Source organism: Hevea brasiliensis, chromosome 18, assembly GCF_030052815.1.
Source record: "Hevea brasiliensis isolate MT/VB/25A 57/8 chromosome 18, ASM3005281v1, whole genome shotgun sequence".
Lineage (NCBI taxonomy): Eukaryota > Viridiplantae > Streptophyta > Magnoliopsida > Malpighiales > Euphorbiaceae > Hevea > Hevea brasiliensis.
The window spans coordinates 44,119,137-44,190,383 of NC_079510.1; the positions used below are offsets into that span (position 1 = coordinate 44,119,137).

Consider the following 71,247-nt stretch of genomic DNA (forward strand, 5'->3'; position numbering starts at 1 on the left):
AAATCTGAATTTTAAAAGTTGTTTGAATGAGATTCAAATCTGAATTTTTAAAGTTGTTTGAATCATATTTAAATCTAATTTTTAAAATTGGTTCAATAAAATTAGATCTGATTTTTAAAAATATTTGAATGTGATTCAAATCTGATTTTTAAAAATGTTTGAATGTGATTCAAATCTGAATTTTTGAAGTTGTTTGAATGTGATTCAAATCTTAATTTTTAAATTTTTTTGAATGAGATTCAAATCTGAATTTTAAAATTTATTTTAATCATATTCAAATCTGATTTTTAAGTTGAATATGAGATATTCAATTTAATTTAAGTATGTATGTTTTATTTATTTGTTAAATAGTTATATGCTTGATGGATGTTATTTGACTATAAAAGACCTATGTGATTGGATTTATTTCTTTTATGTTTCTTTGGGATTTTAAATTAATTAAATTATTTTAATTTATTTTGGGCATGTATTATTAAGTTTGTAATATTTTTGGGTTGTAATTTCATTTATTTAATTTCTTGTAAATTCGCTTGGTATGCCAAGGATTACTATGTAATATTGGATTGCAAGAAGTTCAAGGAGGTCAAGAGCATTGGTGGGACCATGGAAGGAATTCAATATCAAATGTTGATTATGTACTCCTTCAGCAACTCTTGTAAAATGAATGAATGAAATGTACCTAGGAATGCCCTGATTCAATTTTTGGTGGCTCACTGAATCCCTTAGAAAGTCCATGATCATACCATATTTATCGCTTATCCATGAATGCATGAGATGTATGGGAATGTAAGAAATTATATGATATATCCATCCTAAATGTATAATGTGCAAAGTGAGACCTTAATAGTAATTAGGTAGGATATAAAATCTACAAAACAAATTATTAAGTTGGAAATGCTATAATTAAAGTAATTATAACATAAGCCCTCCATTGGGGCAATTATTTTAAGAAATTTTAAATAGTTGCATGAGATGCAATTAATTTAAGAGATTTTCTTAAGAATAATTGTTAAGCATGAGATGTTGTAAATATGTAAATGGTTTGGTGGCCAATATTGGATGTACCTGAGGACATTAAAATTATTTGCATAATTACTGGCTCAATGGGATCAACTTAACTAATGCAAGATCAGTCAATATTGGATGTACTAGATTTTGAGCATTAGGGGCTAGTAAAACGATTGAACCTCACATGAGATGTGATGGGCAAGGAGTTGCTCACTTATAGTTTATTGTAATTCCAAAAATGGATGTACCTGAGGATGATCAATAGAATTATAAGAATTCAATCACCCACTAGAAATCCATCCAACTAGGATTTCCGTTTTCTACTTTGGAAGTGTAGGATTCGATAAGTTAGTGGGAGGACCAATTTGATTAAAAGACCATAATCATTTTGGTTAATTACATGATACATTTACTAATTAATCTGGTTATTTTCTGCAGTTAATTTTCTGATAAAAATGAGCACAAAACAACCACCACCATCCAATATCCTTGCAAGCATACTTGATCACAACAGTTGACAGACCTAATCATTCGATTGGCTAAGAAAATTAAAACTAGTCATCAACCTTGAACATATATCATATGTTATATATTCAAATGTTCCTGGTCCCTTACCTCCAGAGGCCACACAAGAGGAACATGATACTTTGGACAAGTGGAAGGAGCATGATATGAGCGCTAAGTGTTACATGTTTGCTTCCATGAGTAATGAGTTACAGAAGCAACATGAGAACATGCAGAGTGCGAGTGAGATCCTCCTTCACCTACAAGAGTTGTATGGTGAGCACAGCAGGAATGCTAGGTATGAGATATCTAGACAGCTATTCCGTATGAGGATGTCCGAGGGATGAATGTTGGGGATCATGTCCAACAAGATGATTCTGATTGAGCGATTGGAACATCTTGACTTCAACATGGATTTCCAACTACAAACGGATTTGATCCTTCAGTCCCTTCCTGAGTCTTTTGGGAATTTTGTGACAAATTTCCATATGACTAAATAGGAATGCACCTTAGCTAGTTTACTCAACATGCTGGTTATTGCCCAAAAGAATATGCGAATAATAAAGGAAAAGAGGTAGCTTTGATTGCATCTTCTTCTCTTGGAAAGTCCAACAAGAAGAAGCGCAACAAGAAAAAGAAATCTCGATTCTGGTCCTTCCAAGAAAATAGCTAAACAGAAAAGGAAGATTAAAGCTGATAAAGGCAAAGGAAAGTGTCTCCACTGCCAACAGGAAAGTGTTTCCATTGCCAACAGGAAAGTGTTTCCATTGTCAGTAAGAAAGTGTTTCCACTGGCCAGAGTATAGTAATCTAAATGAATGCAATGCCATGGTGAAAACCAACTCAAGTTCAAAATATATTTGGCACTTAAGGTTATGTCATGTTGCAGAAGATAGGATTGCAAAATTGGAGAAAATGGGGATTCTATCCTCATTGGGCTCGAGCCTACTCCAACTTGTGAATCTTGCCTTCAAGGCAAATGACTAGATCACCCTTTGTTGGACAAGGGCTAAGAGTGAAAATATTTTGGAACTAATACATAGTGATGTATGTGGTCCGTTTAAAGAAATGGCTAGAGGGCTTTCATTATTTTATTACCTTTCGATGATAAATCAAGGTTTGGGTATTTGTATTTGATGAAATACAAACATGAATCCTTTGAAAAGTTCAAAGAATTTAAATCAAGTAGAAAATCAAACAGAAAAAATATTAAAGCTCTTGATCGGATCGTGGAGGTGAATATTTGAGTCTCGAATTTGATGAATACTTGAGAGAGCATGGCATTGTTTCTCGGTGACTCCTCCAGAACGCCATACCGAATGGTATATCTGAAGGAGAAATCGTACTTATTGGATATGGTACGTAGTATGATGAGCTATACCGATATGCCAATCTCCTTTTGGGGATTTGCATTAGAATCACTTTATATATTCTGAATAGGATTCCATCAAAATCGCTTTCTTCCACACCTTATGAGATATGGCATGGAAGAAAACCAAGTCTTAAGCATGTTAAGATTTGGGGTTGTGCAACTTATATCAAAAGTCAACACCGATAAATTGGAGACCGATCGTAAAAGGTCGATTTGTTGGATATCCAAAAGATAGTTTTGGATATTATTTTTATTTGCCTACTTCACAAAAGGTTGTGATAAGTAGAGATGCCACATTTCTTGAACAACGGTTTGTTCAAGAAGGAGGCAAAGGAAGGCAAATAGAGTTAGAATTGGAGAATTCGACCAACCAGCATCGGATGGATATAGATCCATCTAGTCAACCTATACCCATTGATGAAACATCTACACTGCTCCTCGTAGAACAACCAGGTATCTCACCCACTGAGATATGGTTTTCTTCATGAAGAAGAACAAGAGTTGTCTACTCATGAAGAAGTAGATCATGGAGATGATCCACTTACCTATAAAGAAGCTATATCGTATATAGACTCTTCAAAATGGATTGATGCTATGAAATCCGAGATTGATTCCATGTATAAGAATCAAGTTTGGGATATTGTTGACCCACCCAAGGTATTGTACCTATAGGGAACATATGGGTTTTCAAGAAGAAAATTGGTTCGATGGAAAGGTAGAGACCTATAAGGCAAGGCTAGTAGCGAAGGGTTTCGCCAAAGGCAAGGAATCGACTATGAGGAGACTTTCTCTTTGTTGCCATGCTTAAATCAATTAGGATTTTACTACCAATAGTGCATACTATGATTATGAGATTTGGCAGATGGATGTCAAAACAAATTTTCTCAATGGATACATTGAAGAAAACATTTTCATGGAACAACCTAGGGGATTTGAATCCCAAGATGGTTCCAAGGTATGCAAGCTAAAGCGATCCATTTATGGGTTGAAACAAGCTTGAGGAGTTGGAACATCCGCTTTGATGAAGCCATTAAATCCTTTGGTTTTATCAAAAAGAGGATGAGCCATGTGTATATAAGGTTAGTGACAATGCTATCACTTTCCTTGTCTTATATGTGGATGACATCGTTGATGGGTAATGATACAGTATGTTGACGACTATAAAGGTATGGTTGTCAAATACATTCTCCATGAAAGACTTAGGAAGGCAACCTATATTCTTGGAATTCGCATCTATAGAGATAGAGCGAAAGAATAATTGGTTTATCCCAAAGTCTATCCTTGGAAAAGGTGTTAAAGAGGTTTAACATGCTTGATTCCAAGAGAGGATTGTTACAGTGAGACATGGTATCCATCTTTCTAAAGAGATGTCTCCAAAGACACTGAAGAAAGAGATAAGATGGCAGGCCAGATTCCATATGCTTCTATTGGAAGTTTAATGTATGCAATGTTGTGTACTAGGCTGATATCGCATATGCCTTGTTAGTTTGACTAGCGGTATCAATCCAATCCAGTTTGGAACATCGATAGTCAAGAATATCCTTAAGTACTTGAGAAGAACTAAGGATTTATTCTTGATTTATGGAGTGGAGACTTGCAATTGGATGGTTATCGATTCGATTTCCAATCGGATATCGATGATAGAAAGTCTACCTCTGGATATGTGTTCATTTGTAATGGAGGTGCGATCGGCTGGAAGAGTTCCAACAGAGCACGATCGCATATTCCATCGCAGAGGTGAGTATATTCTTTGCATCGATGTCGCAAAGGAAGTCTTTGGATAAAGAAGTTCGTAACAGAACTTACGATAGTTCCTTCCATTGAGTTAGCGCCCACTGCCGTGACAACAATGGAGAGCAATCATCTGAGCTAAGGAACTAAGGTCTCACCCAAAATCCAAACACATAGAAAGGCACTACCACATTATCGGAGATATAGTTGGGCAAGGCGATATAGCCATGCGAAAAAATAACATCACTTAAAAACCGGTTGATCCATTCACTAAGCCTTTGTCACAAGCTCCGCTAGACCGACATCTTGAGAAAATGGGTCTAAGGTATTGTAATGAATGGCTCTAGTGCTAGTGGGAGATTGTTAGTAGTATGCCCTAGAGCATATCATTTAGTATGTATCTTGTAGATATTTTATTAATAAAGGCATTTCCACTTTTTCTTACATAATATATTTATGTGTAATAGAAAAGGTCCATTGATATTTTGTTAGAAATATTATTCTTAAGTTGTTAAGAATATGAGTGACAATATTTCTAGCACAAAGTATCATAAATAGGTTCACAATCGAGGATACTTCATAATAAGGACATGACTTATCCGTAAAGATTGTATTCATGTTTGTTCCCAAGTTATTTATATGAGATATAAATAAGATGGAATGGTGAGTCTCATGCCATATAACAAACATGATAGGCACTTATAAATGATAAGTAGGTCGAACTGACGCTTATGACAAGCACATGGAGTTTACTCTTGTCAATGTTTTGTCATAAATCATATCGGCATATAATCTTTAGACACGAGATAGCACAGATTATCTTGTATATAGGTAGTTTGAGTTTGATCTTCGCTTTCATACTTGTACTATGTATGGGTATATGGGCATCTGTTGGCTCCTACTAGTTATATATGGAGGTAGGTGTTGATCAAGATGGAATCTGTTCCTCTAAGTAAATAGAGATAAAATCCTATGTTCATTTAATTGTTCTTGATGTTTCAAGTTCTGGCAGACAGATAGATTTATTCAAAAGAGTTTCATGAGAAAATCTTTTAATCAAGAACTGGAATTAAAAGAGAACATAATATTCATAGCAAATGGAGTTTGACATAAACCATGACTCCTTGAGTTGGGATTTTTATGCAGAGATTCTAGTGCATGGTAACATATGATTGTAGGTTCATTTAAGGTAAATCTTATTACTAATTGGGTGGCCATGGCATGCTATGCTAGGCGTTAACCATGGTCTATGAGGTTCATAAAATGATTTAGAGAAATCATTTATGGTAAGAAAGAGTTCTGATGATATTAAGAGTTGATATCATGTCTCATTGCCAATTAGTGATGAGCCTAGTAAGTCACACACATACACAAGTTATCACCTATTTAAATATGATTTAATTAATTAATTAAAGAGTTTAATTGATTAATTAAATAGATTTGGTTTGCAATTAAATTGCAAAGTCCCTAGCATGACTTGAAACCAAATCTAGATTATTGGATGTATAATATAAGTTAAATTTATATTTAAAGTGTTTAAATATGAATTTAATTGATGAGAAATTAATTAATAGAGATTAATTAATTAATTTATATTTGATATAAATTAATTAGAAGAAGAAAATAATTATTTTGGGTTAAGAACTCAAAATTAAGACACAGGGCATTTTGGTCATTTCACAAAGGTGACACGTGGCAACATGAGATGGTGACACATGGCATAACACATAAGCTTGCCAAATGTTTTTTTAATCATGTAAGATGATTAAAATCAAGATTAAATATAGGTTTGACACTTGGCACAATGTGATTGGGTCACTTAAACCTAGAGCTAATCAAAAGGTGACATGTGGCTAGGGTTTAGTGTGTTAACCTAGCTATTTAAGTGTGGTTATGAAAGAAAACATAACCAGCAGCCTCTCCTCTCAATTGTCACGCCACTTTGAGCCTCTCCAGCTATTTCTCTTCATCTCTCATCAATTCAAAGAGATTAGCCATCAATCTCTTGAATTAAGAACACTAGAAATTGTTTCTAGTGTCATGTTTACATCTCTAATCTCTTAAAAGGCAGAACTTGAATTTCTAATTAATAGAAAAGGCTTTAGAAGCTGTTCAAGGGCTGCCATAGGTGTTCTTGGGGTGGACAAGCTAGAGGGACAACATCCGTGTCTCAAGACGAATCTCAAAGCGCGAACATCGCGGGACATCAAGAGGTTAGTGTAATCGTTCTTGATTTAATCTAGGGTTCTAAAATTAATCTGATTAATTTTAAAATCTTAAATGGCAAATACAGATCCAAAAACATATTAAAAGAGTTTTAATATGTTGTTTATCATTGAAATCAAATAGATAAAAATAAATCTTGCATGGTGCATGTGACCCTAGGTGAAAATTTTTGAATTCAATGGTATAATCTTGTGTTTTTCACGCTTCCGTTCCTTCACTGTGACCTTTCGATATTCTAGCTCTAGATCTCTAACTAGGAGTTCCCAACTCCTCTGTAAATATAGAACTCTGTTTTAGCATAGTTGTACCAAAACAGAGGCCATCCAAAAACACCCTCATTATGGAGCACCACGAGGATGCACGCAGCTCTACACAATAATTTCATGTCGGTATTGTAATTTGCAGCTTACAGAGCAGACATCGAGAATATTATATAGTTACTACGATACGTCCTGACAGACTAGGTCTCCTAATCTCTTATCTCTCTTGAATCTACTATTATCATAAACTTACTCTGACTGGGTCATCCACTGATGACTGTCAGCAGTGGTATCCTCACCCTTATCTAGTGTAATTATACTATAAAAACTCACCTTTATGCACTCGTGCTTAGCACCAGATAGGCACAACACTTAGACCCATACTGATAGAAATATAGTGTTTCTTGGAGAACGTATTTCCATAACAGACCTCAACATGTCTGCTAACTCTATTTCACACTTCTATGTACTTCACAAAATTGAGGTGCTAAACTGAAGCACTCTTATATTAACCGAGGAATAACGTAAAATCTATAAATGAAGAATTACAGAAAAAAAGACGAAACAGAATCCTATACTCCGCATGTGACAACTCTAGGTGTACACTTTCTCATGAATCTAAAGCCTAAACTCTGATACCACATTTGTCATGACCTAACCTATGGGCCGAACAGGCACTAGGACCTGGGCCAGCCTAAAGCCCCCGAGGCCCGTAGTAAGCATAACTATTTCTCAACCCAACTCTAAGGCCCATTTGGGCTCAATTTCAAGAATTCAACCGGACAAGGTCCGGCCATAAAATGGACTATTTAACGGGGAGTTTTTTACTCGTCTGACCTGTAAACACAATATATAATAAATTGGAGAGCTTAACTCACCCTCCACATAATCAAAATGTCATAACTCAAATAGGAGCTCAGCTCCCTCATCCAATCCTATCATACATACAGTTAATAATTTTACAGGTCCAACATAACTTTTATAATACAGGCTCAAAATAAAAATAAATGCTTCTAATACATGCGGAGTCTAAAAATTTAACTCAATTGTACAAAATACATTAAACACTATCAATAGACCTGTGAAGAAGAAGAAGAGCAGGTTAGCCACAACAAATAATCCTCCTGTAGCCTGAAAAAATAGATGAACAGAAGTGAGCGTTCAATTCAGAGAGTAAAATACAAATTTTAATCATAATCTCTATAACTATCTAAAGCTAATGCACCCTGTGGAGTAAAATGCAACATCGTTATAATTTTCATATCATAACAGCAAAAAGGCAATTTTGAGCACTCACACACCCAACACTGTCAAGCAATACATATATGGAAGTTGATCCCCTATACAACCCTCTTAATCCAACATTTGCCAGCGAGTGTCTCCCAAGCTGGACTTTCGCTTAATAAACCAAATGCGGGGTCCCAGCGAGTGTCTCTCAAGCCGTGTCTACCCCGAAGGACCAGGTCCCAGTGAGTGTCTCTCAAGCCATGTCTACCTGTCCTGTCCATATCCAATACCATACCACAAGCACGCCACACACACACACTGCTCCAAATTATCACAAATAACATCCATGACACTTCAACAATTATGAATGCAATATAAAAAGTGCCTAGTGTTTAACTATATACATACATATTTATAAGTGATGCGTGGGCATACTTGAACATATAATAATATCGAAATTACGATTAAAATTAATATTTTACTCACAAACTTAATCGAAGTCACTGTGGCGACTGGGTGGAGGAAGATGGCTATCCCGGCTCACCTGACAATTTTATTATAATTATTTAATACATTTGATTCAATACAAACTAAAAAAAGACCAAAGATGTCCTAAGTCGTGTCGAAAATCTGGCAGAGTCTCCCCTATACCTATGACCTACCCAACCTGTAAAATGTTTAAAATAATACTTATAAACTCAACCCATATCTCCTCATCATTATATGGCCCCTCTTGGGCCCTTGAAACCAAGTAATAATCACACTATCAGACAACTCAATTATAAGATTTCAAAACTAATATTTTTCAAAAACTATCCAAACTAACTTTAAAAATTCTATAAATATGCCCCGCGGTCCTTAACAATATTATAAGGCTATTGCAATAGAAATTGTAATTTTCTTATTATCCACGAATATTTTATAAATTTTATTTTAACTCAGTATAAGGCAAAAATTAAGTAATGTAGAGTTTGAGTTTACCTATGCCAAATCTGACAACTGGAACGCGTCCAAAACGTCTGAAAACAATGGGTTAGCCTATAATCTTGATCCGGTTCTGAAATGATTCCTGCAGCTTATCTGCTCGGTCTGAAATTACAAATTCGAGCGACGATCGAATTTTCATAAAATGAAAGTACATACGCGAAGTACACAATATCAAAATTAGAATAATATATATATAATAATTATTTAAAAATTAGAGATGTTACAACTATGATATTAGGAAGGGTATTATTGAGCTTTATGTCAAGTTAACTAGCTTTAATCAAAAGAAAAAGGTAACTAGCTCTCAATCTCAATCTTATTTTCCTTTAGCTCATAAGATCGAGGATGTCAATGGTAGGTTAGATGAAATTGCAAAAGAAGGGGATATGAGTTTGGTTTGAAAGAAGGAGTTCAAGTAGCGTTTACGTAATTTAAGGACGAAAAAAGACTACAGATTAGCTTGTTGATTGATGAATTTGAGGTTTTTGGTTTGACAAAATGGGAGAGTACAAGAAGAAGAAGAAGAAGAAGATGAAAACGAAGAAGAAGCAAAGAGCTTGGTTGGTGTTATTGGATTAGAGCAAAAGAAGTAGCAAAAGAATTCGTAGTTACTTAAGAGCAATGGTGAGAGAGAAAGAGAGAGATGGAGAGAGTTTTAGAGAGATATAATCACCAGAAGTAAAGCCTGCAATCTCCTTGGGAATGTCGCGATGTGTGTGGAGGAGAAAGAAGCTCAGTCAAACGTGGCACAAAGTTTGTTTCATTTATTTAAGAAAGACAGCATAGACATGCCACGCACACATCTAGCCAAATCTCCTATCAATTCTGATAACGAGGACTTTTTCTACGATAAAAGAGAAGTTAGATAATTTTATTTTAATAAATTAAAACTGAAAGTTAAAAATTAAATTATATTAAATTGAGAGATAATTAATATGATTAAGTCTAAATTTTATAAATTTTTTTAATTTTGATAAATTATAATTTAATTTATATAATTTAGTAAAATTTATAAATTAATTTTTACAGTTAGAATCATTTTTATGTCATTATTAATTTTAATAAAATGATCAAAATGTCTATTATATTTTCTATTTGAAATAATTTAGTTTTTAAAGTAGGCAAACCTATAAATTAATTATTTGAGATCTAGTGAAATCTATATATTAATTTTTATATTTTTAAAATTAACTTATCTAGTCTTGACATAAAAAAAAACTACAAATTTATCCCTTCATCAAATTTTCTATCTAAATTACCATTAATTTAAAAATAATCAAAATGACATTTATTTATGAATTTCAATATAAAACAAAATAGTTAAAGAGATTTTGATTTGTTAACAAAATAATCCCTGTAATAAAATTAAAATTTTAATTTTTAATTTTACAAATTAAAAATTTGTAAATTACATTTTAAAAATTTTAACATGTAAATAGTTAGTTTTGCAAAATTTACTATTAATTAAGAAGGTAAAATTTTATAAAATTAGCTATTAAATTGTATTTATCTTTTATATTATATTATATTATTTAAATGTAAGGATAAATTTATAATTAAAAAAATATAAAGTTTTTAAAATAATTAATTCATACTTTAATAATTATAACTATTTACAAATTAATGCTTATATGTTTATTAATTATAAAAATATAAAAATTTATTTATAAATAATTATAATATTTAGTGATATTTCGTAAAATATATAAATAATTTTATAATTAATTAAAATTTTAAAAATTTTAAAGCGATTAATATATAATTTTGATAATTATAATTTATAAAAAATAATTTATAAGTTTTACTAAAATTTAAAAATTAAATTATTTTTGATAAAAATATAGTAAATAGTATTTGGTTATTTTTATTAAAATTAACTATGACTTAATTGCGATAGCAATAATATAAATTAATCTATACATCTATTAAAATATCAATAAATGAATTGATAGATTTTAAAATTATAAAAATTAATTTATAGATGTTATCAGTCTTTAATAATTTGTGTGGATTAAGGGAAATGGAGAGAAGAAAAAATAAAAAAGATAATTGATATCTCTATTCCATTATTTGAAGATCAAGTAAAAGAGAGAAAGTAAAAGAAATAAGAAAAGATAAGGAAAAATTTATCCTCTTCATTATTATTAATCTACACCATTTTTCTTCAAATTAATGAAAAATTAGAGAAAAATAGAAAAAAATTTATAATAATGTAATAAAATTTCCTACATAAGAAAAAAAGTGGTGTAATAGTTATTATATAATAATAATTATTTTTTTAAAAAAAATTATATTTTTTTCTAATTTTAATAATTTATCTGATTTTAATAATTTATTCAAATAATAAAAAATAAATTAAATTTCTTTTCTTTCATCCTTATTTTTCTTGATTAATTTCTCACTCATTTCCTTAATTCCCTTGATCCAAACAAAGGTTAAAGGTTAAATTATAATTTACTCTTTAAGGGTCAGCCATTTGCCATGGTCATGGTCACAGATTCCCATGAAACACCCTTTTCTTCTCTATTTTTCAGCTTCTCGCGCTCTCTGAATCTTTCCATCTGTCTCTGCATCTCCCTTGTAGTCAACCGGATACACATATACTCGTACAGATAGATATCACAGCTTTTACTCTTTCTATCTGAAATCATATCTTCTTCTCACCTTCTCTCTCTCTCTCTCTCTCTCTTTCTCTCTCTCTGCGCTTCTCTCTTTTTCTCTGGGTGTTGGGGTTCAATAAGGCCTCAAATGGATGGCCTGCCAGCCGGTTATCGCCCCAACGTTGGCGTTTGTCTTATCAACTCAGATAATCAGGTGCCACCTCTCTCCGTCTCTTAGTAATTCTGCTTCAAATTTTGGAGGATTAATTGGTTTTGATTGATGCGATTCTGACTAGTGGTGAATTTGCATTTTGGAAACTGGAAAGTCTTCTAGAGTGGCTTGTACTGTGTGAATTAGGAGCTTACTGGACTTCTTGTTTGTCCATATATGTTTGTTTGTTTGTTTCCATAATGTTGGTGCTTTTTTTTTTTTTTTAAATTGATTAACTGGTTAAAGAAGTTGGTTTTGTTGTTATTATAACTGGACATTGATGTTGAATCTGATTGCCTATCATTTATGGAGGAAGATCCGAAATTGTGGACGATGTTCGTAAGCTGAGAACCTGCTTAATCTTCATATGATTTTTGTTTTTAAATACCAATATTGAAATTTAAATGGGAAGAAAAATCGGATCTCGAGATATTTGTTAAATTTTCCTAAAAAAATGGGAAATTTGATTTATTATGAGTAATTTATGGGTGATTTATTGATACAATAAACTAGAGATAGATATGCTCAATGTCTGATACTATCTCATTGATTCCTCTTTCCAATTATCTGTTGTTTGAGTGTTGGAGGATGTGGCCATCTTCTATATCATCATATCAAACTGCAAGGATGGAAGACGACTGATTTTGTAGCAATAGTCATATTGTATTAAACAGTAAACTGGATGACTGCTCTCCACAAGTTGGAGGATGTGTTAGTGAATATATCTTCAGTTTAAAATAAGTAGAAGGTTTAGCGTTCGCTGATACAGCTATTCAGCTAACATATGTATATCGTACACTTATCTATTATGTAATATGATCATATTAATTCACAGATGGGACTATGAATATATTACCTCCTTTTTTGATTCATTATAGGGTAACTCTCTCTCTCTCTCTCTCTCTCTCTCTTTCATCAAGTCCTCATCCTTAAACTCTTATGTCTAGTAATAAGGATATATGCCCCAGTTTTTTTTTTTTTTGTCCTTTCCATTTTTCCTTTTTTTTCCTCACTGGGGTGGGGGAGGCCGGAATTTAAACTCTTGACTACCTGGGCTATGGGGCACACAGGCTGCTTGGCATGAAATGCTTAACCACAACTTTTTAGCAGTCTTGTAGTAGAAATGTTCTAAGATCTTGAAATCATAGGCTAACTACAAACTGTATAGAGCAAATGATCTTTCTAAGTGAATTTAGATATTTGTATAGGTCCATGATTGATGAAAAGATAATAAGGAAAAGGTCCCTATGGTTTGAAAGGTTCTTACTTTTTTTTCTTTTCTTTTTTGGCATGTATCCTGCACGTCTCAAATTACTTCTTGATTTGATTGATAAGGAAGAAGAATTATAATATTTAGTACAGTTTTTCTTCAAATTATTCTTTCTTATTCATTTCAGGTTTGCACATTTTATGAAAAGAAATGATAACGGTCTATGATTTACTTGCAGATTTTTGTGGCTTCTAGATTAAATGTTCCAGGAGCGTGGCAGATGCCTCAGGTGGTACCATATTGAATATTGTTTTTTTTTCTTTGAACTTATGGTCTTTAATTATGTTTCGAAAAGTAATTGCTCAGAAATGCAGAAAGATAATTCAATTCATAACCATATTTGTTAAGGTTAACTTAAACCTCCACCATTGTTGTACAGAGGAGGATTTTGTGTTTATGCTTCCTCTATTGAAAAATTCCTAGGGCATGCATCTTTAGGGTTTGTCTGACTGATCAAATTGTTAATTTGTTTTAATTCCCAACTCCTAGTTATTCTCAAAACAGGGGGGTCTTTGCCCTCAGCAAAGAAAACCCTTCTTGTTAAATGAAATAGCCCACTTTCATGCGAAACACATATCTCATTGATAGATTACGGGAATCAAGTATCTAGAAAGTCTTTCCATATGATGTTGCATGGATTTGCTTTGCGTTATTTTTATTTTGGCAGGATACCTTACCATGTTGTGAGCTGGGTCAATCGTGGCTTCATGGTGTTTAGTTGGTTGCATAATCTATATTCTTCCTCTATGCTTTTATTTTTATTTCACATGAATGTATAAAAAAATATGGGTAAAGAACTTTTGTGATGAATATAACTTGGTGATATTGTATGCCAACCTGCAGGTGAACAGAACCTTGCAGTTACCTAGCTTTTAGAGAAGAAGTGGTTGGATTTCTGATACATAAGTGGGTTTACTATTTCTGATGCATAAGTGGGTTTACTTATACTCTGAGTCATTGGGGTTCATTAGATCACCTTTGCATTTAGATTTGGACAAGAAGAGTTCATATATAATTTATCATAGAACTGAAGCTTCAGTTCTTTCATCATGCTCTCATTCTTAAAATTTTTGCACGTTTTAGCTAAGCTAGTCCATATTTGTGATTGCCTCTTAGGGGGGTATTGAAGACAATGAGGAGCCTAGATCTGCAGCCATAAGGGAACTACGAGAAGAAACTGGGATAATCTCTGCTGAAATTATTGCTGAGGTCCGCAAATGATTGTTTCAAAGGAATGAATAGTGATTGATGAGAATGCTGGAAATATAGCAATTCCTTGAGTAATTTAGAGCTTGTAAGGTCTAAACCTTGGATTGGCTGTGTATTGACAGGTACCAAATTGGTTGACTTGTGACTTTCCACCTGCTGTGAAGGCCAAAGTGAATCGTTTGTGGGGAGGTGAATGGCATGGGCAGGCACAGAAGTGGTGTGTCTCTCTCTGTCACACACACTCGCACGCACGCACGCACACACACACACACAGATACGCTACAAGCACACATTGATTCCATGAAAGTATATTACATTTTGTCTAACATAGTGTAATTAGACATACATACAATATGACTGTCTACTTCATAGCCATGAATGCGCCATCTGTGTTTAGACTTAAGACCCGCCTTCTGTGTCATTCTCTTAATCCCACTCTTCTGATCCTAATCTGACCCCTTTCAATTCCACTAGAAGCTGCACATAAGAATGATGGATATGCACTCCTTGTATGTGCTGAATCACCTTGGACTGGCATGTTGCCCTATTTAATGTTTTTTTTTTTAAATGACACCAGAATTTTGCTGCAGAAAAAAGTAGAACTAGTAGTTGAATTTAGTTAGTAATGAAGGAATTGGATAAATTTATGATTTATGGATTTTTGACTTGAAGTTTGTTTCCATTAATTGAGTATAAAAACTATGCAAATTGAGCTATCAATTCAATTCAAATCCTTGTGGAACATATATGCTAACAAATATTTTTCCGCTAGGCAAATTGCGCCAGCAGTTGATTTTGCTTGGTATTATGCATGTAACTAATCCCAAGAAGGATGTTCAAGTGACACTTAAAATATTAATATTTGAGAATTTCTGGCGGCATTTTTTAAGTTTGATCCGATTTAAGATTCACAGTGATTAACTTGGCTGCCTTTTGTCTCAATGATTTTTGCTTCATCCGTTTATAGTGCCAGAGGGTTGTTGTGGACGTGCAAAATAGACATAAAAGTAGGAGTTAGCCAGCATCAAATTAACACAAATGCAACTAGCACATCAATTAGTTGTTGCAGAATATTTGAATTTTCTGTTTTAGAAAGGGAAAATTTAAAAAATTATGATATTCTGTCACTTCCATTACATAATTTGAGGGGGTGAAAATGAGTTCTCTGGACAATTGATAGGTTTCTCATGAGATTGACAAAAGATGAGAGTGAGATTAACCTGGCAAATGGCGAAGCTGATCCAGAATTTGCAGAATGGAAATGGACGAGCCCTGAAGAAGTTGCTGAGCAGGTATGGTGTGTCGAAAAGCTTAAGAATGTCATAAGTTAACAATATAAATGGTTGAGTTGCAACATTGAATTAGTTAATTATTTTGATATGTAAAGTAACACGATTACTTAATAAGCCTGAATTAAAATGAATTAAAATATAAATTGATCAACATTCTCTTTGAATTTAACAAAGGCTTTAATAAGGCATGACAAGTAATTGATTGCAGGCAGTGGACTACAAGAGGCCAACATATGAGGAAGTTGTGAGAACCTTCAGGCCTTACTTCAATGAGAATGGAATTGCGAGTAAATGTAAATCATCAAAGGGGTAAATGATGTGGGTGTGCTTTTGTAGGTTTCTCCATGTTTCTTATAGAAATGAATCTGGCTCTTTACAACTTTTTTCTGTAAATGGATGTTGCAGTTGGAATTTCAAATTTAGATTATGGTTGTTTTGTTGTAATATAAAATTGGAGAGAGATATCTGCCATTTTGAATACTTCAAAGTTTAGAAATTAAATTTTGGACGGTCTTTTCTTTCAGAAGCATAGCTCCTAAATAAGCGATGGGCGTTACCGGTATTTCACAAGTGATTGATCAATGGTGGTCGGTGAATTGTATTACGAGGAAGCAGATCAATTTATTTATTTTCCATTTCAATTGAATGATCAAAAATTGAAATTTTGTAATATCAAGTTCACTATTCTAAAATAATAATATTTATATAATAATAAATATTAAATAATCATATTTAATTAGATTGCACAGATAACAATATTACTAGGCTGGACTAATTTTAAGAATTATTTATAATTATAATGTGAAATTTAAATTATTTGTTAAAATAATATGATGTAATGAAAAATATTGATTGAAATAACGATTTTATGATCTATCAAATCAAGTATTAAATTCACTTGAAGTATACTAAAAATATCATTTTAGTTGGTGGTTTTAATAGTAATGTTTATAACATGTTTATAACTTATCATATCAATTGATCAACTCAGTTTATGTATACTAAAAACATCATTTGAGTTAGTGATTTAAAGAGTAATACGATTGCAACATTATGAAAAACATGCCCAATGTAAATACTGCTCATGGCTTACTTGTTGGCTTTAAAAGCCAATTGTAAACACATAAAAATTGAGACAAAAAAAAATTTAATTATTGGTACATAAAATTGTAAATGCAAAATTCTAACTATAATATATATACTATATTTATTAAATTGTTGTACATAAATTTATATTATGTGAAAATTTCTCATTAATTTAAAATGAAGTAAAAATTCTCTATTAAGGTAAAATTATCATATTTTATAAAATAAAAGTTATAATATTATAAATAAATTTAAAGCATAATAAAAATAAAAAAAATAATTACATTCATAATAAAAATAAAATAAAAATGGTGTTGTAATACTCCTAATTTTTACTTTTTAAGTTTTTTTTAAAAAATTGATTAATATATCACTAAAATTATAAAAATAAAATAAAATATATATCAACTGTAATTTATTTTAACTAATTATTCAACATACTAATTTTATTTTAACTAATTATCACATCTTATACACATACCATTAAATTTATCACTTAATTTAATATATACATTAATAAAATTATCAAAAATAAAATATTAAACAATATATCACAACAATAATTATAATAATAATTTATATTAAAATTTAAAATTTTACTTTAATTGCAATAAAACTTCTTAGTGTGAAAAATCAAACTGCATTAAAATTCTAAAATTTTATATATAATATTAAAAAAGGAAGAATTAAAAAAAAAAGCGGATGAGAAGAAAAAACATATATTCAAGAGAAGCATAACTCTAAATTTAATAAAGAGAGTTATTTTTTTTAAAACTAGCTGAAACTCTTTAAATTATTTACAGTCATGCGTGTTGTAACAAAAAAATAAAATTTGTATTAATTTTTTATTTTCAATCACTAGTTCAAATGATAATTTCTATATCTGTCTTATCTTAATATTTTTTAATAAAATAATATAATTTTTTATTACTTAAATCATAAATTTAAATAGTAATTTTCATATTTCAAGGCTGCCACAATTAAAAGTTTTATTTCTAAAATCGCTCATTCAAATCACGGTCAAGACTATTCACTTTTTAATGATATGATGTATCATAAAAATTATATTTTACCTGTAAAATCACTATTTTAATTAATAGCTTCTTATTAACTTTTTACACTTTAAAAATATATTTACTATCCACAATTTTTCAAGTAAACACACAAATTTCAAATTATAACAATAAATTATTTTTAAAAACACATTATTCAAATAATTAATCCGATGGACTCCAGCATGTTACAAGCCAATTGACCTTTGAGACGCAACTTGGCTACGAGATCAGCCAACAAATGTTGCTTTGATCTCCCAAAAGCGTCGGAGGTAAAAAAAAAAAAAGAAAAAGTCCCAAAAGCCTCGGAAAAAAAAAAATCTCCCAAAAGACTCCTTTTATGGGAACTTTTTTGAATTGCAGAAAACAGATTAAAAGGGTCTGTCTCGAATATTGCCGAGGATGATTCCAGCGCCACAGCAAGCTTCATCGCCTCAAGCATCGCCTTTGCTTCCTCAGCCAAAGGAGAAAAGCAGAAAACTCTTTTTGCCGCCCCATCTATCAATAGTCCAAAATTAATCCTTCCTGTCACTGCAAATTCCATATATAACTTCTTACCTGAATCACCATTTTATTTTATAATTCTTGTTAAGCAGTCTCGCTTTTCTCTATTTAAAATCACTTCTCCATCGATTGAATCGCTTCTCCCACCTCTCTATATTTCTCTTCTCTGTCACAAGGGAAAAAAGAAATTAACAATCATCAACGTTTCTTTCTCTCTCTGGATGGAAGCACCGACATTGTAACTGAAAACCCTAAAGCGATTTGTTAGCGATCTTCCTTTCTTTCATGGATACTTGATCTTTATCAGGTACTAATTGGTCGTTCTATCTCTCTCTCTCTCAGTTGTATACTTAATCCCTCGTTTCCTTTTCTCTTATTTTTTAATGATTTCGTTTGAATTCGTATTTTGTTGGTTTACCTTCTATTCCTTTCGCGGCTGAGAAATTGCAGGATATAGAAGAAAGGTGATTTTTTTTTTTCAATTGGCAATTTATTGTTCTAATTTTCTCTCCCTGAAGGAACTCTTTCACCAAAAACTGACATTTTATTTTAATTTTTTCATTAAAGAGAGAGAGAAAAGAAACCTCCGGCCCCTTCATTGTTCGAATTTCTTGATCCCCTGGCCTCTTCATTGCTTGGCGGCTAGGCTACTAGCGGTTTTCCATCATCGCGCGCAGTTCCATCACTGAATAACCTGACCTAGCTGCTAAAGATGGAAGAAGAACCCAACCCTGTTCACTCCCCTCCTCAAAACTCCGTAACTCCTCTTACAAATGACAGATACGAGCGTATAATGAGCAATCTCAGAGCCTCGGTGTTTTCGAAAATAACCCCCTCGGGAGACATTGCGCCTCAAATCAAGACCTACATTGAAAAACGGCTGCGAGAATTCTTCCCCAGTTTCCACACACCCTCTCACCCACCTTACGCCTCTGTAAGTAACAAGTATCTTACACTCTTGTTTCGCGTTATCTTGGTTAAATGTATTGCTGTTTGAAGTACGTATCATGCTTCTTTTCGTTATTTTGATGTGCAAATCGATAAAGAAGCGCACTTTAGAATATGTTTAGGCTATTGCTTTTTGAAGCGGAAATCGTTCAATAGAAGCATGTTCAAATTGTAAAAGTGAAAGTTGCTTTCTATTTGCCCTGGAAAGTCACTTCTAAAATAATTGGCCCTGTCTGGAACTGATATGTATGCTTTTGGAAGCATAATTTTCCTTGGTTTGAGCTTAATTCAGTGAGTGTTAACTCACTTAAAGCACATCAAACAGTACCATCTTTGTTGTTGTTACATGTTCTCATTTGGCCTCCCTTTTTCTTTTCTTCCTTCTAAAGATGATTCTAAGGGCAATTTCAGAGTTGAATGATGAAGGGGGGTCCACCGAGGAGGCAATATCAGCATTTATTAAAAGAGAGTATGAGCATTTGCCATGGGGGCATGAGAGTTTTTTGAGTCATCATTTGAGGAAGCTTTGTCGGAATTTGGAGATAGAATGTGTAAATAATGGACGATATATGCTTTTATTTGAAGATTGTGAGTTTAAGGAGATGACAGGAGCAAGTAGGAAAAAGCAGGGTCGCAGAGGTAGGCAGGGCAGGAAAAAAGGCAGAGCGAAGGAGATGAAGAAACAAAGGCAAGCTGAAAACCAACAAATTGAAGTATATAAAGAGGTGCGCATCATTGTTATATAGTTTATTAGAAAAAAGTGTTAATCCTCAACTTTTGATGCTGCCATCAGCATTCTATTATTATTATTTTTTTGCATGTATTCAAGTTTATTTTTTGCCCTTTTTTCCTTTGTTTAACCAAAGAAAAAAGAATAGTAAGCTTGCATTAGATGGAAGGATGATGAGCATAAGATTCTTATGCACTTGATAGCAAACAGGTTCTGTTGGAAAGTCATGCATTAGATACTTGTTTTTCCTTATTCCAAATTTGCATTGGTACATATAAACAGCAAGTTATGCAGAATCTAGGATTCATTTTGTGTTGAGATGTATAAAACATTAATTGCATGTTTATTTTCTAAGAGATGAAATAGCCTTGGTGTCAGGAGACTCTGCAAGCTATGGAACTGAAGCAGCACAAGGACCAGAAGACCTCATTGGAGAGGTAACAGCCCTTCTCTCATTTACTGATCTTATGCATACCACTCAATTGTTATTACTTATTAAAAGAAAGCTAGGGAGCCAGGGTGTATCTTTTCTTTTTTTTTTCTTTTTTTTTTTTTTTAAATAAGAATTTCAAATAATGTGTTCATAAACAAAATTACAAATGAGAGTATGAGACCACGACAGAAGTTAACTACTTCCACTTTGTATCATAATGAGAGAGAAATGGGATAGCCTGAGGAGAAGGTAATCAAAATGAAGAAATTGAATCCTGGTTTCTTCCCTTTTTTAATATTGATGTTACAAATGCTGTACTAGTGATATTTTTTTAGCTTAATCATGCCCTCTTTTGGTGAAAAAAACAGAGATGTCGAGATGGGATTTAACAAGCAAGATGATGTTCAAGACTTTGTGACCCAGAACTTGGACTATGATCATCCTGCGGTGGAAGAGGAAAAGCAACTGCAAATTACAAGTCCTTGTGAAAAGAGGGAAATCATTTGTGGTCTGTTGTCAGTACGGCACCCTCAACCAAAGAATCTCTCTCATCAACAAATGAGAGCCAATTTACACCCCGTTGAATCATCATCTTTTCTTGAATCGTGCACAGATCCAGAGCAGCATCTTGACCTTTCTACCATGAAAAGATCTCCTAAACCAAAAGCACCTGTAAACAAAAATATCTTGACATCATCTTTTTCATATCCTCAGCATCAATATGAGCAGCAGCAATCTAAGCCTCGAGGCAGAGGGAGGCCCCGTAAACTAAAGTCCGATACAGACATGATTAAAAAGAGTCTGTTACCATCCAGTGATCATGGCTGCAATGAGCAACAGCAGCAACTGGAGGGTCCAGGCAATGGAAGGTGTCCAGTGCCAGAGTCAAATTTAGTAGCAGATGCAACCACATCATCACACTCCCATGATCAGAATCACAATGAGCAGCAGCAACCGCTGAGGAAAACAGGAGGCAGGCTTCCTAAAAGGAAAAGAAAATGCTGTTGACATCTATAATCATGCACGTAAGGTGGTATTTATGGACTAGTAAATTTTAAAATTAGTTTCTCTGTGACATGGTTTGTAAATACTGAAATTCCCTAGAGTAAGTTGGACGGATGCTTGGTATTTTACTTTTCGCCGATTCAGTAGCAGAAACTTGCAGTTATTTTGTGCCGAATGATTAATGGTAGAACAAGGGCTATAGCAATAGTGGGAATGGTATGTAGCTGTATTCTCGAACGCTCATCACAATAGGTAAAAGCGTAAAAGGAACTCTGGTTGGATCTATCAAAGATTTAAAACTTTGATATGGATGTCAATTCAGCCCTGGTGGAGTGGCTTGCTTCTTTTCTTTTGGGCTGATTTAGGTGAACTATATTTTTTAATTTAGCTTTGCCTGATTGATGAACATCATTTTCTTAATTTATTTACCATAAATTACATTAAATATCACTTTATTTTATTAATAATTTGCATTACAAAATAAATGCTTCACTGTAATTTGCATCATAAAATAAACACTCGCTATTGGCTGTTTAATAATGAATTTTTGCACTTTAATTGAAGTTATGGCCTGTCTGAAAGAAGTTGTTGTTGGTTGTTTTTGATGCCTAATAACATCCACGCCATCAGGCCATATAGAGTAGGCCGTGGGCCTGTTCGAACCATCAATTGGACAAAAACAGTTTTGAGTCAAAAACAGCTTGGGTCAAATTCAGACGGTTTCAATTCATGAATGGACGACCCTTCTTATTATTTTTTATCTTCCAATTCAAAACATTGTTCTATTCTCTTTTTAATTATATTGAGTTTACATCTGGATTTTTTTTAATTATTTTTATATTAAAAAGTTATAAAAATTAAACAAATGATGTCTAATTTTTTATTATAATTTAATAATATCATGGGTTGAATAGAAATCAAATCGAAATTGAGCAAAAACTCTTTATCAAATTAAATTCATTTCACCCGGTTCTATGCCAGATCTAAGGCCATAACCATTAAAGGGAAAGGCAATGCCTGGTGTCTCTTTAAACAGTTGCTGCATGCTTGAACAAGGTACAACATAGACATTGCAAACTGGGTTATTCCAATGTGTCGGTGAGTCATCTCCAAAAATACAATATCCATAGATTTTGCGGCCACTTAGAACTAGTAATAAAGAGTCGGCTTTTTGCCCTTTATTTTTATATTAATGTTTGGATTGCGTGCAGTCTATCCCCAATCCGCATTCCTTGAGATAACAATGGACATGGCCGTGTGTATGAGATTGATCTAACGCATATATCTTCCAAGAACCTTTTTGATATTACAAGTTTAATTTATTTTTTAAAAAATATTTAAAAATAACTATAATTAATTTTTATAACATTTAATTAATAAAAAAACATTTTATTAATTCAGTTTAGTTTAAGGTCAAAACCATTTTTTTAAATAAAAAATTTAGAAAATAAATTTTAACTATTAAATTTGATAAAATCGAAATTAAAAGGATGATGCAGTCTAATTTTGGCCTCGATTTTGATTTAGAATAAATCTAGTATTACTTATGGCCACCCCTACTTTCTGCAGTATAATTCATTAATATAATGAGAGATTTGATAAATAATACCAAAATTATATATAAAAAAATGATTTTACTCTATCTCTTCCAAACAGGCCATTAAGTTCCAATGAATTAATAAAAAAAAAAAATCGTTTAAAAAATTAAAGACGTGCAGAGTGAAAATGTTCTAAAGAAAAGGAGGTGATACTTATGCTGAATTGCACAAATATTTGTTGAATTAAAAAAATAAATATTAAAAAAAGGAGGAAAATATAGAAACCACCAGTGGGTGGGTAGTTGGCCCAAGTTGATATGAACTTGAAGAGAATCCATATCCATTAGTTATCTAGTGGAGAGAAGGGAGAGAATGCCAAATTACACGGCTTCAGTGTTTCACAACCATAAACCCACCTCTAAATCTCTCATTTTTTCAAGGCTGTGATTGATTGTGCGTCTCAATATCTTATTTATAGCCATTAACAATAATAATAATAATAATATGTTTTATACACAACTAATTTTATGTGACTGTGCCCTTTATTTTCTTAAAATTATTTAGAAATTTTTAATTATTAATTAAAAAATTTTAAAAATTTTAAATTTTTTTAAAGACTCAAAAGCTTGTTGAGTATCTTCACCTTCAAATTAAATAACGGCCAATTATTTATCATCCAATCATCAAAATAGAAGCAGGCAAAAAAAAAAAAAAAATTAAGGTTTAGAGTTTCAGAATATAAAATATATACATTGGAGGAGGAGAAGGAGAGGTCCAATGAGAGAGTGGCTTCCATGCTAGTCCAACAGGGTTAGTCACTATCAGATTATTTCTCTTCTGAAGCTCTGTGAACACAGGGAATAACTGATCAGATAAGGTACGCATTTTTATGGCCCTCTTTCATTTTGATCCTTGCAATTCAAAGATTCCTATCGTGTGCCATTTTTCCTCAGCCCAACCTAAAAAAAAAAAAACCCTCTTTCTATAATATAATAAAATATCTTTATTTATAATAATACTTTTAAAAAATAGTTATATATTAAAAATTTTCATATATATAATATAGGAGAAATAAAGGTCAAAATTGGAAGGTTTGAGGTGTCATCAAACAAACGGCCAATACCTTCCCACGCGCGATCTGATTGACTCCCGGCGAAATGCGAACTGTTACTTTCAAAATATTTGACAAGTTCAAGTCTTGTCGCGTTCTCTATATAATCTTTACCCTTTCTCCCTCTCCAAACACACAAAAGAAAATCTTTGTAAGAGTCCTTCAAATTCACATATATATGTTCTTAGCAGCTCAAATCAACGCCTCCAATTACTTCTTCTTCAAGCACCATCGTCTTATTGTTCATCCGCAGACAATAAGGTATACTCCTTTCCCTTTTGATTCTTCTTTCATTTCTCCTAATTTTTCTTTAATTTTTGGGATTAATTTAGACAATGCTTGAGAAAGAATTTTTCACCGAGTATGGAGAGGCGACCCAGTACGAGATTCAAGAAGTGATTGGGAAAGGTAGTTATGGAGTGGTGGCCTCCGCCATCGATACTCACACCGGAGAGAAGGTGGCTATAAAGAAGATGAACAATATCTTTGAGCATGTCTCTGATGCTACGCGCATTCTGCGAGAGATCAAGCTTCTACGCCTCCTCAGACACCCTGATATTGTTGAAATCAAGCACATAATGCTTCCTCCATCCCCCAGAGAGTTCAAGGATATCTATGTCGTCTTTGAATTGATGGAATCTGATCTTCACCAGGTTATCAAGTTGAATGATGATCTCACTCCTGAGCATCATCAGTTTTTCTTGTACCAGCTTCTTCGAGCTCTGAAATATATACACTCAGGTTTTTTATATCCTCTAATTTTTCTAATTGTTCCAATTTCAATACTGAAATATAATTTTAAATTATTTATCTAATTACAGCAATTTCTTATTTTTTTAGAAAAGCTCTTTATCTGTTTGTATAACTAAAATATATTAAAAATTGATTTACTGTTGAATTTAATATATTTTAATTATAAAAATTCTAAATTAATTAAATTTTTTAACATTACTGTTAAAATTTGTGTTGAAACTATTAACAAAAAGGCGCCTTTTAAAAAAATATATATATATATATCAGTTAATATTTTAGTCATAAAAATTTAAAACATTAAAGGGTTTATTTGATATTATGAGTTGGTTCAATTTCAAATTAAATCATATCAAATTAAAAAATAATGTTAATTGAATAGAAAAATTTGAGTTTGATTTGATTTTTTTTTTACTATTTTATTTATTTTTTAAACTCTATATTTTTAGTTTTTAAACTTGCTATAAATTTCGCAAATTACACAATGCAGTCGATAGAGACCCATAAAACCAATAAAAATGGTAATAAAAAGGAAAAGTCTATCAGTTAGATATTTTCAGATTTTTATAAAAATAATCCAATCAAACTAAAAATTAAACTTTCAATTTTAACTAAACTGAAAAATCGAATGAAAATAGTTCAGTTTGATTTTTCGGTTACAATTGTTTTTCTCACCCCTGATTATTAGAGTTACTATTGAGACAAATAATTTTTAAATGCATTAACATGATAAATTAACATGATAAATTTTTTAACTATCTTATTCAATGGCATCACTACTTGATAAGAATGGGCTCTGATGATTTTCCTGTGTCTTGGTTTTTGCAGCCCATGTGTTTCATCGAGATTTGAAGCCAAAAAATATTCTTGCCAATGCGGACTGCAAGCTAAAGCTTTGTGATTTTGGGCTTGCTCGCGTGTCCTTTGCCAATGCCCCTTCCGCCATTTTTTGGACCGTAAGTGTTTCTTTGTTGTGTACTGTGGAAGCGTGTAAACTACAAATAAACAAATCAAATACAGAAAATATCAATATTTACATGGTTTACCCTCTTAACACAGAGCTACATCCGTGGGCATGCCATCTTCTATTATCATAATAATAATCATAATAATAAGTCATTATTACAAACTCTCAAAGTTATACCACCTATAAATTCAATTATAGCCGTATAACATGAATCTGCTTATAATAAATATAATAAATATATTAGTTAGTTCCTCTCAGTCTCCTCTAGACATAACCCAATAATTTACTATTACAATACTATCAGCCTCACTCCATGCATGGTTGACTGACAGACACTCTTTTCAATAGGCAAAAGCTAAATAACATTTTATATTCTCCTATTTATAGTGTTAATTTCCTCAATTCTTATTTGATTAGGAGTCCTACTCAATTTAGGAATAACACTAACACAAAGTTCTACACATTATAGGAAATATTCTTCTATCAATATTTCTCCCACTCAAATTAGGAAAAGATTTTTCTCCAAATCTAATTATGATTTTGAATCATAATTCTAACATTCTTAAAGCAGGCTGTTGTTTATTTCAGTTTCGTATTATTTATGCCTACTATTTTTTGGGATCAAAGAAAGAAAATGAAATCTGTGGAGGATTCTAATTTGACGAGTTTACAATTAAAATATTCTACACGTTCCCTGGATTTACTGACTAATACTTTATTTGTCAAGGATTATGTGGCAACACGATGGTACCGTGCTCCTGAACTCTGTGGCTCCTTTTCCTCTAAGGTATGCATGTGCAAATAAGTTTTTACCACATGTTTGGTTTCTGGTCGTTGCACTGATTAAAAATTCAGCCTAGGCTACCTCCTGATATCTTCTTTGGGATTGTTTCATGTCCTTATTTTCCCTGGTCAAACTGTATGTATTTAAGGACATCTAAGTTGAGTGTTTTAGATTTTCCATACCTGCATTTGCTTTACTGCAGGAATTTGTTGGAAAGAAAAGAAATAATAATAGTGCAGGTAGTCTCTTTTCTGCATTTGCACAAATACCTGAAAATGAATACATGCAAAAATGTGTGGTCCCAAAGTGATAATTTGTCATAGACATGCCGTGTTGCAGATATTCTTGCAGTAATGCTGCTAGATCATTGCTTTCATGAAAAAAAAAATTGTAGTTACTGAGGTTGAATCTTTGAATTTCTAGTGCCTTTGGTTATCATAGGCTATTTCACATGATGTTTGCTCACTTTTACTTTTGATACCCTCCTTGTTGAGCTAGAAAGATACTTGCATTTTGTAATAGTTACTTTAAGAGATTTGGCCTTACCATAGATTATGGTTTGAAAATAAATTTCCTCTATAGCCATTGACATGTATGTTCTGAACACTGCAAATGACACTTACGTATAATTAATTTCCAGTAGTTCAATCTATCAGAGGCACTCTACTGGAGCCTTAATTGCTAGATCATTGTCATCCAATGCAAAAACAATTCAAAGAATTGCTTTTGTTTAGTGTGTGTTGGGACATCTATTATTGATTTGGATTGTCTGAATGCACTAATATAGCCTGTTCATTTGCCTTTTGTAGATTTAATAGAATTTGATTGGCTGTAATGACAAATTCATGAGTTATGACACCGTATATACTGAGCAGTGATTTTGGCTGCATTATTTGAAAGTTCTAGATTTTATAGCCCAGTGACAGCAATAATTTGATTTTGAGTGTGTTATAATGTGGCATACCTTGGCTTTGTGACAATGATTTGTAATTTCTGAGATTTGATGCGTTTTATGTTCTATTTTATATTTTCTTTTTAGTGAAGTTGATACATGCTAGCAAAGTCAAAACTCTGAAGCAATTTAAAGGAACTACATAACCTGTTATCTTTATATGTGAATTTGGCTCAGAAATCATGACATTACCCTGTGTTTTTATGCATTCATGGTTTGGACAGCAGATTGATCAACTGCACTGATTTGCATCTTGCTGTTTGTATCAGTATCTTCTGACACTTGATTGTGTTTTCGTGGACCTAGGAGCTTTAGCGTGTTTTCAGTGGTACTAATGGATCTATTTTGCACTGACTAGACCATAATTCATTTGAGATTTTCTGTAAAGCATTTTCTTGAATTTATGTTCTGCAGTACACCCCTGCTATTGATATCTGGAGCATAGGATGTATATTTGCTGAGTTGCTAACTGGGAAACCCTTGTTTCCTGGAAAAAATGTGGTGCATCAGTTGGATATCATAACTGATTTGCTTGGCACTCCTTCAGCAGAATCCATTGCACGGGTTTGTGGCCTTTTTCTATCTATCTGTCTTGCTTTTAGAAAAGCTTTTCTTAAGTTCTTAAAACAGCAATTCTAACCATGGTTATGCTATTATTCCTCTAAAATATTATTTCTTTTAAATAATACCTGCAGATTGGGAATGAAAAAGCTAGAAAGTATTTGAACAGCATGAGGAAAAAACGACCAATTCCTTTGTCAAAGAAAATTCCAAGTGCAGACCCATTGGCTTTACGGTTACTTGAGCGATTGCTGGCATTTGATCCTAAAGACCGTCCTTCTGCTGAAGAGGTAAGATTTAGTAAAATCAATATGTTAACACTTGACTTCATGGCACTTTGTAGTTCATTTTTTTTATTAAACTTCATGTAGTTTTCATCCCAGTTTTGGCTTTTTCCGTTTCTACAGGCATTAGCAGATCCATATTTTCATGATCTGGCAAATAAGGAGCATGAACCATCAAGACAACCTATTTCAAAGCTCGAGTTTGAATTTGAGAAGAGGAAATTGACAGAAGATGATGTAAGAGAGTTAATCTATAGAGAGGTAGGGCTATATTAAAAGATGCTTGCTTCAGTGGTGTTACTTTCTGCTAGTTTTGGTGGTTTCCTTCTCCTTTGTGATTTATATTATTTAAATCTAACAGATTTTGGAGTACCATCCTGAGATGCTGAAAGAGTACCTTCGGGGAACGGATCATACTCACTTCGTGTATCCAAGGTCAGACATTCAAGTATCACTTCTTGTAGCGTGATAAAGAATTAAGAAAATTACATACAGAAGAAAACATGGAATTTTAGAAACTCCTATGCATGGCTTTTATGGCATTATTGCCAAGTCTCCATTGTCAAAATTCCTATTGAAAATTGAAATTCATATATAAATATATGTGTATAAATACTAATCGATGTTCTAAGGATGACATGAGAGGCAATGTTATGTTCCTCTCTATGAGGTGTCATTCACTGTAACTGATATGATGAAATCTTTTCTTTACCCAGTGGAATTGACCGATTTAAGGAACAATTTGCACATCTTGAGGAAGGAAACGGTAAAAGTGAAAGAAGCAGTCCTCTGCATAGGAAGCATGCTACCTCCTTGCCTAGGTGATTTGATGGGAACATTTTTCCCATTTAATGTTGTTAGTTATGCTGTTCTTTTATTCATTGCCTTTTCCTTATTCACAGGGAGCGGATCTGCACAATTGATGAAACTGATATTGTTATAAAGCGTAGTGCAGCTTCTTTTACTCGTGCAACTTTGCAGAGTCCTCCAAAGTCAGATTCAACTGAAGATTTGCAATCGGCAAACAGAAATGCAGTAGCCGTGCAGACCAGCTCTACCAAACCAAAGTGTAGCACCCATAGCCTGTTGAAGAGTGACAGTATTTGTGCTTCAAGGTGCATTGGCATAGTTGGAAATGATCGTGAAGTACATGCTCTCTGATTTATGCAGGGACTATATTCTTTAAATGCACACCATTGATAGCCCCTGCAGTAAGTGGTTGTTTACAATTTAGGAAAATATATTTATTCAGCTAAGTTACTGCTGGAGATAAAAGATAGGTACTTTTCTCGTTTCATGTAGGTATTTTTCTCGTTTCATGCTAACTGCCACTGCTTTTCAACACTTACACTGCTTGTATTCTCACATTAAAAGTTAAAATGTGAAATGCAAGCTTCAGGTAGTGGGGTGTAAAAGTGTTACTCGTTCTCACATATTGTATCCTATGAACTAATCATTGGTTTCATAGAATAGCAGTTAAGATGCCTGAAACTGCAGTTCTGTATTATCGAAACTGCAGTTCTGTACTATCTAAACTACATTTGGATGGCTTAATTTTTGCTACAGGGAAGTCGATTGTTCTAGGAAACATCACAGCTGCAATTTCTTGATGTCTTCATAGATCAACAGCCACTCCCAGTTTTAGGCAGTTTTTGCAATGGGGAATTTACAATTTAGTTCATAAGTTTTGCTCTATATTGCACTTTAGTCCCTAGATTTTAAAAAATTAATTATTTAATTTTTAAATTTTATATTATATTACACTTTAATATTTAAATTTTTTAAATTAATTATTTGATTCCTTTAATTTTAGTATATAAAACAATTTAGTCTATAATTTTAATGTTTATAATAATTTCATCCATTAAAAGATATTAAATTGTTTTATTTATTAAAATAATGGGAATTATAGTGTGACATGATATAAAATTCAATGACTAAATAATTAATTTTTAAAAATCTAGAAACAATATAATACGGTGCAAAATTTTGGGATGCTTAATTTTTCAAAATTTAGAGATTAAAGTATAATATGAGACAAAACTCCGGGACCAAATTGTAAATTTCCCTTTGCAATATACGTTTTGGAGTCTTATAAATGATGACTGTAATAGCCATCATTCCAAAAGAACACAACGGTAACAACTTAAACAATTGAACCATACCTTAAATTTTGCATGTATATATAGTGAAAAATATTTCATAACTCTATTCCTTTGGAGGCTGATTAAAACCTTTCCTATACCCAACTGTAAGAAAATAGATGGGGTCTTTCATTGTAGCAATCCTTTGCTGGTTCAACTTTGAAAGTTGAGAGTTAATGTGCTTGTATGTGAGATTATACTGTAATTTGAGATACTTCCTTACACGCAAAAAATTCCTCCACAAGTATTTGTATAGCATCTAGTTGCAGTTACTCTGCACTATCAAGGTGTGCTCTAAGGTCAAAATATCATGATTCAAGAAAGTAATAGTTCAAATATTGATACTGACAAACTCGAGTGGTTCAATTGTCCAAAGGATGGTGCAATGCTACATGACACTGTTAAGAAAAAGTGTTGTAAGCATTCCTTCCATCGCGCGAAATAAAGCTTCTAATGGTCTTTCATCATCTAATAGCATCAAATTGCCATGAGTTTAATTTTGTATTTTTCTCCACCCATTCATTCACCTAGTAGCCAAGTATCATTCCATTCTAGCCGCTTCCATCAAGTTGTCCATGAGAAAGAAGGTGTGCCATATATTGCTGCAAGGGCATAAACATAAATTCATGAGTGCAGAGCAAAAGAAAATCCATGGAGGTACTATTGGAAAGATAAAGTTTCCACCACCTCCTATTAGGTAGAATCGAATTGTAAACAAGTTAACAGTAGAAGCATTGGCAAGCACATTAAAAATGTACACACATCTAGCTATCTTCCGTAAAAGCAATGGGGATCTCTTTGCAACCCAAAGCATTTAACAAAATCTTTAATTCATTGATAAAATCAGAATGTGATCCAAGGTAAAAATTTTCCCCATGAATATTTAAACTGAGTCTTGGTTTTTAGATTCACAATCAATGATCCAAATAATTTCCAAGCCTGGTCCAGCAATTTTTATAGGCTTTCCCTATTGAAAATGCTTGCAAAATCCTCTTCATGAGAATAAGGATCAAAACTGCAATGTTCTATTCGGGAAATATTAGCAAAAATAAGGATTGACTTCATCAGGATTTGAATCTTTACTAAGACCAGTTAAGTAGAAGTTCATTAGATCCTATTGCTTGGAGCACAATTAATTCACTTGAAAATTTTCTCCACAATCTTCTAACTAGACCTGGGCTGCAAGTACTGTCAATGGCTCAACACAAGGATTTCATTCAGCACTCACATCTAGTGGGTGAGCCAAAATCAGAAAAGTAATAAGAGGCAAGGCAATCCCTTGTGAGAAAGTAGGGTGCCTGGAAATGGGGACAGAAGATGCTAGATACTTAGGAGACAATAGTTAACAAAATTAAAAAAAAAAAAAAATAGCATGTTAAGATTGAATTTGATCTCGACATTTCATTTCTTAACTTTTGCCTCCTACTGTTGTGCTAAGAACATGCGATTCAGAATGACTCAATTGGTCTGTAAGCATGAAATATGTATTTCTCTGGGATTGCTACAGCATCATCATTCCTTTACCGTCTCTTTTTATGAGTACCAAAAGCAGAACTTTATCATCAATGCGAAACTGAATTCACCTAGCCATAAGATATTGCACGTATCAAAAGTATCTCTCACATCAAACAGAAAAGACACAGGTATAATGGAAGAGGCTTTACTTTCAATCCTTTTCTGCACCATCTTATTAAAAGACTTTCAGCATCAACGGATATCATTCTAACAGAAATTCCACAACCAGCCATCCATTTTGACATTATATAAGCACTTTCAGGTTTTCAGAGAAACACTACCATCTGAAATTTCCCAATAAATTCAGATTGATAAGATTAATATCACTTAAATGGCAAATTGCACAAAAGAAACATATTTATATCAAATGCAATTGAGAAATTCAACTTCCAAACAATATGAAACAAAATAACTTATGAGGAAATAGAATTTGGTTGATTACAAGAATTGCAAAACTTACAGCATGATAGGCATATGGGGATTTTCCTTGGCGATCAAAGTGCTTTGCCATGATGCAGAACTCTATTGGACCCCACTCCTCTGATTCAAAGCAATTGCCAAGTGCAGCTTTATATAACTACCAAAATTCAACAAAACCCCAGACATCACATCTAAGTACGCATAAATATAAAAAAAAAAAAAAGGAAAAACAAAAATAAAACACTAAAATAAATAAAAAATAATCACAGACCTTAGCAGTATCCGTTAAAAGTTCAGTTCCAGCAGGGTAAGATGCATAAAATTGATCAGCTCTAGAATACCCAGCTCTAGTCCTGAAAGACAATTTTATTTTTTTTTTAATTTTTTTTTAAAGATAATGATGCGACAACAAAAGTATTACAATCATAATCCTGTTGTACAATTTGGCCAACTTTAGATTGCTTAGCTGTAGTTCTCTAAAAACAACCAAATGTGCATACATAAAAACCAGTTACCACATCAAGTGCCAGCAGTAGCTTTTAGCTAAACAATAGCAATTTAACGTTAAAACAACCCAACCAAGAAAAAGATCAAAGGAACCGCTTAAATATCAAAATCCAAACACATTTTTGCATTATTTATATACTTGTATGGGATAGTAACCGACTCACGTGTTGTTCGTATAAGCATAGCTCAAGACAGCAACAAAGCAGTAAAACCCAGTGTAAGATACGAGCCTACGAAACTTCTGAATCTTTAGAATTTCCCTAAACCCATCATAAAGCATCATGATTGATAGGTGTACCTGAAATATGAAGTGCAACAAAGGAGTAATCATCGAGAAATTTAATCAAACACCTTGCGTGCACAAAGAAATAAGATTGTTTCCTCAGAAAAATAGAGGCAATCAAAATTAGTAAGCCTATATTACCGATTAACCGGTTAACCGCTCTTTTGGTGGTGGACTTGTTCGTTGATGAGTGGTGACCAGTGAGATATTGACGGTGGTAGCTGTGGAGAACAGTGGCGTGTGAGTAGAAGATTAGATCGGTGCTGGGTGGTGAGAGATTGACGGGGCAGAGATGGAGGAGGGAGAAGAAGAAAATTGAAATTAATCAAATTTTAGATTCCTTAAAATGGAAACTGTAAAATGTAAACTACATCCAACAACTTCAGAAAGATCCATTTTTTGTGGAAATTTTTAAATTTTATAAAATTTATTTATTTCATCTCATAAATTTTCCATGAAATAAAATTTAGTTGTTATAAAATCATCGTTTTATAAAAGAATGATAAATTAATATAAAAATAAGGATACTTCAAAAATAAATAAATATATATTTTATATTTTATATAATAATATAATAAATTTAATTTAAATTAATAATAACAAATAAATGATTTCAAGTTATTATATTATTTTACAAAATATTATTTTTTTATTTGTTATGTAATATTTTATTAAATAAATACATTTTTATGTAAATATAAATAATAAAATATAAAAATTTTATAACATTAACTTTTAAAAATATTTTATTTTATTTTTAAACAAAAGAATTATAAAATTCAATATTTTTATATTAAAAATATTATATTAGTCTTTATTTATTTCACATAAAATAATTTACATATAAATATAAAAATATTTTTTATTATTTAATTATAATATTAAATTATTAGTATACATTTATTTTATATATTTATAAGTATTTTTATATTTTAATAAAATTATTAAAATTAAAAAAATAAATTTTACTTAAAAAAATTATTTTTAAAAATATTTAATTTAATTTTTTTAATATTTTTTTATTTAAATATTTAAAATATTAAAAAATATATAAAATATTTTTTAAAAAAATATTTATCACAAAGCATTCACACTTTTAAAGTTTGTAATGCTGTTAAGGAAATTATTTTTTTAAATATATTAGTTAAAAAATATTAAAATTAATTTAAAATTAAATTTAATAAATTTTAATTATAAAATTATTAAAATAATAAAATAATTTTTTTAAATTTATTTTTTTAATAACATATAAAATAATATTTTTATTTAAAAAAATAATTTTAACACTTTAAATGAAATACTAAATAGTCATTTAATATATAAAATTTTGACCGCTTATGTTATCTACCTCTGTTCTTTACTTTTTTAGGGATACGATGTTAACAGGGATGACATATAATGAATCATAATTATAAATTTAAAATATAACTTTTAAATATAATTAAGAGAAGTTTGTGGAGATGCCAGTAGATAATTTAAATTAGCTGAATACTATTATCACTCAGCGTATCTCTCAGAATCTTGCTATCAAGTACGGCATCAAAATTTAAGCTATACCTGATTGGCCATCATTTCATGGTCTTAATGGATAGCTTTTCTTTTCTTCGAACATTGGAATTAAAAAATGAGAATCTCCCATTACTACAACTTTTAAGATTAAAATATTGATTCTCAAAATATAAATTCACAGTCTAATATATCAAAAAAAGATATAATTTCATTCCTGATCTTTTATCCAAACCAGCTCCTATTTACCTTATCAATTCAACCTCCTTTTTCCCATTAATCTACATGGCCAATTTCTCCAACACTCCTGATTTTCTTATCCCTTCTCTTGATAATTTTCCACCCATCAGAATCATTATATGAGGATAAAGGTTCTATGGCAGTAGTAAAAAAGAGTGGACTAGTTTGGTATATGTGATGGTGGAGAAGGTGGCTCGGAGGCCATAGGAGCTTTGCCTTTACTTGGATCTCTGGGCAAAGATTCATCAGAGGAAGAGAGACTAGACTCTGATACCAATAAGGAGTCGGGCCTCATGTAATTGAGTGAACAAGATATCCGGTTTTAGAAGTGAAAACTTGTTGTCTTGCAATAAATGATTAAGAGGCTTGTAATCAATCACTATACATTTTTTGTCATTGAGCTTCTCAGATCTCTTCTTAACATAAAGGACTTAAGATCTTGTAGGCTCCATAAGACCTTGTTGGAGAAGTTGTCTCATTTAAACTGAAAAAGGATATCATGTACAGTCAATGCCCATAATTACCCTTATATCTCTTAGCCACGTGTGCACAGTTGAGTTGCCAACTCCCCCCTCCCAAAAACCGGGCATAGGGGGACCCTTAGCTAGTTAGACCCACGTACCTAGGCTCACAATTCATGTAGGCGTCTAGAGCTTCCAACGTCTCGAACCCGCAATCTTGAGGTGATAAGGCTGGCTCTGATACCATTTGAGCTGAAAATGATATCCTGTCCAACAAAGGCTTAGATTTTTTTTTTATATAAATAATAATATATTATTTATTTTTTCAATGAGTATAAATATGTACATGTTAAATTACATTTAATGCAATCAATAGGAATGGATATCAATGATAAAAAATTCTATGTCCAGTATTAAATTATTGTGAATAGAAAAAATAAATTAAATTTATAAATTCATTATAACATTATAATTTAATTTTTATTTTATAATTAATTTATTATTTAATGTATTAAAAAATTATAAAATAAAAAAGCTCTTTTAAAACAAATTAAAATCCAAAACAAATCCAAATTTGAAAAATGTAAATAACATTATATCCATAAATCAAAATCAAACGGATTAATTGAATTATTTTTAATTTTTAGTTTTTTCAATATTTTTGGTTAGCGCTAATTTTAATTATTGTCCACGTTGAATTGGGATGTATAGCTTTTCTAAATGAATTATTCTTATTGTATTGAATTTAATTTCAAATTTGAAAGTCCAACGAAATGAATTGAAAATAAAATATAAACATTTAATACTATTAAATATAGTTTTTTGTATTTCAATTAGTACAGTCACAGCACATGCTTCAGCAAATTTCCACATCACAGTCCAAAACCTAAAGCCAACTACTGCAGTCTTCACTATCTTCAGAAGAATGAAGTCAACCGCGACTTTGATCTGCTTCTTGCAGCTACTTATCCTCCTCCTCCGGCAATCTCTGGCCTCATCACTATTCACGATCGCCAATTCAAGCTCTACTTTTCCCGATGAAGCTCTCCCAACCAAATCCGGCTATTTACCCGTCAATCCGAGTACCGATTCGGCCATTTTCTACACCTTCTATGAAGCCCAAGATCCAGTCTTACCTCTCTCCCAAACCCCACTTCTAATCTGGCTTCAGGGTGGCCCTGGCTGCTCCTCCATGATAGGCAACTTCTTTGAGCTCGGTCCATACCGTGTAGTTGATACTCAGGGTGAAAACATTGCTCTTGAACGCAATCTAGGCTCTTGGAACCGCATTTTCGGCCTTATTTTCCTTGATAATCCTATTGGAGTTGGGTTCAGTATCGCTGCTACACCAGAAGAAATACCCAGAGATCAACACTCTGTTGCGAAGCATCTCTTTGCTGCGATCACTGGGTTCATTGGTTTGGATCTAGATTTCAAGAATCGTCCACTTTATATTACTGGTGAGAGTTATGCTGGGAAGTATGTCCCTGCAATTGGATACTACATTTTGAAGCAGAATATGAGGTTGCCAGAGGCAGAGCAAGTGAACTTGAAAGGTGTGGCTATAGGTAATGGGTTAATAGATCCACTGACACAAGTGAAAATTCATGCTGTAAATGCATATTTTTCTGGTTTGATCAATGAGAGGCAAAAGGGTGAATTGGAGGAAGCGCTGTGGAAGGCAGTTGAGTTCGTTAAAATGGGAAATTGGAGCGAGGCAACAAATGCAAGGTCTGAAGCCTTGGATTTGCTCCAAAACATGACAGGGTTGGCCACCTTGTATGATTTCACCAGGAAAGTGCCTTATAAGACAAGTTTAGTCACCAAATTCTTGCAATCAGTGGAGGTGAAGAAGAAAATAGATGCAAAAGAATCTATAGTTTTTGACGAATGCAGTGATGTGGTGGGGGAAGCACTTGCAGAGGATGTGATGAAAAGTGTGAAGTATATGGTGGAATTGTTGTTGAAGATGAGCAAAGTATTGTTGTACGAAGGGCATTTTGATTTGAGACTTGGTGTGGTTTCCACTGAGGCTTGGATCAAGACAATGAAATGGGAGGGGATTGGGAGGTTTCTGATGGCTGAGAGAAAATTCTGGAAAGTGAATGGAGAGCTTGCTGGTTATGTGCAGAAATGGGGAAGCCTGAGCCATGCCTTGGTACTAGGGGCAGGTCATCTTGTGCCAGCTGACCAGGCATTAAATTCTCAGGCCATGATAGAGGATTGGGTTTTGGATAGGGGGGGGCGTCTTTGCTTTTGAGCAAAATAAGGATTCTGCATTAGACTCATAGGGGTCAGTTCACTCTGAAATTTGTAGCTGATGCATTTGCTGTAGCAACTAGCAAGACTAGGTTACTGTATGAGTCGGTGATTGTGGAAGTTGCTAGTAAATTTCATTAATAATGCGCATTGGGCTTGTTATTTCAGCCGACTTCTCTTTCATTCACCTGATACGTCATAATAAGCATTCTCCAAGCCACCTAACTTGTTTTGTTCAATCTCCAAGTAGTTTCCATGGTTGAGCTCGAGGTCCTCGTGAATCTGGATTTATTTTAATTCATTAAAATAACTTCATAATTGCAACCAACATAGTGTTTCCCTTACATGGAAAGTGTGTCCCAGCCTGTGGAATGAAGTCTCTTTCCACCTCTCCCATCTCAGCCAGCATGATCCAACCCATTTTAACATCAAACACCCTTGAAACTTTTTACACAGGTCGCTGCACATGCCAACAACCAAATCAATAAACGTTTTCAAACAAATGGAATACTCAGACACACAACAAAATTGTCAACCAAATGTCAACCCCATAAAGAAGTTGAGCTTTGTGGGACAGAGGAGGAGGGAACAAAATTAGGAGAGAAAAATAGGAAGAGAGACAAATTAGTATATTTCTTATACATGACAAAAATATATTAAAAAGAAAAGACATTTTTAACTAAATTAATGAAAAATTTATTATAAATTTAAAATCTCACTTATTTTATATAAATCTCAATACATATTTTATATTCTATAATAAATTAATTTTAAATAAAAATTTATCCTAAATTAATATGTTGGGAGTTTTACATTATAAACTGAAATAAGAAGGATAGGCGGAGAGATGAAATTAATGGCATTGTAACTTGTAAACTAGTGTACCAAATAGAACTTTGGTTGCTTTAGGAAAAAAAAAATTAAACCCTTCATAATTATTATGTCAAATAAGCCATTTTTTTTTTTACTAATTTCTCTTTCATTCTCTTACTTAATTACATCAATAAAAAATAAATAATTAAAAAATATGAATTTTATGCATTGTTATTCTATTTAATATTTTTAATATTGAATTCAGTGTTTTCCAATATGTTCTGTGTTGTTGGATGCGGAAGAGTAGTTCAATGCTATTTACAGAGCGCACACATCGTTAAATGAGATTTATAAAAATGAATTTTCAAATTCATATTTATTTGACTCTAATAAAAGGCCCTTACACGGGTTATTTACCCATTGCGATCTCCTTCCGCTATGGTATACATCACGCATACATAGAACATACTCTTCGGCTCCTCGCTTGAAGCAGCACCGGGTTTTGATGTCTTGAACACAAAGGTATATCGTACTTCCTTTCACTTTCCATTATCAATCTTTCTAGGTTCACTTGAAAAGAATGAAATGGAAGCATTTCTCAGCAAACACGGTGGATTTATTTATTTATTTAATTTTTCCAATTGCGTCGATTTTCTGTTTTTGCAGGTTTTGTGGGCATATGTTTAGGAATGTCCTGCTCATGCTGTGAGACTGTTTCAGTTTCACATGGCACTCACCCTATCAGCTGTGCAGGCATGTGACCGCCATGTATGTATCAAATTTTACAAATATTCTTTTGGGCCTTAGAAAACTCCAGGGTTTTTGTCTAATTCTCGTATTAGTGCTATTTGTACTTCCCTGTTCTAGTGTGAATTGCTTTTGTTGCTTGAAATTTAGCCTAATATTTTAGACTTTATGAAAAAAGTCTCATCATAATGAGGCTATTTGAACTCCTTGACAATTCTTTCAACTGGCCTTTATGTTGGGTTTATTTCTCCTTGGTTTTTTGGTGTTTAAAGGAGGAAAAAGGTGCTATACGTTTAGTCATTCATTATCAAGTTGTCAATGAATAGATGGAGTTCAATATCATGCATGTGTTGGACTTTATTGTGTGCTTCTGCGAACAATAAAGGCTAGGATTTTAGAATTGTTTCAAAGCAGAAGAACATACTGGCCTACTCAACTATTTTTCTGGATCATATATAGGGAGAGCCGGAGAGGAATAGTATGATGTTGAGGTACATTTATTCCAGTCTCTAAGTTGAAACCCATCCTTTTTAAGTGTACATGGTTTTAGGATAAGAATTTTTTTTGTCTCTGTATGAAATGGTAAATGTAGTATAATACTACATTTAATAATTTTGTGTTGATTTTTGTCTTCTTATTAATTAGTATGCACCTCATGTACATGATGTAGACATCTTGTGCCTCTCTCTAGGCACTCTCTTTGTTAATATAAAACTTGTTTTTTCACTAAAAAGAAGCTCTTGCAAGTAAGATTCTAAAACCTAGTTTTTTGAATTGTAGTTGTGAGTCCTTATCTTCTTCTACCTTAGCGCCCTTATCTTGGTTGAATTTATGTATCTCTCTTATTAACTGTTTCTGTGTGTTATTTTTGACTTCTAAATTTTGGGTTTAAAACTTCAAATGAGTATGGAGACTGACATGTTCAAAGATTCTATTTCAGTGTAGTATTGGGAAACAATTGAAAAGTGTAATTTTCTTCAAATTTGAAAGAGGACAACGAATTTCTTTGATTAGAAGATTGATTAGAAGAATGAGGTGCTTATGGCATTCTTATATTTCTTGCTTAATAAAGGATGGGAAACTGTATTTATTTCTATTACTTTGAAATGGCTATATTAGTCATAGATTATCTAATTTCCATGTGAATATATCAAGACTGTGTTTTGGATCGAAGAATGAGTTTGCAGAAAAGCTGCTGTATGAAGCAAATAAATATAATGTGCCAAGTGTCTCTGATCATTTTAAGGTGCTTAATGAGGTAATTATGTGTGAAGAATTATAATGGTTGCTTCACTTGTGTGCTTCAAGGTCCTCTTCCTGAATGCTTCAAGATTTTCTTCATCATCCTGAATGCTTCAAGTAGTTTCCATGGTTGAGCTTGAGGTCCTCGTGAATCTTTAATAGGATTTATTTTAATTCATTAAAATAACTTCATAATTGAAACCAACATAGTGTTTCCCTTACATGGAAAGTGTGTCCCAGCCTGTGGAATGAAGTCTCTTTCCACCTCTCCCATCTCAGCCAGCATGATCCAACCCATTTTAACATCAAACACCCTTGAAACTTTTTACACAGGTGGCTGCACATGCCAACAACCAAATCAATAAACGTTTTCAAACAAATGGAATACTCAGACACAACAAAATTGTCAACCAAATGTCAACCCCATAAAGAAGTTGAGCTTTGTGGGACAGAGGAGGAGGGAACAAAATTAGGAGAGAAAAATAGGAAGAGAGATAAATTAGTATATTTCTTATACATGACAAAAATATATTAAAAAGAAAAGACATTTTTAACTAAATTAATGAAAAATTTATTATAAATTTAAAATCTCACTTATTTTATATAAATCTCAGTACATATTTTCTATTTTATAATAAATTAATTTTAAATAAAAATTTATCCTAAATTAATATGTTGGGAGTTTTACATTATAAACTGAAATAAGAATTATAGGCGGAGGGATGAAATTAATGGCATTGTAACTTGTAAACTAGTGTACCAAATAGAACTTTCGTTGTTTTAGGAAAAAAAAAAATTAAACCCTTCATAATTATTATGTCAAATAAGCCAATTTTTTTATACTAATTTCTCTTTCATTCTCTTACTTAATTACATCAATAAAAAATAAATAATTAAAAAATATGAATTTTATGCATTGTTATTCTATTTAATATTTTTAATATTGAATTCAGTGTTTTCCAATATGTTCTGTGTTGTTGGATGCGGAAGAGTAGTTCAATGCTATTTACAGAGCACACACATCGTTCAATGAGATTTATAAAAATGAATTTTCAATTCATATTTATTTGACTCTAATAAAATGCCCTTACACGGGTTATTTACCCATTGCGATCTCCTTCCGCTATGGTATATATCACGCATACATAGAACATACTCTTCGGCTCCTCGCTTGAAGCAGCACCGGGTTTTGATGTCTTGAACACAAAGGTATATCGTACTTCCTTTCACTTTCCATTATCAATCTTTCTAGGTTCACTTGAAAAGAATGAAATGGAAGCATTTCTCAGCAAACACGGTGGATTTATTTATTTATTTATTTATTTTTTCCAATTGCGTCGATTTTCTGTTTTTGCAGGTTTTGTGGGCATATGTTTAGGAATGTCCTGCTCATGCTGTGAGACTGTTTCAGTTTCACATGGCACTCACCCTATCAGCTGTGCAGGCATGTGACCGCCATGTATGTATCAAATTTTACAAATATTCTTTTGGGCCTTAGATAACTCCAGGGTTTTTGTCTAATTCTCGTATTAGTGCTATTTGTACTTCCCTGTTCTAGTGTGAATTGCTTTTGTTGCTTGAAATTTAGCCTAATATTTTAGACTTTATGAAAAAAGTCTCATCATAATGAGGCTATTTGAACTCCTTGACAATTCTTTCAACTGGCCTTTATGTTGGGTTTATTTCTCCTTGGTTTTTTGGTGTTTAAAGGAGGAAAAAGGTGCTATTCGTTTAGTCATTCATTATCAAGTTGTCAATGAATAGATGGAGTTCAATATCATGCATGTGTTGGACTTTATTGTGTGCTTCTGCGAACAATAAAGGCTAGGATTTTAGAATTGTTTCAAAGCAGAAGAACATACTGGCCTACTCAACTATTTTTCTGGATCATATATAGGGAGAGCCGGAGAGGAATAGTATGATGTTGAGGTACATTTATTCCCGTCTCTAAGTTGAAACCCATCCTTTTTAAGTGTACATGGTTTTAGGATAAGAATTTTTTTTTGTCTCTGTATGAAATGGTAAATGTGGTATAATACTACATTTAATAATTTTGTGTTGATTTTTGTCTTCTTAGTAATTAGTATGCACCTCATGTACATGATGTAGACATCTTGTGCCTCTCTCTAGGCACTCTCTTTGTTAATATAAAACTTGTTTTTTCACTAAAAAGAAGCTCTTGCAAGTAAGATTCTAAAACCTAGTTTTTTGAATTGTAGCTGTGAGTCCTTATCTTCTTCTACCTTAGCGCCCTTATCTTGGTTGAATTTATGTATCTCTCTTATTAACTGTTTCTATGTGTTATTTTTGACTCCTAAATTTTGGGTTTAAAACTTCAAATGAGTATGGAGACTGACATGTTCAAAGATTCTATTTCAGTGTAGTATTGGGAAACTATTGAAAAGTGTAATTTTCTTCAAATTTGAAAGAGGACAACGAATTGCTTTGATTAGAAGATTGATTAGAAGAATGAGGTACTTATGGCATTCTTATATTTCTTGCTTAATAAAGGATGGGGAACTGTATGTATTTCTATTACTTTGAAATGGCTATATTTGTCGTAGATTATCTAATTTCCATGTGAATATATCAAGACTGTGTTTTGGATCGAAGAATGAGTTTGCAGAAAAGCTGCTGTATGAAGTAAATAAATATAATGTGCCAAGTATCTCTGATCATTTTAAGGTGCTTAATAAGGTAAATTATGTGTAAAGAATTATAATGGTTGCTTCACTTGTGCGCTTCAAGGTCCTCTTCCTGAATGCTTCAAGATTTTCTTCATCATTCTGGATATTCCTGGCAATCTGCTTCCTTTAGGTGTCAGTGCTGATGGATCATGATGGTTTTCATGATTTAATTGAGAATGAAAAAGCTGAAGAGCAATCTGGTTGGGATCTCAAAGATGCTGTCGATGATTTTGATGTCTCCTTGGCACATAAAAGATTTCCTTCTATTGTTTTTGGCTATTCTCCTCCTGTAGAATTATATGATGTGACTCCACATCACTCTGAAATGAAGATCCCTTTATCAGCTGAATGTTATAAAGGATTTTCCTCAAACACTCTGGGTGAGAAATGGGCTGGCCCGAATGGTCTTTCTGAGTAGTGGACTACTGCAGGAACCCTTCCAGGTGAGAACTCTTCCGTATCAAAAGAACAAGGCAATGAGAATGCATCCATAATTATTGAATAAGAGATGAAAAAGCATACATCTTTAAAGAATTGAAAGAGGAAAATTTATACGATTTGCCTTTATATTTGGAGGACAAAACTTTGGAAATACAATTAAAACTGGATCATAAAGTTAGCATTGGGGAATCTTCTACCAAGTGGTGCCTAAATCACTACTAAGTGCTGCATTTCTTTATGCATCTATCGGTCGCACTCCTGGGTTAATTAAAGAGACAATACCATCAGATTGAAAATTGTGGTTTTCACACTGTAGATCTATTGGATATTATTTAAAAAAAAAAAAAAATCTTCTGTTCTTATAATTGAAATAAGGCATGGGTTTACTCTGTTGTTGCCATTGTGCAGTTATGGAAACCGCTGTATCATTTCCCTCGAACCTCTGCTGATTTGCAAACAGCACAAGTTGGATTGATGATGGGCAGTACTTGATTTCCGATGGGAGAATTATCTTCCAGGTATTTAGGCATTCCCTGAAAATTTTAAATGCCATTATTTTGGTTAGACAAGTTTTAAAGGGCCTTAGTGGTACTTTTTGTTTTACTTTTGTAAGTTCTCTAGATACTTCTTAGGCAATTATATTAGGTTCTGGAATACAGTGAGCTTTGATATAGCTTTTCTTTTTAGTCCTTTTCTGAGTTACAGGATTGGAGGCACTCAGCCGTCCCATTAACCCCTCCACCCCAATCCCAAATTCCCAATGGGATCTGAACCTTAGACTGCCTAATAAAAATCCCAAGCTTTAACTGCTTGGATGTTGGTTTTGATACAGTTCTTTGTTATAGTTAATAAGCTTGAATAATGGGTTTAACTGTGGCTCCTGGATAATTGGAATTGCAATAAGTTATCACAAGTTCCATGCTTTCAGATAACAACACTCTGCTTGAGGGAAGAATCAAGAATGGTGATCCAATTGTTTGTTAAGGTGTATGCACATCTAAGCTAACATATCAAGATAAATGCAGTCTTTCTGTTAGTTAAAGGGAGAACATGGAGATACAACAGTGTAGTCTATGCATTATTTGGTAGAGGGAACTTAGCACTATGACTTGTTCTTGAGGATATTTGATGTGTCTTTATTTCCAAATTAGCTGTTCCTGGTTTTCCACCCAAATTTTATGCTCTTTGTATTGCTTTCTTGTTTTTTAGTCCTTGGAATCAAAGTCTCAGGCTTTTTTTCTTAAGCATATTATTGGTTTCAAAATATGGGCATGGAAATATTTAGGTCTTGGCTATCATTATTGTTTTTATTTTGACCATTATTTCTTTATTTATGTATTTTCTCCTGTAGAATCAATTTTTCTCCATACTCATGTACATATTGTATATATATATATGAGTTATATGTTGTTCCTGTTTGAGTCTGTATCTGAACATGCAGTAACCATTAATATAATTAAGCATAAGTAGAAAGTTTGTGTTTTGATATTGATAATATTTACCATTTGTGTTATAGGGGAGATAGACTATTTATTCTTTTTTCATTTTTTGAGGTGGTTGTGGGTGATGAATTTCAACATGCAATTGATGACCCAGATAATGGGGGAACAATAACCATTTATTTGCATCTCAAGCAATTTTTTCACGGTATTCATTTCACTAGTCAACCTTTTCTTCAAAACAAGCGTAAACTGGAAGATTGTTTGCATTAGTGGTAAGATGAATTGGTTTTCTCCATTAGTGTCTGCTTTGTTTGCTCTTACAATGGTTTAATCAAAGATGAATCATTTCATAGCTAGTCATTAGCAAAAATTTTCATAATGATTGATGATTATTTAGGGTTTTTTCCCCCTTTTCTCCTTCTAGGCTCTTCTTCTTTTTTTTTTTTTTTTTTTTTTAATGGCTTCTTCTTTTGCTCCTCTATTAACTCTTTAGTATTATTCTTGTTTCTTGAGGTATGCCCTTCACAATTTTCTTCTTTTCAATGTAGCTGTTTAGAAAAGACTTCATTGGGTGGATTCTGGTTCTTGCATTGTGGTTGGATTATAGATAAAGACTAAAAGATGCCTGCTTATCAAGTCCAACGACTCTTTCCATGATGACGGGGCAGTAATTGACATTTGCAATATTAATGCAAGTCCATTTTTCTTGCTGTTTGGAAAGTCATTGTATTAATAATGTGGAGTAGATTTCAGATCTGCCTATAAATACCCTATTTGATGGATTAGGTTTTGATCTTATTGGGGATTTAGGGTTAAGAGTTAGAAAATTGGGCTTCCAAATTTGAAATTGGAATAAATAATGTTTTGACCCAAAAGTTAGCTGTTTTATGTCCTAGAATCACAGGACCGTGTAGCAATTTCTTGGCTGCAATTTAAAACTGAGATATAGTGTGCAGAGGTTTAATGTGAAAACAGAGTAAGAAAATAGCGTGGAGGAGTTCTATTCTAATGAAAGGATGAGGTTTGTGGCTGTTTAGTGTGACAAAGAGAAAGGATTTTGTCTGTTTACAATGCTGTGAATATAACTGAAAACACTGTAGCGGTTATAGAAGAAAGAGAGGAAAATATGATCACACATTAATAAATTCTCTAATAAGATCAATCAGCTCAAATTCTCATGATTTTGTTACTTAAAAGCCTGAGAGAATATTTAGGTTACATAGAAGAGTAAAAGACTCTTATTTGTCCAATTAGGATTGGGAGCTATAAATTGGGCAATTATTGATAAGTTCTAAATCCCTAATTTATAGGAAGATTTCAAGGTAAGTACTAAGTAGTAGAAATCCCCAAATAGAAAAGAAATTCCTTGCTACCAATGACACTTTCATTTGTTCAAAATACCCCAGGTATACGATTAATGTCTTTAACCCTAGGTTTCAACATTAGATATTTCCTTTCTAGCTATCCAATAGATGTAACATCAATCATTCTGGCCTATATTCTAGCATTTGATGCTTTTCATTCTATAGTATGCAAGTTGAAAGTATGTAGCATCTGTGCACCAATTATAGTGGAATTGATTAGAAAATTTTATGGGAATTTTTCTAGAAATTTTTGTGGGAATTGTTGTTCTTTTATTATCCAGTCACTACAAGAAGTTTAATGCTTCATAGCGGTCCAACTTCTGCTCTATAAACCAATTTTATTGTCTGTTTCTATAAACTAGACTTTTTAAGGCTAACATCCTTCATTTGTTGTCTAAGGTTTGCATTTTCAACAAATATCCTTTTATCACATGCTTAATGATTCCTTGATTTTTCTAAGTAAAACGCTTAGGCTTTTTTAGTGAAAAGCTAGTTGGCTGGCAATCTCATTCATCTCTCTTTTACTTTCTGAATAACAATGTTTAATGCAGTTCATGTGACCTTTTCCAAGAAAATGTGGGTTGTCTATATGCAGAAAGTTCTAGGTGATTGGTCATGAATTGTGGCAATTTCCAGTGCTGAAGCATGAGCTTAGCATACGGCAACCTCTTTGTCTTCTTGCAGATCGATAAACAAGTATGAAAGAATCACAAAACTATGTTCAAGACAATACTCAGTTGCGTAACAGATGAATCATGCTTTTGCATCCCACTCAATTCTATTTCATGTATTTTGCGCGTCAATGTAAATGTTATAGTGACAGATTCAAAGATTCAAATCTCCCCTTTCTCAGTTTCGACTACCATTCACTTCACTTGAGTTGCATTTAAATTTGTAATTTGGTTCTGAGATAAATAAGCTGTGTGACACAAGCACAGTTGTGTTGTATTATTCCAGATATTGCAAGAACTAGTCATCAGGAATGGTTACGCACACCCTTCCGTCTATATCAAAAATGCCTTTTAATTTTGCAAGTTGTAAATAACCAAATTCAATTTTGAACAATAACTTTATTGAATAATAATAATAAGTACTTGTAAATGGTGAAATTTTGAGAGCACCTGTCGGCAAGCCCCAAGTATCAAAAAGATAATTATTGAAATAGAAAATAGCAAGTTCTTGGTAAGGCATTAATGCCAATCAACAAGCACTAATGCAATTAACAAAAGAAATCTAATCTAATCTAATCTAATCAAATCACCTTTAGAATTTTACACCTACAAAAATTATAATAATAAATTAATAATAAATGTCCATATATTGGCCCACTTGCCATCCACTGAGATTACAAGACATTGGAACCGATCATGGACTAACCAATGAGAAGGAAGCAAAAGAGAACAGAGGACAGGCAGACAAAGTGGGACCCAAAGGTCTGGTTCCCCACCCAATGATCAATCTGGGGTCCACGTTCCATGAGTTGTCCTTCCATAAACTAATCATCCAGATTGGGCCCCACTTTTACCCACGCTTTTCTACCTCACTCCCGCTTAATTAACAGTACTACTAATAATAATAATTTATTAAAAAAATTATATTTAATTTTTATATTCTAACAAAATTATTTAATCGCTTAAATTTAAAAATATATTATTTAAACTTTTATTTTTTAAATTATTTAGTTGTTTTTATGATTTTAAAGTCATTTTTTTCTCAACTTTACATATAATTATTTAATTCTTATAATTTTAAATTTATTAATTATTTAAATATTATTTATAATTATTCTCCATTTTTATTAATTTGATTAAGAAAAAAAGTTAAAGGAGTGAATTAAATAGTTCATGGATAAAAATAAAAAAATTAAATATATTTTTTTAATTTATAAAATTAAATTAATTTTTTAAATATAATAATTTCCCTAATAATTTTCTTTGCGCGTGTGCAGCGTGCGGGATTTGGTATGACTTTGATGATCTGACACCGTACAAAAGCATTACAGCTTTGCCACCGCACACCTTCTAGTTCTAGTCCTCTTCTACAATTTACATTTTCTTTCTCTTATTCCTTTTTCAATGCACATGTCAAATTAATTTCTCCATTAATAATCTCACAAATATGTGGCATAGGATATATGGTATTTTGTACTTAAAAAAAATTCCCTTTGGGATGTGATATTATCTAATTTTTAAAATGATTTTAATATTATTAATAAATTATTATCTTTTTAATTACTATAATAAAAATAATAAAAAAATAGTAATGTAAATTATACTTTTTATTATTAAAATAGAGTATATAATTTGTGAAATTAAAAACTGTAATAATTTCATCCCTATCTCTATGTGCTAAAATATCGATTATAAAACTATATATCTAAAATATATTAAATATCTGAAGCTTTTATCATTTATTTATTTTTTTTAAAATAAACAATGTAATATTTTCACATGGAGCCATAAAATTTGTTTAATAATCACAACAGGGTTGTGATCTGATGTTAATTAATTATTGAAGTTAATGTTATTTGATTAATATTTTATAAGAGTGAGAAATATGCCTTAATTATTAGAGTAAGCAAATGATAATTATCTTTAATATTATGAATATTATATAAAATTAAGTTTGAAATTAATTAAAAATTGAGATCCATGGAGTATTGTAATTCGGTGGCCTGATAATGAATGCTTATTCTATATTTGTCCTAATAAATTTTCCATATTAGCTAAACTTGGGTCAAATTTATCTCTGATTAATACAACTCCCCAAACATGGTGACATAAAATGATTTGACTAAACGAAGAACATGCTGGTGATATATTTATTTATTAAAAATATATTAAAAAACTCCATTCATAATTACAAATTTGAAGTAAAAATAAATCACAAAGAAAGAGAGAGGGCAATAATAAAGTAGAATTATTTTCCTTTTATATTTGAAAAGAATTCAAAGAAAAGAAAAGAATTTTTTGTTGATTCATTTTGATTGAATTTGGATTTGAAAATTTACGATTTTATATAATAATTTATTAATTTTACGACTTTTGTTTGGTTTTAAGAACAAATTGAAACAAGAATTGTTGGATTTTAGCTTGTGTGTCACTTTGACTTGACAAATTTGTAATGATGTGGCATGGCACCGAGAGTGGTAGTAGGTAAGGCATATAAGTTCTGTTCTTTGGGTTGAAATTATCACCACTAGTATTATATATATATATTGTGCAAAATATAAAAATTAAAAATAAAATGATGTACACATATGAAATTTATAAATATTTAGACTAAGCTTTAATTTAGTGTGTTCAGTTGTATTTGTAGTCATCCTTGATAATAAAATTTTAAATTTAAATTCTAATCAAAATAAAAATTATTTTTTTATTAGAATATACAAATTCATTAATATAAAAAGGGTTACACAACTTTAGGCCCACAATAAGAGATACCAAGGTATAAGATAAAAGGAAAAAAAAAAAAAATAAACCCTATAAGTCCCACATAAAGATATTGATCGTATCAGGGCACTGTATTAAACTATTTATCGAAAAAGTGTTCTATTTGAATTAATTACCAAAATAGAGTAAAGGTTGATGAGGTGAAAAGAGGATAAGCAAGCTGCACCAAAACACTAGTATGACTAGCGTCTCGACATCAAGACCCAAATCAAAATAGCTTGCGAGTCAAGACGCTAATATTGCTAGCGTCCCAGGTGCACAGTGCAGCCACCCGTCGTTCTTATAGTTGCAGCTTTTCAAGACGTTAATATAACTAGCATTTGTAGGTTTTAGAACGCTAATTATAATAGCGTCCTCTGATTTAAATTTTTTTTAATGCCCATTTATTTGAATTTATAAAAATATGTATTTAAATTTGAATTTGTAAAAATATGCATTTGAATTTGAATTTTAATATCTGTTTATCTTTTTAATATTCATTTATTTTTTAAGTAGTTAAATAATATTTGTAAAATGTAATTGTGTTTATGCATTGTAAAAAAAAGTAGATTTACAGATTTAAAAAAAAATATATATGTTAAAAAGATTAATAGCTTATTAATGTATTGGAAAAAATACCCATTTTTTTCAATGCACGTTTATTTTTTTTAATGCACATATATTTAAATTTATAAAAATATGCATTTGAATTTAAATTTTAATATTTGATTATTTTTTTAATATCTATTTATTTTTTAAGTAGTAGTATAATATTTGTGAAATATAATTGTGCTTATACATTGTAAAAAAAAATAGATTTATAGATTTAAAAAAAAATAATTATGTTAAAAATATTAATGGCTTATTAACGTATTAGAAAAAATACCCCCTTTTTTTTAATACCATTTTTTTAAACCCATATATTTTAATTTGTAAAAATATGTATTTGAATTTATATTTGTAAAAATATGCATTTGAATTTAAATTTTAATATCTATTTATTTTTTAATTAGTAATATAATATTTGTGAAATATAATTGTATCTATGCATTGTAAAAAAAATAGATTTACAGATTTAAAAAAATTATGTTAAAAAGATTAATGGCTTATTAACATATTGTAAAAAATACCTTTTTTTTTTAGTGTCCTTTTATTTTTTTTAATACCCATATATTTAAATTTGTAAAAATATGCATTTGAATTTGAATTTTAATATCTATTTTTTTAATATCTGTTTATTTTTTAAGTAGTAATATAATATTTGTGAAATGTAATTATGTTTACACATCGTAAAAAAATAGATTTACAGATTTAAAATAGAATTATGTTAAAAATATTACAATATAAAAAAATTGTGTTTATAATTTTTTTTAAATCTATAAATCTAATTTTTTTACAATGTATAAACACAATTATATTTCACAAATATTATATTACTACTTAAAAAATAAATGGATATTAAAAAAATAGACATATATTAAAATTTAAATTCAAATGCATATTTTTACAAATTTAAATTTAAATATATATTTTTACAAATTCAAATATATGGGTATTAAAAAAAAAATTAAACGTGCATTAAAAAAAACATGTATTTTTTCTAATACGTTAATAAGCCATTAATCTTTTTAACATAATTTTTTTAAAAAATCTGTAAATCCATTTTTTTTTTACAATGTATAAACACAATTACATTTTACAAATATTATATTACTACTTAAAAAATAAATGGATATTAAAAAAAACATATATTAAAATTTAAATTCAAATGCATATTTTTATAAATTCAAATTCAAATACATATTTTTTCAAATTCAAATATATGGGCATTAAAAAAAATTCAAATCAGCGGACGCTATTATGATTAGTGTTCCAAACTTAAGAACGCTAATGATCGCATCTTGACATTAGGACGCTAGTCATACTAACGTTTTGGTGCAACTTGCTCCTCCTTCTTTCCACCTTAGCAACGTTCACCCGTTTTGATAATTAACTCAAATAGAACACTTTTTCGGTAAATAGTTTGGTACAGTGCCCTCGTACGGTTAATATCTCGCCCACGCAAGAAAATCCAAAACCTATGAAATAAGGAATCCTAACAGAAACAGGTAACCCGGATGAAACTAGGCACAAACCATGACTGTTGTTGCAACAATTTCTAGGAAGAAGGATGAGCCAAGGGAAGCGTAGGGACGGACTATACCATCCAAGGACCAGCACAATAAGGAGGCCTAAAGATGTCCTGGCAGAGATCCTATCCAATTATCAACCTTAAGATCATCAAATTAATTAAGCAACCTAAAGAAGAGAAAGACAACAAGGCAATAAAAACTCAAAATTCATATAACCCAAACCAACGAAAATGTTACAGGCAAGACAAATAGCACTTAGAGAGCGATGAGATAGAGTTCCAAATGGTAGGAACTGCCTTTAAGGTCGGCCATGAGAGGTAGAGTCAGCCAAAAACTCATGAGTTACCAACATCCAAAAAAGTATTTCCCTTCAGAGCCAGTGGATACAAAGCATGTTTAGAGTACCAAACTTGCAGGCAAAACCCAAGGCTAGACAAGAAGTTTTCACTGTGGTAGATCAACACAAGCTCTCTCCAGTAGGCACCATTTACCACCCAAAAAACCATAAGCTTTATTTATGCGGACTACCCACCCGTAGGGAGAGAGCAAAACCCACTGTCGGGATAGAGAAGAAAGACGTCCCTCCTGCCCAGAAGGGGCAGGGGAGACTGTGGAGCCGGCAGAATAAGAGATTAAGAGCCTTAGATACAGAGGAATAAATTGAAAGAAAAAAAAAGGCAGAGTTTAAGTATTCTTGATCGAAACTAATTATACTAAAGAAAAATATTTAAATTACATATGCTAAAGTTTCTTCTTAATTAGTATTGTAATCGAAAAAAGAAATTTTCATTTCAAAACTTCCACTATAAAAAGATAGAATTTACCATCAAATTCAAAACAACACAACTACAAGTTGAAAGATGGAAGATAATGTGGTGCCTGATTTTTGAAAATACCAAATAACCTAAGTGCATGTCCTGAAAATCCTGCTTTTGCTTTTTGGTTGGTTGCAGTTTGCTGGTTTCGACCAAACAAAGTCTAGAGGACATGCAATAATTAATATACAATCTCTAATAGATCTTCAAATCATCTTTTTCCCACGTATGTGATACTAGTCTTTCGCTAAAACAATATGCTGACTATACAACAGAACTATTCATCTAGAAAGAGAATCTAGCTAGAATATAGCTTGATTGGGATTAATTTATAATAAAGTTTAATATATCAGCTTAAATAATTTAAATTATTAGTTTGAGTGGTAATTGAGTTTGTTCTTCCATTTTTTGAATTTGTTAGTTTATCCAGCATTTTATAGTTTATAAAAGATCGATTTCTCCTCAAGGTCATGACTATTACTTCTAATAATGTTTTCTCTAAGTCGATTGAACTTGAATTCTCACTTTGGAATCGTAGTGAGTTCTATTGTTACACCCAACACTCGTTATGAATTTATTCTTCAATTAATTTGTAGTGTATTTATAATATATATTAAATTAAATTATAAAATTAATGCATAAAATCACTTAGTCATCATATTAGAAATATTTAAATCTACTTATTTAAATTATTAATAAAAAAATCTATCAATAAAAAGTCAATACAATATTTACAGGACTTTGTATCCAATTAAACTAACAATAACATATGCCCACTTTGACTGGTTTAAAATTTATGATAGATAATGATGTATATATAGTAGTTTGTTGGGGTTATGGTGAAAATATCAAAAGGAAGAAAAAGAAAGAAGTTGAACAAGTCACGATAATCAATTTAGTCCACAATTAAATGTGAGAGCAGAATATTTAATATGAAAATAAATATGGCCCAACTGTTCGAGGAATTATTAGGTGCACCCGGTGCACATACACCTTCTCTCACAATCACGTGGGATCCACTTCCTATATAATAGGAATGACCCACTTTCTATGAGAGAGGGAGCACTATTTTTTAGTGCACCGGATGCACCTAATAATTAGCCCAACTGTTCTTCAATCTTCCTGCCCCTTGATGTAAACATTTGCATACGTCGTATTGGCCTCTCAATTATAAATTCTTGCACCCAACAGATAAATATATACACACAAACTCACTTTGATAAATTAAAATATATCCCTAGACTTAGAGATAGAAAAATAAATGAGTTATCGATCATTAGAAGGGAGCATATCAATTGACCAAATACTAACTTTTGATTAGTGGTGGAATTTTCATACTCAAATTATGCCACAATTAATTTGAAATTCAACGGTGCAAGAATATTTTTCCATCTCCTTTCCCCTTTCTACGTAATTGGATTAGGTATGTACTATGCATATTCTTAGAAGTCAATTATTTTAAATTCATATATAAAATTAAAATGATTGAGTTGAGTTTAAAATAATAGAAATTCAAAAGTTAATAGAAATTCATCATTTTCATTTTTTTTTTAAGTTCCTAAATTTTCCCAAGTCCATAATTAAACAATTAAATATTTTTGTCTTGAATGCTTTGAACACAATAATTGTTTAGTTCAATAAGAAGACCATTCAACAAAAGAGGTTAAAGGCAATGAAATGAAGAGGGTGAATGAGACCACTCCCACGATATCATACATTAGCATAATTATGAAGAAACTAGGTATCTAGCTAGGTATATTAGTAGCAATAGAATAAATCAGATCCTATAATATATAATCCAGCCAAGGCACGATCAATCAATAAAATAATAAATGTGGTCCACAGCTATTGATACAGTTCCAATGTACAATTAAATAAAAAGGATGAACTCCCTACATAATAAATGAGTTCATGTCTCCAATTATGTCTTTCTCCTCTCTTCTGCATTAATGTAAAGAAGCGTTAGAAGAATTCCTTCTCTGGTACAGCAGGTGAAACACCATTAAATTCTTCATTAACTCTACACTAACTAATAATATATTACCCAAAAAAATGGCCCAGATTGAATCACAAGAGGGCAATGAAATTGAGATGTACCTATTAATTAAAAATGTGTATTTTTACTTTTTTTTTATTTGATTTGAGATTTTTTTTAAATTTTTTTATGAATAAAAATAAATATTTTTTTTTACTTTAATATTTAAATAAATTTATGTTGAAAAATCAAAAGGGTCCATTAAAAATTTAGAATTGCAAGGAGGGCTCAAAGCCCCAGTCTAGACTCCCCCAATCATTTCAATAGCTGACCTTTGAACCGACAACCCGACTCACCCATATCCCTCCTCTTCCTATCACTTGAAAACAGAAAACCTGCCGCTTATTCTCCTGCACACCACCATCTTCCGATCATAAAGACACGTGTCGTAGATCAGACGGGTCAGATTCTTTGAGTTGACGACCATAGTCAAAAACCCTAGCCCAATAAAAGCAAGAGGGAACATGACGAAAGCCATCTTTCAATTTTCATCTTCTTTTATTTTTCTCTGCTATTATTTCTTTGACCTTTATGGCTCACCCCTTTTTTCCTCCTCCGTTTCATATTCTGCTTTGTCTCTCATTTGTCTCCATTTGTTAATTCTTTTAATGTGTGTATATATATATATATATATATATATGTTATAACTTTACCTTTTCACTTCGACAAAATCAGTCTTTTATCTCCTTCTTCATCATCTTCTTTCTTGTTCCTAGCTGTTGCTACCTGCTTCATGGCTGTTTCACCCACGAGCTCTTCTAGCTTGGAGTTGACCATATCCATGCCTGGCTTCTCTTCATCCTTGTATCTTCCTTCCTCTGGTAATCCACAACTCAATTCTCCCCAATCTCTCTCTCTTTCCTATTATATATTGTTTTATCTGATTCTGATCCTTTATATTTAAAGGATATTTCTATGGCTATTAGATTTCATATATATCATTTCGGCTAAATAATTAATATATCTGATGCTCGATCTCCTACAGTTGTATTATTTGCATGTTTTTTCGTCCCTTCTTTATTAAGATGTCGTTCTTTCTTTTTTTATTTCTTTCTCTTTCGAGCTCTTGCGTGATGGCTATGTATCAAATTGAATAATTTGGCGCTAAACGTATTTACTCTTGGTCAAAATATATACAAATGATCACAACAGGTGAAGGGGGCTGTGCAGTGAAAGATTTGGACATAAACCAAGTACCCTCAAGAGCAGAAGAAGAATGGATCACTGCTGGTATGGATGATGAAGAGGAAAGCACTAATGGAGCACCTCCTCGCAAAAAGCTCCGTCTCTCTAAGGAACAGTCTCGCCTTCTTGAAGAAAATTTCAGGCAGCACCACACCTTAAACCCAGTAAACAATCCTACCCACCCCCAACTTTCTCCATATATATAAATTTAAATATAATGATTATTTTAAATTATGTTTAATAATCATCGATTTCTTTTTTTTCTCTATTGGGTCACTGCAGAGGCAGAAAGAGGCATTGGCTATGCAGTTGAAGCTTAGGCCAAGACAAGTTGAGGTGTGGTTTCAAAACCGTAGGGCCAGGTATTGTACTATATACTCATATGCATATATGTTATTCAGGTGACATTAAATTTTGATGGTGCTTTCATAATATTAAAGTGACTGCTGCTCGATATTAACGCTGACAGAATATAGCAAAAGTATATAAGATGATCTGAATCAGATTCTACCCGTATATATCGTACCTCCATAAAATAGAAAACGATCTTTCTCTGTATCATAGCTAGCTAGTTTTCATTTGGATATTTGATGCAAAATAACGGTTATCCAATCTTAAAGATGCTTTTGGTCATTTTCATGGCCAAAAAAAGAATCAGGCACCATGGATGACAACTATATATATATCAAAGCAAATACTTGTACAGGTTTTATGGAGGTAAAAGATTTTTTTTTGGGTCAATACTTTGGACTTTATATATAAAAACTGTTTGTGGGTTAATGGGTCATTTTCATTCTTATATATTTTACAGTAAAAAACAAGTTAGAACTGAAATATTGTTCACATGCCAGTAAATTAAGGAAGAAGTTGATTTTTTTTGGGTATTACTTGGTATTTATTGGTTAATTATAGCAATTACTGATAATTAATTAGATTTTAACATTTCAAAGGATTATGGTTTATGGGCATTAATTCCTTAGTCAAAAAGGGATGCTATTTTTTTTTTTTTTTTTTGAAATTATTGCTGAGAGTATTGCTCAAACTCTTCCAAAAATAACAATCAAATGGGAGATCGCTGTGCATATCTTAATTTCTGGTCACTGCGAAGTTATCTAGGGAATGACATACACATTACATACCAAAATGGGCAAGTTAAAATTTTTTTTTCTTGCAATAGAAACAGAGTAAATAACCAAAGGAGATGATGATATAAATTATAGAAATAAAGAAAGGACTATTTGCATTTCCAGAAAGAGGACACGTGAGGGACAGGTGGCTCAGCAACAATGTGAACAATAAATGATGTGGTTTTGTCATGAGCTCCCCTTTGAGAACCAATATAATTATGGCCTGTCTAAATCATCATGCTAATGATATCAAATAAAAATTTTGATCGAAAAAGATACATCATATTTGTTGGTATTGAGATGCATGAGTTTCTTTCTTGGCCTCGTGTGCTACTCGGATCATTAAGTGTTTCTTTGACTCATTATTAATTTGGACTAACCCATGCATTTGTATGCCTTATTATTACGTGTAATTTAATTATATAAATATTATTACGTTATTCCATGAAATCAACATTCTTCTTTATATTTTTATTCATTAATTATAATTATTTCAATCAGTCAAAAGCATAAAATCATACCAAAACTTTAATGGAAATTGCAGTTTTTGAGTTCTAGCACTGGCATTGTTAAACGTCAAGTAATATGAAAACCCTAATAATACATTAACTAATAAGTTGGAATAAATATTTATTTATAGATCAAGGAAGTTATGTCTACAAGCATAGCAAATTTTACTTATGCAATATAGCAATGGGGCACTACTTGTTGTTGGTTGATTTAATTTTGATTAATTTAAAATTGAAATTTTATAATTTAGAGAATTTTAATATCAGCTGCCATACACATCAATACATTTATGCTTGCAATCATTTGTAAAGTTGGAAAATAGCACTTGCAGAACATTCTGATACATATTTCGAGTTGGAATTCTTCTAATGCTCCAATAATAAACAACATTTTGTGTTCCCATGCATATATTATATATAAAAAAATAGGAGCAAGCTGAAGCAGACAGAGATGGAATGCGAGTACTTGAAGAGATGGTTTGGTTCGCTAACCGAGCAGAACAGAAGGCTACAAAGGGAAGTAGAGGAGCTTAGGGCAATGAAAGTGGGGCCTCCAACTGTGATATCTCCTCACAGTTGTGAGCCTCTCCCAGCATCCACCCTCACTATGTGTCCAAGCTGCGAACGTGTCACCACCACCACTGCCATCGATAAGGACCCCACCAAAAACAACACCACCGCTGCCTCCATCGCCACAGCCACAGCCACAGCCGCCACCTTGTCCTCTAAAGTTGGAACGCCACCCCTCCATTCTCGTCAATCTTCCGCAGCTTGTTAGTCGCTCTGCTCTAATTCATTATTATTAATTTACTTTAGAAGAAGAAAAATAGGTCAAGAGGAATGTTCATAGTATTTTACACCCAAAGAAAAAAAAAAGGCATGCATGGGATAGATACTGTATACTCGTACGTATATGGTATCTAATCTACATATGGATAATTTACTTGTTAGCACTTTCTCTCCTCTTTTTTTTTTCAACAATTATTTTATTGCTTGAGCTATCCATATATATATAATTTATTAATTAATTGGTTAGTAAATTAGTGAAGATTGAAATGTCATGTTGGAATTTTTTTTTTCCTTTTTTATGCATACAGCCAATGGTATTGTTGAATTAATTTATATAAATGAAAATTTCTAGTTTTCCACAATGTGAAAATGCAAAGGTCTTCTTGCTTGAACTACAAGTTTGACGTGTCTTTCCAATATATATAGTCTTTGTGGAATTCAACCCTTTTACCTTACAACAACTAACACATGCACGCATGTATGAGTCTTAGTTAATTATAATACAAGGTCAAACAAGCTCGAATATTGTATACACGTTATGAAAATATTTTAAGAGGCTTTGGTTATCCGAATTCAATATTTTTATTTAATTATATATTTTTAAATGTATTATTAAAATAAGATTATATATATATATATATATATATTCCACACTTGTGATAAAAGGGCTACAGGGATTAAATATAGAAGGGTCAAAATTAAATACTCAAATCATGTAGAGTATTAGAAATTAACAATATGCGTTCTTGTATAACAAGTTAACAATAAGCACTTGGAAGATTTTCATTGAAAAAAAAAATAAAATTATCAGTTAATCCTTTTTGTAAGACACGTGATGGGATTGAGACTGTTTGGGTATTTGCATCTCTCTACATTGTATAGTGATCTATGTATTTAATAAATAAATTTTATTATACATATTATATTTTCAATTCATGATATAAGAAAAAAAAAATCATGTTTATAATAAAAAAAAAATTAGGTGATGGGAAATATTTTATAAGAGGTTCCCACGCGCTAAATTTGAGCCAAATTTTTTCTTAGTGGCCATGGCCAGGGCTTGCTTTTTGAAATGGCCAATTCCAACTTGAGCTATGAGGGCCCTTCCACTTCATCACTTGTGGTATCCAAGCATCTTCAAAGATATTATTACAGGATAAGATTTTATTATACTTTGAAAGCAAAAGTAGCCATCTGAATTTCTTTTGAAAGATTTTTTTTTTTTTTTTGTCCAGTTTTATTTTCATTTCTGGTGATAGGTTCCTTTATTGGTGTTAAATATTCTATATTTTTCTCCAAGTTATAATGGAACTTGAAAAGGTCAGCCTTTAGATCCACATAGACCCCAACCTCAAGCCCAATTTGTCTGCAAGATTACACTTGCCAATTATTGGAGCCTAAAATTATAATCTGGCCCAAGACCATAAGTTCTTTTCTCTTTTGAAAAATGATGAGGGTTAATCCCACAACAAAATTAATTAGGGAACTTTAAGAAATAATTATTCAGAATTTGATTAATTTGGTTACAAGGAATAATAATATTTAATTTAGAGATATTAATTTGAAAGTGTTTTAAACGATTCTTGGATGTGATTTATAAAATGGGTATAATAATTTAGTCTTATATACTCTAAATAAAAAATTATTAGTTCTCATTTTTCACTGAGCAGTATTCTCCAGGAAAATTACCAGTAAAATTTTGTGTATAGCCACATATATGATAAAAGGAAGCACATCAAGAAGCTTCGTTTTGTCTGCTAATTTTTGTATCCAATAAATGTTGTCAATGTCCAAGAACGGTATAGATATATTCATGGAGTGTAGTGTCGTAACCTAAACATTCCTGCAAAATCATGAGCTGGAAATGAGTAGGGGAAAGAAAAGAAAAGGCAAAAAAAAAAAAAAACAAAAGTATATATTGAACATGGATCAGACAATGAGACAATTCATAATGCAATTCATTTTGGAGGCACCACAGCTAAGGAAGCGTAGGAGTATAGGAAAGCCTCTCCCCCTTTCACATAAACCCAACTAAAGGGACACTCCTGGATCCTGCCTGAGAGAAGGACCTTGCCCTACAACTAATGTTATTATTGTAGGACATAACCCAAAATCTAACTTATTCAACTCAACTCATCTTCATGCTGTTGAATTTAACCCTTTTTTTTTTTTTGTTTTTTTGTATATAAGTGTACTTCCATCTCTCTTCCCTCATAATAATAATAATAATAATAATAATAATAATAATAATAATAATAATAATAATAAAATACATTTCCTTTTTTTAAAGAGTTTTGAAAACTTTAATTAAAAGCCAAGCAAAATTGTGATTTATGATTTTCTATAATGTTATTGATGTACAATTAAACTAGGGTTTTTTTAAATTGAATAATTCTTAGTTGGTATTAAAATTTTAATATATCATGAATATATGAAAAAGTGATGAATGGTCAGATTGAATGTCGGTGGAAGAGCGACTAATCGCAGGTGGGTTATTTTAGAGTCAACACTCAATGAACATCAATGGAGAAAGAGGGAACAATGGTGCCTCCTGATATAACCCGCCATCTTTGTTTCTTTTCTTCATCAAAAGATTCAGCTTTGGCCTTTGGGCCCTTTCAATGGCAGTGACATTTGATCATATGCTTTAATTATTAGTTAATTAGGTGAATAAATTAGTCCCTCGTACTGATAAACTCATTCTGCAATAAACACAAGTTGGCAAACCACATGGTTCTTAATGTACCTTTGAACATATATACATTAAAGAAATTAACGCTGAACGGAAGAGAGATTTTCTATGTCAAATAATATATTAGAATTTGACTTTTATTGTAATTAACTAGATGATCAATTAAGATAGATACAAGAGATAATCCATATTGTAACAGAGACAATCATATATATAAGAATTTGTTATATGAATTTTGATAATCATTATATCTCTTTTATTATTATTTAGTCAAATCTAACGTAAAGAATCAAATGTTTTAATCGGAGAAAGTCGGACTATGCCATGGGTATTAATTGGATTATGAAAGATGCATGCATTTTTCTTTTTTTTATTTTTATGAGTTGTGACATTAAATTATTCATTGACAGAGGCTTTATTTCCCAACGTAATATATGTCAAAACATATACTCAACATGTCTGCAAGCCCTCATTAAATATGTTTCCCTTATCTTTTTCATTCCTCAATTCTAATTACTGGGTGAAATCCAAAGAGATAGAGATCATCAGATTCTTAATTAACTGCTGTAGACAACATTAGCTCGCTTTTGGAAATTGCTTCTTATTTTTGGAGAAAAGAAACTCAGGATGGATGAAAAAAACCAAAATTTCAATTTTAACTCAAAATTAAATGAATTAAATTTTTTTTTTAAATTAACATTTTGATATAAAATAATTCATAACTCATAAATTAATTTAAATTTTTTATATAATAATTTAATAAATAACTAAAATCAATCTGCAATTAAAATTACTTAAATCTGAATTTATCCAAGTTAACTCATTGTGACCTCTATACCAAGAAGTTGATGACAAAAATAACTAAATAATTAAGCATTTTCATTTTATTAAGTGATAAATGAACATCTTCATTTTATCTAATTAATTAGTAAATTATCTCATTTAATTTGATCGTATCCTGTAATAAAACTCTAGAAAATTATATAAAATATGGCAGAAGGGTAGTGTCTTGAGGATGCATACATGGCTAGTGACACCATCTCAAAAGAATGTTCTTCACATGATGCTTTGGAGTCCATAATAATAATAGTAAATTTATTAATTAAACAACCCAACAAGCACGAAACTTGCTTCTCTAAGATATCTAATTAATTAATTAATTAATATTAATTATTGTTAAGATAACCTTATCTTTTAGTTCTAGTCACGGCTCAAGATCGAGGCAAACCCAGTAGCTAATCACGAGTCAAACTGATATAGGTGGTTTAACTGTCCACATTACCATGCATGTGAATATATACGATGCAATCAAAATCACATTGTTAATTAATTTGATGATCCATAATTTAGTTACAATGTCCCCTTCAAGACGATGTTAATTAATATCAAGAAAAATAGAATAATTAAGGCATTGTTTGGGAAATGCAAAGGAGGGAGGGACCACTCAAATTACGTACGTCTTGGTGCAAAGGAAATTTACAAGGCCCAATAAAAAGAAGAGGCAATTCCTCAACATATGTGGGCTTGAGGGAATGCAAATTCATTGTTTTTGAGAAATAATAATGTACGCCCCTCTAGTATCAGAATCAAAATCTTGAAATTCATAAACAAGATATTGATGAACAAAAAGATAAAGGGTACTGCTTCATTCAAGGATCAACTTCGCTTGTATTTGTTAATGATTTTCTAACATTATAAATGAATTGTTTCATTGAAATCGCCTTCAAATGGTGTGCTACACAAAGACAAATTACACACCGACTCTTCAAAAAATTAACTTTTATCCTTCTCTTTTTATTTTTGGTTGGCGGGTGCTTAAGGCAAGGTTTGCGAACCAGGCACTTTATATATTCCTATTGATAAGATACGATTCACTATTACTTTCTATTTATTATAAGGCTAAATACATGTATAAATGTCTTTTTGACGAGGATCTTGCATATGTTCATTTCATACACTTTGGGGCACAAAACCCTACTGGTAAACCTCATTAACAACTGCTTATATTCACCAACAACTTGAACTTTGTATGGCCCAAGATTCTCTAATAAGATTGTGTTTTTGCGTTATCATTTTAGTATCAAAAGATTAACATGGGGTGTGAAACGGGTAGCTTATCTTCCCAAAAAGGGATAAAGGGGAAGAGAGAGGAAACTGCTAGCTAGATAGTATATAGAAAAGGGTGAGGGTGGTGGTGTGGGATATGTGACCATTGTTGAATTGACAACTCATCTAATTAATTAAACACGTTTCATTCAAGTGTCTAAATCGAAATTAGTTTTAATTAATGTAATTATGGAGATAATTATGGGGCAGGTGTTGGTCATGCGCAGCTAGTAGTTCAAAGTATGGCCATGTAATCTAGCGTAGATTAGTGAGTTTATGTGCCTTATAGCATAGAAAAATGAGAGATGGGGTTGGTGGGTGTCTCCATGCATGAGATTTGAGGAATCCTCATGGGAGAGTTTTAGGCATGGAGAGGTGTGTGGTGGGGGTGAGGTGGTGGTGGGAAAGAGGCCCAATGGGCCGACAAACTAACGTCTTTTTGACTCACGCATGCCCTAAAACTATACTTGCTTGTGCAAAACCATGCTCAAAATGGGAGCCTTTATACTTATTTTGGTTGCACAAAAAGATGTATAGCTATTTTCATCACTCAAAATTTGGACTAATATGCTTTCAGGCCTTTACCTTTTTTCCCTTCACATCTACACGACTACGATAACTTCTCAATTCAAATTATTGATATGACGTTGCAAATAATAAATTGATTCAACAATGATTGAAAGCGGTTAAAATCAACATAATAGAGTAATCTTTGCTACACCTGGACATATATATTCAGCCAATCAACAAATGATCTATTGGTTAAAATCATGGTAGGTTCCATAGATAAATACATGTTCATGATTTTCAATTGGTTAGGTGTACAAATACCCTGGTGTAAGTAAGAATTTTTCAATATAAAATTACCTGCTGACGAATATGAAGGATATGTAAAAAATGAATTGTTTATAAGAGTTTGACCAATCTTAGTTCATACGAAATAATTACCTTATTATTATTTTTTTCTATTATTATCTATCAAGCTTAACATGAAAGTTTAAACTTTTGAGTACATATATAGATTTAATTCTTGCAAATGGAATAACTCACATATATAGGATGAATATTATAAGGATTCCAGATTAAAGAAATTAATCATGATTAAATGTAAGTAAAAGCAGGGTAATATAGCTAGGTATAGCTTTCGTCAAATATTTCAAAAGAAATTGAAATTATTCAAGTAAAAAATTATAAGAAAATAATAAGAGAAGAGGTAAGAATCCTCATTGTGCACCAACAGATAAAAAGAAAAGGCTTCAACACAAACATGTCAGAAATAACAATCCAATAAGTTAGATAGATGATTAGATTGTGGTTAGGTTTGTAGATAATATAGATATACATATATAGACATGAAAAAAAAACAACTTTTTGATGGAAAAATTGAAGTGATGTTCTTTAGCAACTTTGTAAAATCACACACACACATATAGTCACATATATATAGCATCTGCTAGCAACAATGAAAAGGAGACAATAGAGATTGATATGAAATCTAATCTAAATCCAAAAAAGAATCTATATTATTACCATATTGATGCTTATAAAATTTCCCACACGCATATTTGCAAGAACATGCACTCTCTGCCCATGAAACTAAGAAATAATATAATTAGGTGAATTCAATTAGCAATTAATTCTTTCAAGAACCTACCATATATATGACATATCCACATATATATAAAATAATACCAGACACCATAAATATTTTGGGTAGAAAGCAATGCTTTTTTTAAATCATTTTTGTTCTTTTATATGCTTCTTGTTTTGGGTGGTATGGAACTGGAGCAAGAAATGAGCAAATTTTGATGTTTATTAAAGATTAATACCAAGTTGAAGATTTTTCTGCTTCCCAAGGAAATTAAAAAGTGAAAAGAAAAGGAAAAAAACTAAAGAAAGATGGAAGGTTTTGGGGAAACAGCAAATTAAGGAGATAGGGTTTTGGCGTTTTGAGTCTGCAAGTCTTTCTCTACTTGCAGATGTGCACGTGTGTGGTGGCCCATATAAAAGCTTTGTACGTTCATGTGCATGTGCATTGCCACGTGTCAGGCTTATGGCTTGTCTTCCCCACAAATTTGGGTCCTTTTTACTTTAGTGGTCAAGTACATGTGGACCCAAATCGTTGCATAGAAACCTTTCAATGCTTTTAGTTTATTTGAGGGCGCTGTTGGGCTCACACGCTCTTTCGAAGCCACTGAAGCATATTCTTTTGTATACAATATCATCAGAGGCATAAGTCTAAAGCATGGATCACTTCAACTCTTTTACTCATGCATTATTACAATATCAATAGTTTACTGTGGATTCCCAAGGGCTGCCCATGGTCTAACTTACATGTTCTTGAAACTTTTTCTTTGGAATTTTTTTCCAAGGAAAGAATTTTATGGTGGGTAAGCTTGAGTGCTAAAAAGATTTTGCTTTAGTGTGACATGATACTGTACATATTCAATCATGGAGGAGCAAAAGGGTCTGATATTTTAGGTATGTGAATGCGACTGATGTTCATGACTCAAAGCTTTCTCTTCCCCTATTGTTTTCCCAATGATATGTGGTTATCAAATGATTAGCTCCAGATCTCTTTCTCTCTCTCTCTCTCTCTCTCTCTCTCTCTCTCTCTCTCTCTCTCTCTTTTCTTTTAGGATTAATCTAATCTCTCTCAGCTTTATTTGATTTGTTAAAATTTACATGTCATCTCTTGCTTCTCATGTTTTTCTGTGGCCAATAATCATCTTTCTAAAAGCCCAATTCTATAATCTAATTAATTAGTAAGTATTTTTGATATTGGTACAAATTATTATGGGAGACAGATGTATCATTGTTTGATATTCTTGTGCTTCTTGAGATCGATCATCATTAATTTGACTAATAGAGATCATTATTAAAAATATGTTGTTTTTCCAAATTTTTTTTAATGATCTCATCAATTAGATTAGGGATTATGACAAAACTAGTTGAGAGTAAAAAAAGAAACTTTTTCATTATTTTGGGAAAAGAGACTGAGCTACTTATATTGATTAAAGTTAAAAAAAATAAAAAAAAAACGCGGGAAAAAGAAAAAATAGATGGGAGCTAGCTGCCATTTGTCAGTTGTAATTTAAAAACAAAATTAGCTAACTAAAAATAAATTAATAATGTACTGCACTTAACCCAAAAAGCTTATTCAAGGAAGAATTGTACAAATTTTATATTTAGTACTCTTGTCTTATAACCAATTGACGTGAAACAATACACTTTCTTACGCCTAGGTATAAATATTTAGAGCGTAAAATTTACAGGACTAAACATTTGTAGATGGCTCAAAATCGAGAGAAGAATTGACTCTAGTAGTAGTTTACAAAGCTAATTAAGAGTAAAAATGAAACTTTCTTGCTTCTTTACAAAGAGAAACTGAGCTACTTATACTAATTACAATTACAAAGAATGATGGAAGGCAGGAAAAAGAAGAAATAGGCAAAAACTAGCTGTCAATTGTCAGTTGTAACTGAAAAACAAAATCAGCTAACTAATTAACAAAACTAGCTAGCTAAAAAAAATTAATTATGGTTTGGCCTAACTCAGTCCCAAAATCTAATTCATGAGGGAAGGATTGCACAAGTCTTTATATTTAGTACTCTTACTTTGCCGCTGGTTGATGTGAGGTAACATACCATTTCATGCCAGATATAAATATATGGAGCATAAAGTTTGCAAGACTAAATATCTGTAAGTGACCCAACATTAAGACAATGGTTGGCTCTAATACTATATTACAAAGCTAATTGAGAGTGAAAAAGACACTCTTATTTCTTCAAAAAGAGAAACAAAGCTACTTATACTAGTTACAATTACAAAGAATGAAGGAAGACACGAGAAAGAAAAATAGATTGGAACTAGCTGGTAGCAGCCAGTTATCAGTTGTAATTGAAAAACAAACCAAGCTAACTAAAAATAAATTAATTGCTTTCTACTCGCATCTCCAATAATAGGGATTTGAATATCGTTAGCATTCAAGAAATGATTTTTAAATCCATATATTGAATATAAGAGACGGGTCTTTGAACTCAATTAGACAAGTGAATTAATCCGTTAAGATGTGTGTAAATCTAATTTGGATATCGTTTGACTGCAAATATCGAAAACAGGAAAAATAAAGACTAAAATTTGAAATTAATTAGAAGAAATTAAACCCACGACACCTATATATAGTCATAGTAAAATGAGGTAAGCTTTTGCTTCCACGCAACCTTGACTAAAAATCATATTTTCCATGAATATGACTTGTAAACGTACTTGTGTGTATATGTAAATTGAATTGATCATCCAATCAATTGTTGGTGGCCAAATCAAAAAGGCATGTATTTATTATTACAGTCAAAATGAGAATCTGTTAGAGGAAATAGATGCATGAACAAACTTTGCATAAGATTGTATTCTTTTAAAATCTTCTTTTTCCTAATCTTTGATTCCCTCATGCATGCCAATGTCTTTATCATCTGCAAAGATAATTCCATGATGCTAAAGAATAAATGAGGAATATATAGCTAGGAAGGTGAAAAATTCAGATGGGTATGATATAACTACAAGAAGAAAATTGAAAGAAGCAATACTAAGGATCGAATATTTGAAGGAGATAGAAGTTGAAAAAGACTAGTAGTTTTAATTAATTTAGTCATCAGAAAACAGTTCCATTTTTATCTTTTTATGCTTTATGTGAAATGTACAAAACAAAGAACAAAAATTTTCTTAATAATTGTAGCAAGTTTTAACCACTGCGTACACTTTTTCTAAAGGAAAGTCTACATTATAACCAAAAAATCACTTCTGTCTTATGCCTTTTTCCCAGAAAATTCTTCTGCTTGCCCATCATTCTTTCTCAGATTCTGGCCAGAATGATAATAAATCTCTTGGATTTTTTTTTTTTTAAAAAAAAAAAAAAAAGTTAAACTCAAAATCTTGTTGTAATATAATTATCATATGTGCAATTGGGAATCCATCATTTTTTTCCTCTCTAAAACCAAACCAATATCTTTTATTCAAACAAATATTTTGCAGAAGGAGAAAAAGAGAGATGAAGTTTCTGTTGATTCAAGAAGAGAAGTTATAACTTTCTTGTTGTTTCTGTTTTTGGACATATCTTTTTCGTCATCATGCATATTTCTGAACTAATGAAAGGCTTACTTCAAAACTTTCAGCATAATCATTCACAAATTATTCGTATTAAATTAATTTATTAGAATTAAAAAAAATCATATTATAACCAATTATTCAAAAAATACTTTATAATATATAAAAAATAATGAATGAAAGTCAATTTCATTTTTTTCTTAATTATAAATAGAATTCATTAAATAATTGCTTTATTGATAAAAAAATCTACAAAACCAATTAAGATTGTTTATAATTTAATTATGTAAAATTTTTCTGACTTGAAGAGTGCCAAAAACCATCAATAAGATTTAATTGTATAATTTGGATTGTCTCTACTAACAATGATTTAAGCCAATTTAATTTGGCCCCCACTTGCCATATATTCTCTTTTAATTATTTGTTTGTAACCGAAATGAGACTCCGATAAAGTAATGTATAATAATTTTAATAAATTACATTAAATTACAATTAATTAGTTTTTCATTATATTCATTTTTAAATAAAAGCAAAACCATTAATTTGAGGGGGTAATTCCAATTTTTGTGACGTAGATAACTTCACCTTTGAGCATAATAAGAATAATAATAATAATAATAATAATAATAATAATAATAAATATTATAGGTGATATTGAAAGAGTTGACACATACATACATAATTCCATACAGTGTAATATAAGAAATTGTAGTACCCACCCAAAAAAAAAAAAAAAAAGAAAAAAAAGCAGAGGTACCATGAAAGCTCATGGTTTGTTTTAAATTAGGCACAGAAGAAGACACAAGAGACAGGAGGTTGGGGAAAGGATTTTTGACCTTTGTCAATTAAATTTATATTAATGGAGGAATCTGAACTTTCCCCAGTTGTGGGTCAAACCAAGACATGCACAAAATTCAACTGCTAACAAGTGAAATGGATCACATCAATTCACCTAACCCTAACTCACATTCATAGATATATTCCAATCTGCAAATCTTCAAAATACAAATAATTTTTCTTCTCCTTACATCACTGTTCGCTACTGTTTCATATTTTTGGATAAAATGTTCCATCAATTAGCTTTTTAAATTGAGTTAAGCACTTAATCTCCATTTTTATATACATGTATATAATTTCTTGGGGTGTACCTAATTTGCTTTAAAAACGATTATACACTAATTATTATAGAATTAGCAATTATTCATTTAAATATGAGAAATGTAAATATTACCTAAAATTATCCTCAGATGTATATACATTTATCAAAATTTCGAGTCTAAAGAAGTTATAATAATTATATCTGAAAAGTTTTATTTTTTTATTTAAAAAAAATTATCGTAATTTCACGTTTTGTGAAATTTGTTATTTAATTTTTTTTTATGTCAACTCTATGCACAGGGTAAAAATCATTGTTGCTGTGATACAATCACCATCGACTGGACCACACACACACGCCCTTGTTATTACAGCTTTTTATCTTGGACAGGAAAATATTTTTACAGAAAGAAGAAACAGTGTCCACGTCACTACAAAACCCCACTTCCACATAACAACCGCCACCTGTAATAAACTATGTACAAAAAAAAAAAAAAAAACTAAACCATCCTTAGTTAACTTAACCACAACACCATATCAGGCGGTTACTTTACTAACTCTCTCTACTTCACAAATACTACTGCTGCCACACCAAATGGTCCCCTATCCGCCTATCGCTACCGCTTTGGCGTTTTCCTCCTCGGTAGAATTACTCACCTCGCCCTCTCAATCACTATATACACTCCCCGCATGGCTATATATATAGACACTGAGCTCTCTCTCTCCCCTCTCCCTCTATATATCTCTCTTTGGCAATCTCTCTCTCTCTTCAGAACACTGCCCTACTTCTCTCTTTCTGTCTGTAGAGCTATCTGAAGCAGTGCACTGCAGGTGTAGCTTCAGCAGAGTGCAGAATAGTTAGTTAATTAACGGTTTTTGCTTCGTTTCTCCCCATTTTGCCCTTCTTCTTCTCTTGAATTTACTTTTTGAAGGGATATAGAGAGTAAGAAGAATAATTAATCATGATTAGCTGGAAGGATCTGTACACCGTTTTAACGGCGGTGATTCCTCTCTACGTTGCTATGATTTTGGCCTACGGCTCCGTGCGCTGGTGGAAGATTTTCAGCCCGGACCAGTGCTCCGGCATCAACCGGTTCGTGGCGATATTTGCTGTGCCGCTATTGTCTTTCCATTTCATATCCACCAACGATCCTTACGCCATGAATTTCCGGTTCATTGCCGCCGATACGCTTCAAAAGATTATAATGCTTTTCGCTCTCGGTATTTGGACTAATTTCACTAAAAACGGAAGTTTAGAATGGATGATTACAATTTTCTCCTTGTCTACTCTTCCAAACACACTAGTCATGGGCATTCCTTTGTTGATTGCCATGTACGGCGAGTACTCCGGTAGCCTCATGGTTCAGGTGGTGGTTTTGCAGTGTATCATTTGGTACACTCTTCTTTTGTTTCTTTTTGAGTACAGAGGAGCCAAGATGTTGATCATGGAGCAATTCCCTGAAACTGCTGCTTCCATTGTTTCGTTCAAGGTAGATTCCGATGTTGTTTCTTTAGACGGTAAAGATTTCTTGGAAACAGATGCTGAGATTGGTGAC

The 71,247-nt window shown here is 31.8% G+C and overlaps 7 protein-coding genes and 2 long non-coding RNA genes across 22 annotated transcripts in view; 7 read left to right on the top strand and 2 right to left on the bottom strand.

Moving 5' to 3' along the window:
• Window positions 1-7,985: 7,985 nt before the first annotated feature.
• On the bottom strand, window positions 7,986-10,033 carry LOC131176020 (uncharacterized). Its single transcript, XR_009146148.1, has 3 exons — window positions 9,309-10,033; window positions 8,814-8,871; window positions 7,986-8,231 (listed from the first exon to the last, which is right to left on the bottom strand). It is a non-coding gene; the product is annotated as an uncharacterized LOC131176020 (long non-coding RNA).
• A 1,725-nt stretch (window positions 10,034-11,758) lies between these two features.
• Window positions 11,759-16,422, top strand: LOC110662952 (nudix hydrolase 25). The gene is made up of 6 exons (XM_021822131.2): window positions 11,759-12,128; window positions 13,574-13,624; window positions 14,512-14,604; window positions 14,727-14,821; window positions 15,785-15,896; window positions 16,105-16,422. Exons 1-6 carry the CDS (start codon window positions 12,063-12,065, stop codon window positions 16,207-16,209), a joined length of 522 nt encoding a protein of 173 aa, XP_021677823.2. The 5' UTR covers window positions 11,759-12,062; the 3' UTR covers window positions 16,210-16,422.
• Window positions 16,423-18,391: 1,969 nt separating this feature from the next.
• LOC110662927 (uncharacterized) lies at window positions 18,392-21,829 on the top strand. Of its 6 annotated transcripts, XM_021822102.2 has the most exons (6): window positions 18,392-18,845; window positions 18,989-19,002; window positions 19,106-19,472; window positions 19,876-20,211; window positions 20,583-20,653; window positions 21,018-21,829. In XM_021822102.2, the coding sequence occupies exons 3-6, from the start codon at window positions 19,251-19,253 to the stop codon at window positions 21,655-21,657; spliced, it is 1,269 nt and encodes a 422-aa protein (XP_021677794.2). In that variant the 5' UTR covers window positions 18,392-18,845; window positions 18,989-19,002; window positions 19,106-19,250; the 3' UTR covers window positions 21,658-21,829. The 6 variants fall into 6 exon arrangements, with proteins under 6 accessions (XP_021677794.2, XP_057996712.1, XP_057996713.1 ...); XM_058140729.1 differs by having other exon boundaries at window positions 18,392-19,002; XM_058140730.1 differs by having other exon boundaries at window positions 18,989-19,472.
• Window positions 21,830-24,403: 2,574 nt separating this feature from the next.
• On the top strand, window positions 24,404-30,108 carry LOC110662911 (mitogen-activated protein kinase 9). 3 transcript variants are annotated; one of them, XM_021822071.2, is made up of 10 exons: window positions 24,404-24,564; window positions 24,636-25,044; window positions 25,882-26,009; window positions 26,748-26,807; window positions 28,171-28,320; window positions 28,452-28,607; window positions 28,725-28,862; window positions 28,963-29,036; window positions 29,318-29,422; window positions 29,504-30,108. In XM_021822071.2, the coding sequence occupies exons 2-10, from the start codon at window positions 24,639-24,641 to the stop codon at window positions 29,760-29,762; spliced, it is 1,476 nt and encodes a 491-aa protein (XP_021677763.2). In that variant the 5' UTR covers window positions 24,404-24,564; window positions 24,636-24,638; the 3' UTR covers window positions 29,763-30,108. The 3 variants fall into 3 exon arrangements, with proteins under 3 accessions (XP_021677763.2, XP_057997089.1, XP_021677773.2); XM_058141106.1 differs by having other exon boundaries at window positions 28,725-28,838; window positions 29,504-29,898; XM_021822081.2 differs by having other exon boundaries at window positions 24,416-24,564; window positions 24,652-25,044.
• An 831-nt stretch (window positions 30,109-30,939) lies between these two features.
• LOC110662982 (uncharacterized) lies at window positions 30,940-33,955 on the bottom strand. The gene is made up of 5 exons (XM_021822165.2): window positions 33,612-33,955; window positions 33,352-33,485; window positions 32,952-33,033; window positions 32,721-32,837; window positions 30,940-31,347 (listed from the first exon to the last, which is right to left on the bottom strand). The coding sequence occupies exons 2-5, from the start codon at window positions 33,468-33,470 to the stop codon at window positions 31,297-31,299; spliced, it is 369 nt and encodes a 122-aa protein (XP_021677857.1). The 5' UTR covers window positions 33,471-33,485; window positions 33,612-33,955; the 3' UTR covers window positions 30,940-31,296.
• Window positions 33,956-36,481: 2,526 nt separating this feature from the next.
• Window positions 36,482-38,103, top strand: LOC110662917 (serine carboxypeptidase-like 50). The gene is given in 2 exon segments (XM_021822090.2): window positions 36,482-37,916; window positions 37,918-38,103. Coding segments are annotated over 2 exon segments (1,365 nt in total). The 5' UTR covers window positions 36,482-36,602; the 3' UTR covers window positions 37,969-38,103.
• An 870-nt stretch (window positions 38,104-38,973) lies between these two features.
• LOC110662967 (uncharacterized) lies at window positions 38,974-47,665 on the top strand. 7 transcript variants are annotated; one of them, XR_002496416.2, is made up of 9 exons: window positions 39,006-39,271; window positions 39,416-39,517; window positions 40,437-40,531; window positions 40,805-41,947; window positions 42,096-42,197; window positions 43,118-43,212; window positions 43,487-43,868; window positions 44,275-44,384; window positions 47,268-47,665. It is a non-coding gene; the product is annotated as an uncharacterized LOC110662967 (long non-coding RNA). The 7 variants fall into 7 exon arrangements; XR_009146107.1 differs by having other exon boundaries at window positions 38,974-39,271; window positions 40,437-41,947; window positions 43,303-43,868; XR_009146109.1 differs by lacking the exon at window positions 47,268-47,665 and adding an exon at window positions 45,857-46,140 and having other exon boundaries at window positions 38,975-39,271; window positions 40,437-41,947.
• A 7,964-nt stretch (window positions 47,666-55,629) lies between these two features.
• On the top strand, window positions 55,630-58,954 carry LOC110662904 (homeobox-leucine zipper protein HOX3-like). The gene is made up of 4 exons (XM_021822058.2): window positions 55,630-55,906; window positions 56,238-56,434; window positions 56,553-56,632; window positions 58,336-58,954. Exons 1-4 carry the CDS (start codon window positions 55,819-55,821, stop codon window positions 58,682-58,684), a joined length of 714 nt encoding a protein of 237 aa, XP_021677750.2. The 5' UTR covers window positions 55,630-55,818; the 3' UTR covers window positions 58,685-58,954.
• An 11,453-nt stretch (window positions 58,955-70,407) lies between these two features.
• LOC110662891 (auxin efflux carrier component 3) overlaps window positions 70,408-71,247 on the top strand; it is a 3,884-nt gene continuing 3,044 nt past the window's right edge. Inside the window, exon 1 of the mRNA XM_021822047.2 lies at window positions 70,408-71,247. This exon is cut by the window's right edge and continues 664 nt beyond it. Within this exon, the coding sequence (XP_021677739.2) occupies window positions 70,654-71,247 (594 nt within the window). The 5' untranslated portion in view covers window positions 70,408-70,653.

Coding starts and splice junctions, on each gene's coding strand:
- LOC110662952 (XM_021822131.2), top strand. CDS start 12,063: ATGGATGGCCTGCCAGCCGGTTATCGCCCCAACGTTGGCGTTTGTCTT. Junction 12,129..13,573: donor TTATCAACTCAGATAATCAG/GTGCCACCTCTC, acceptor ATTTACTTGCAG/ATTTTTGTGGCTTCTAGATT. Junction 14,822..15,784: donor CATGGGCAGGCACAGAAGTG/GTGTGTCTCTCT, acceptor GACAATTGATAG/GTTTCTCATGAGATTGACAA.
- LOC110662927 (XM_058140728.1), top strand. CDS start 19,251: ATGGAAGAAGAACCCAACCCTGTTCACTCCCCTCCTCAAAACTCCGTA. Junction 19,473..19,875: donor CTCACCCACCTTACGCCTCT/GTAAGTAACAAG, acceptor TTCCTTCTAAAG/ATGATTCTAAGGGCAATTTC. Junction 20,654..21,017: donor CAGAAGACCTCATTGGAGAG/GTAACAGCCCTT, acceptor TGAAAAAAACAG/AGATGTCGAGATGGGATTTA.
- LOC110662911 (XM_021822071.2), top strand. CDS start 24,639: ATGCTTGAGAAAGAATTTTTCACCGAGTATGGAGAGGCGACCCAGTAC. Junction 26,808..28,170: donor GTGGCTCCTTTTCCTCTAAG/GTATGCATGTGC, acceptor TATGTTCTGCAG/TACACCCCTGCTATTGATAT. Junction 29,037..29,317: donor ACTCACTTCGTGTATCCAAG/GTCAGACATTCA, acceptor TTCTTTACCCAG/TGGAATTGACCGATTTAAGG.
- LOC110662982 (XM_021822165.2), bottom strand. CDS start 33,470: ATGATGCTTTATGATGGGTTTAGGGAAATTCTAAAGATTCAGAAGTTT. Junction 33,034..33,351: donor TATGCTTATACGAACAACAC/GTGAGTCGGTTA, acceptor ATTGTCTTTCAG/GACTAGAGCTGGGTATTCTA. Junction 32,838..32,951: donor TTTTAACGGATACTGCTAAG/GTCTGTGATTAT, acceptor GAATTTTGGTAG/TTATATAAAGCTGCACTTGG.
- LOC110662904 (XM_021822058.2), top strand. CDS start 55,819: ATGGCTGTTTCACCCACGAGCTCTTCTAGCTTGGAGTTGACCATATCC. Junction 56,435..56,552: donor AGCACCACACCTTAAACCCA/GTAAACAATCCT, acceptor GGGTCACTGCAG/AGGCAGAAAGAGGCATTGGC. Junction 56,633..58,335: donor TTTCAAAACCGTAGGGCCAG/GTATTGTACTAT, acceptor ATAAAAAAATAG/GAGCAAGCTGAAGCAGACAG.